Genomic DNA, 71,471 nt, shown 5'->3' with positions numbered 1-71,471 from the left:
ATATACCCACATATATACCCATATATATACCCATATATATGCCCACATATATACCCACATATATACCCATATATAATACCCACATATATACCCTCATATATACAACATATATATACCCATATATATATCCATATATACCCATATATAATATCCACGTATATACCCATAAATGTACCCATATATAATACCCACATATATACCCATATATATACCCATATATATACCCACATATATACCCATATATAATACCCACATATATACCCTCATATATACGAAATACATATACCCACATATATACCCATATATATACCCATATATATATACCCATATATATACCCATATATAATACCCACATATATACCCATATATATACCCATATATAATACCCACATATATACAACATACATATACCCATATATATACCCATATATAATACCCACATATATACCCATATATATACCCATATATAATACCCACATATATACCCATATATATACCCATATATATATACCCATATATATACCCATATATAATACCCACATATATACCCATATATATACCCACGTATATACCCACATATATACCCATATATAATACCCACATATATACCCATGTATGTACCCATAGCAGGGAATGCCTCCTCCAGGCTGCAGCAGCCCTGCACTCCTGTCTCCTCACACTGAAGTGCTGCAGCTCACTCACCACCTCTGCAGCCCTCCATTGAACTTGGGCTGCTTTATCCGTGGCTTTTGTGGAATGCAGAACAGATTTTTCTCTTCTGCAGTTGACTGTGAACTTTGAAATACATTAAAGCTTAAAATTTCAGTTGATACTTGACAGTCACATGGAAACATCCTTTGCTGCTTTCTCACTTTCCCGATTTGCTCTCCCATCCCACCATGGCTGGGGGAGTGGGTGGCTGCGTGGGGCTGAGCTGCCAGCTGGGGTTAATGCGTGACAGCTACACTAATTCTTGAGTAACAAAATGGAGGCAAGTTGAACCATGGCACAAGCCAGGCAATCCCCTACACCACAGCAGTGACAGATTGGAGTCATTCTTTCTCCTCAAGACCAAGGCAGAAGACCGGTACCAGAATTAGGAGCATTTTCAGTATCACTATTATACTAGACACAAACTTCAAAACCAGCTGCCTTAGTTAATTTGGGGACCAATCAAACAGGGAGAAATAGTTTCAATCCTGCCTGACTATCTGCTTCTTACACAACTTTTATGCATTTTACTTTTCTCAACAGTAAGCTGCTCCTTGCCCTATAACATACATTCCCCAACTGCAAAAAAAAGAAAACTTAATCTGTATTCTTAGGGTTTTGGCACAGAACAGACAGCCAAAACATGGACCCAGATTACACGGAGGTTTCTAGGTGTGTATTTCTGGAATGGTGATCTGCCTGGGATACAGTATACAGCTGACACTGAACAACACAACTTTCATTCAGAACAGAAGGACAAAATATTTGGGTATACACAAATCTAAGGCTTCTGAGAATAAAGAACACCTCTTAAGTATAAAAAAATCGGTTGGGAAAAATCTCCTAAAAGATTTTTCAGAGAGAGTAACTTCAAAATATACGGCTAGTAAAAACAATTATTAAAATTCTTTTTTTACTCTCTAAAAAGAATTTCTTAAGATTTTGCACCTACAAGTGCATACAACAAACCTAAAAACACAACTAAGTGAAACTCCCACAGAATCAGTTGGTTTATAGAACAAAATGTATACTAAATTCTCCAATTAAAAACCTGTAAAGTAGTTTCCGTGCTTTTTAACCCACCTTCCCTCAGCAGGGAATTAATCCCTCCAGGGGGATGCAAACAAACTTCAAAGAGAAGATTATACCCAGACACTAGTACTGTACAATGTAATGTTTATGGTCAAATTTGTTCAGATTTTCTGGCACTAGAATCCAGGTCAGATGTGCAGAAACAAAGACCAGTTATTAAAAGGGCTCCTGCAGTTACATCAAATACTTGTGATGGCACAGAGCAGTAGGACAAGCCAAAACTGTATTCCAGCTACAACTCCTATGGAGGCCTTGGCAGGCAAGGAAGGACTTGCAGCTATTTGACTTTCACAGACTGTAACAAATACAGATATAAAAAGAGATAAATGGCTTTCCAGTCAATAAAATAGAGAAATCCTTTCTATTGGTTCATTACACCATATCTACCACACACACATGATTGTTTAATAAAAGACAAAAGAAATACTACTTCAGTACATGCTGACTAATCATAATAATTTAATTGTTATGAACTTCCTTTTTGTGCCATTCTAGAGACTGAACCCTCATAGCAGTACCTTGAACTAAATTTTGGCATTATGAATTTCAACCTTTGCTTTTCCTGCTTATTTGTTCAAGTTCCTCAGGTGAGATAAAAGTGCAATCAAAAATTCCCAAATGTACTTACATGTTGGTTTCAGGAGTTATGGGACTTCTCTACCATAAACATAGGAATACTTATCAAAAATAATATTACAGAAAAATACTTGTGTAATTATGACTTGATAACAATGGTAAAAACAGTTAACCAAATCATAAGCTGCATCTGTGCCTAATTTCCAGATAAAGTCATTTGATCAAAGGGAAAACTCTGGGAGCAAATAAAAATACTTCTGTAGACAAATAAGAAAGAGGAAGTAAAAACAAATTCCAAACAAGATGTTTCAAGAGTATTTTTTTGGTTTAGAACTACCCTTTTTACATGAGCAGCAAATACCAATCTTCAAAAGCACTTACTTTTTCAACCTAATCAAGAAAAGAGTTATTTCTATTTTAAAAGACAAAAAGAGACAAAACAGTCAAAGAAACCTGAAAATTATCCACAATCAGGTACAGAAACATAAATCTCTAATTTTTAGTCCTAATTGTAAAAGATTCCACAGAACAAGTAATTAAGATATTTTTAAGAGCTAGAACAGCATAATGCTAAATGTATTGCATTATCTCACAATACATGGCTCTTAAGAACAGTTGTAGCCAATGAAGAGGTAGAAAAGTGCAAACAGTACCTTTCCCAAGGCAACTGACTCCTGAGTGCGTCACCTCTGCATACACCTCAAAGGTAGTTTCTGGATTTTGTCTGAAACAAGAGAAGGTATTTAGCACACAGCGTTTGGTTGAAGCGCACTTGCAGTGAGGCAGTCAGAAAGGGCTCTCAGCATGCACACAGCACAATACCAACCAGAGAATCTCCATTCCTTGCTTTACAGCCCCGAATGATTTCTCATCAGACCTTTGGAAGGTGCTCAATACAGGGATTTTTCCAGGAAAAAAAAAGGGATTGGGAACTTTTCACCCAACTGAAAAGTCACACTGTCCACTGAACAAGCAGCATCCAGATTCACATTTTCATTACTGTGACCCTTGGGTTCAACTTCGTGACATCTATTTGCCCAGGAAAAGAGGAAAAAAAAAGTAGATGCAGTCAAGAGGAGGCAAAATCACTTTCTGCACACACTACTGAAAAACTTAAGAGGCTGTATTTAGGATGAAGACAGTGCCCCTTTTTAATACCTGTCAAAATATTTCTAGCTCTCTGCCAAAAAAAGGCCATGCTGGAGAATATTACAAATGCACGAGGGTTGGTCTCATGAGACTCCAGTCTTAACTCCAGAAATTTGCCAGATGCATGGAAATAAGTGTGACAATCAAAAACCATACCAAATTGAGCTAGAAGATGTAAATTATGCTTGAGGAAAGAGATTTACTTTGCTCAAGAGTTATAAATACACTGGTAGTAAAAGTAAAAAGTTAATGATATTACTACAAAACAAACAAACAATTTAGTGTATATTTCCAATTCTTACTAATTTAACTCTCTAAGTGATGCTCTGGAATTACATCTCATAATGAGCATGCAAAGGCAGCAGGTGATTATATATGCAAGAATATTTTTACTTTATTCCTGACTAACAATTTCAGCTACTCCAGATATTTTTTATGAGATTAAAAAGGCTGAAATCCTGAAATAAGGATTTTGCAGGTCTGAACATGTGACACTTTATTCTTAGACTTTCTGGCTAAAATCAAGAATCAAAATTGCATAATTACTGTTCCAAATTCACAGCTGCTTGTAGAGTGATAATATTGTCTCCTATGTGTTAATGCAAACTAACATTAGAAAATTGCTGTGGTGTAACTTACTTGTGAATTTTGTAACTTCCTTACAGCTAAGGACAAAAATAATGACAAAGTCCATAAATACATATACTAAAATTCCTAACTGAATGATAATTTAAAAATTAAACTCATCTTACCCAACAATTCAAACCAAACATAGAAGCATGTCGAGGAGTTCAGCTTAACTCTTCAGAGAATTTCTATTATTTTTAATCCTACTTTAACACCAAAAGGATTAAGGAAAACATTTCTAACCGTGCCACAGGCCCACTCAGCCTAACTCAAGTGGCTCTAAGCCAAACCCCACACCTATTTAAACGGACAGAAAAGCTACCACTGCTTTCAGTAGCACAGGATCACACTCCTCGGTTTTACAGAGCACCTCTCAGGAGCAACAATGGTTCACAACTCAATTAATGGTAATTTAATTTGCCGCCAGTTCCCAACTGATTTGTCTTAAGTAGCTGTTTTTTCAGAAAACTACACTCATAAGTTATGAGAAATCCAAAGTCGGCTGTTATTGTGCAATATAAAAGTAAACTTGCACAATTCTCACTGTGCTACTCAAGTTGCAGCCCATAACCTGCAAATACTGGGGGAAATACTGCAAATACTGGGCTTTAGCTCCATTCCTACAGCCACACTGTGGGGTGAGGATGGAACCACTCCCACAGAGCACCAGAAATGTATTTTTCCTTTATACACATTGCTGGGCAGCCTTATCATACCCTCCTTGTTTATGTCTCTATTTTTAGCACCCTGTTTCCTTAATTAAAAGTTTATAAACTTTATATTTTTATAGCTAATGGTTAAAACAACAAACACCTTTTTAGTATTATGTTAGAACCCATGTTCAAATTCTTAAGTGAAAGCACCGGGTAACAGAGCTGGCAGGAGCACAGACTATATTCCAAATCTTTCAGACAAAAAGACACCACATTTTGTATTTTAATTTTCCATGACAAATGTCCATTTATTTCTATGAACAGTAAAATTAAAGTAGCCTTCCCAAGTGAGAAATTCAGTATTAAAGGCTGCATTCAACAACCAACACCTCAGTATGAGAATGAAGTCATTGTTGGATTGTGGCTATTTTATAACTTTTCAGAGGCATTAAGGAAACAACTCACTATGAGACTTCATACAGTTTGCAAATACAGCATAATCAGGGTCAGAAATGTGTATTCTGTAGTGCAGTGTCACCTGGGCACTGCACAGAAAGCCCAGCCATCCTCCACAGCACAGAGCCTCCAACACACACCAAGCTCCCTCCTCCCAACAATCGCCTACGGACCCACGGTCGCTTTCCAAGTGAACAATTGGATGCAATTTTAAAAATACACAGGACACAGAGGTACAACGAGACACAGTACCTCACTTATTTGAGAAGTAGGTTATTTCAGAAGGAAATGAAATACTTCTCTGTAAACTCTAACTTAGGAAGGAGCTATATGAGAAAATAATACTTCTGTGATAAATGCTAATTGTATGAATTACTTCAAATCTCTGATCTAGAAATAACATCAGTTTCAAAGCAATCCATATGAAATTCAATTTTACACTGAAATAAGATATTTCAAATAAGATATTTATGCACCTTTTATGATCAAAAAATGTAGTTTTACCAAACTGTAAGAGATTTACTCAGAATAAAATTAAACCAAGCCCTTCTCCGAAGCTGGATGGCTGGAAGTACAGACTTTACATATCTACAGCCTATTTCAATTCTGTCAGCAGCATTTTTGGTACGCATAGGAAAATGCAATAGCACTTATGACAAAAAGTATCATTCTGCTGAAGAACTGAGGCATAAGAGAAGAGTCTGACATTGCCTGATAATTAGTTGTCCTGTAACAAGACTTAGTTGCTCAACTCTTGCAGAAAGTAAATTATTAGCAGAAACCTGTAATCACTAATTCAATTCAGAAACTATAACCAAAGCCTTGATTAATTTCCATATATTTAACTTTTTTGCCTGGTATTCCCTGGGGAGATAGTATTTCATCTTAGTACATAACAAATGTTCTGTTAAATCTCTGAAAGGTTTCTCAGAGGTACACTTGGCCTCTATTGTGCCACCAGTGAAACAGAACCACCTCTGGAAAGGGACATGCCAACTGCATGACAGTGCAATGCCATTCTGCTGAACAGACTGATATTGACACATTACTTTATAGAAATAAATAAGAAATCCTTTCTGTCGCGTAAGATGGAGTTCAGAGGCTCGGGAGCAGGTTTAACAAGGCTCCTGTGCTGCCTCACCTGGCTGGCACAGAGTGCCTGGCACGCTCCCTGAGACGTGCCCCAACACAGGATTAACCCAGCACAACACTCAATGGAGCTTTTTTTTTTGCCTGCAGCTACACAGAAGCCAAAAGCTTACAGGACTGCTGGCAATTCCTTGATTTCTTTCACTTCAGTCTGATGCAGCTACTGATACTTTTCTCTAAGCAATCTTTCACTCAAATGACTCATTATTATACACCCATCAGAAATCTAACTGACAGATATGCCCAGGTTTCATGCAGAGTCTATCACAGTGCACACAAGGGATCCTGTGCCAAGCAGTTCAATATCCCTCAGTTATCAATCTACTGCAGGAAGCAAGGGATCAGACTGCTGGATGTTTACTGGGGCTCCAGCACACACTGGTGACACCCCTAAAGCAGATGTGCCTCACCCTACCCAGTACACAAACACATCTCCCATTCACACTTCCAACCTGTCCCAATAAGGAAGTTACTTACCAACATTAAAGTCCTTGCTGGATTAAACATCCAGCTCAGAAAGGCAGACCAGAAAAGCCTCTTACTCAGACAGGCTCTCTCTCACTCTATATATTTTAAGACTGTCTTGAAATTTTGTCCTTACACTACTCAGGCACAGTGTTCTGTCCAAAGTGGAAAAAAAAGCAGTTTATTATGTGTTGCTCAAGGCAAAGTTGCTTAATCACTCAGTAGACAAAATGCTTTCTCACAAAGTCCAAGAAGAATGAAAAGCAATGTTTACCTGGGTTTATTACCTCTTTATTACCTTTGCTACTCTGGTGATTGGGAAAGACAAGTTCACACCAAAAGACTTAGCACAGAAAAAGTCCTTAACTCCACTGGCTGCACTAAGTGTTTCCAACAGCTACATCTCCCTGGCACCAGTTTCTAGTTGGAGCATCTCACCTGCCTGACATTCTCATTTAGCAAAGTCTACTCAAAGCCCCACTCAGCAACCACACACCCAAAGATGGCAAACCCAGCCTGTGGATTCAGCGTGCACCACAAAACAAACTGCACTTAAAGTAAGCATCAACCCCTTAAAAAATTTAAGATAAGGTCATCATAACAAGTAATTTTGGATCATAACCTTGAAGTGATCCAAGCAAGGGTGACTGCTGCAGGGTCTGAAGGTGCAAGTCAGAGATACACTCTGCTCTGCTGCCAAAATACGTACAGTTTTCAATTCTACCTGTATTTGACTGTAAGAGTTTAACCAGTTTCTCAGGCTTTCATTTCTCTGCAGCAACAGCTGAGAACACATACTCCAAAAAGGTGCAAAACTCATACCCACAGTATGCTTAAGGAAGGAAGGAAGGTTCATTCCTTTCTGGAACCAACCAATTGCCACAGTGCTATCATTACAAACACTCATTATCCACTTACATTTTCCTAAAACACCCAGCTGAAGAGACGTGTTTTCATCTATCCAGCCTATGGGCTTGGGAACATGAAGATGTGTCATCACACAAATTCTGTCCCCTCCAGTCTTGTATTCAAGTTAAAGAAAACAAGTGAAAAGTTAAAGCCCAATGTAATCCTGAAGAACACTGTGTTCAAGAAGGAAAAATAAGTGTCAACCACACTTGCTGAATGAAACAGGATCTACCTGGGTCTCTCCACTCTGTAACCCTTTCACACACACAGATGCCAGCACTCCCTGCTTGGCAATAACTTTATTACACCTCTACCTGTGTCCAAGGAACTGAATTTTCCTGGAATGGCACACGAACAAACTGAGACTTTTAAAGTGAATATATCAAACATATCAACGAGGTTTACCAATAAATCAACCACCAATTTTATGAGAATTTAAAAAAAAAAAACAACATTGAGGGCATGGATCTGCAGGCCCAGCACATCAATCACTTGCATCACTCTTTCCCCCAGACCCCTTTGCTAATGCACTTTGGCTATCTCCTAGCCAGACTGTAGTCCTTCCGTCAGCACACTCTGGGCAAAGAAATGTGTACTCTCTCGACCCCTCCACACCCCCGAACAGGCGTCGGCTGTGCTGGCAATGAAGATGTTCCCAACGCAGCACCCCCGCCCTCCCTCGGGCCTGCACCGATAACATTGCACTGCGCTCCCCGCCCGGCCCGGAGAGCGGGAGGGGCAGCGGGCTCGGAGTGAGGCAGGGTCGGCTCTGGCCCCTCTCCTGGGGCAGGGCCGGAGGGTCCCGCCGGGGTCCCGCCCGGAGTTGGGCTCGGACGGCCCGTCCTGCCCGTCCCTCCGGCCGGCGGGGCAGGGAGCGCTCTCTCCCCTTCCTTCTCCCTCTCCTTCTCGCCCAAGCCGAGGCCCACGGGCTCGGCCGGGGTCCCGCCCGCGCGGCCTCACACGGAGCGGAGGGAGGGCGGGGAAGTCAGTCCCCTTCTCGCTCTCCCGAGGGCCTGAAGCGGGGCTGGAGAGCTGCGGAGGGCACTCACTTGATCCTGGATCCCATGGTCTCCGGGGGGCCGCATAGACCCGGGGCGGAGCGAGACACGGGCGGGGGCCGCAGGGCCGCGCTCTGTCCGCCGCTCGCCCCTCACTCCATCCCGGCCCGCGCCGCGGCGCCCCGGCCGAGTCACGGCGCGGAGGTTGCCGGGAGCTGTAGTGCGGCGGGGCCCGGGGCGGGCGGTGTGTCCCTGTCTGGGGCAACCGGCAGGGAAAGGACCGGGCTCTGCTCGTGGTGCTGAGCCACAGGAAACCCGGCAACGGGCAGGAACTGATGCACAGCAAGTTCCACCCGAAAACGAGGCAGAATTCCTTCTCTGCGCGAGTGCCCGAGCACGGGAACAGTTTGTCCCGAGAGGATGTGGAGTCTCCCTCAGGGGAATATTGCAGAACCGTCAGGACACAGTCCTCTACCATGTGTTCTCATGACTGTCTGGACAGGGAGGTTGGGCCAGATGCCCCAAAAAGTCCCTTCCTACCCGACCTATCCTGTATCTCTGTGACTGTGGCCGGGAGCGCCGGGGGTCGGCAATGGCAATGCGGAGTGGCCCCGCTTCCCTCAGGGGGATTCAGGCGGGAGCCCCGCGGCGGGACGGGCCCCGCTCCCTTCAGGGGGATTCAGCCTGGAACTCCGCGGCGGGACGGGCCCCGCTCCCCTCAGGGGGGTCAGGCAGGGCAGGCCCCGCTCCTTTCTGGCCTCCTCAGCTGCCCCGCCGCGTTTAGCAGCTGAAGAGCGGCCTGGAGTGACACGGAACAGCAGTGCCAGGCCGGGACTGACGGGGCCAAACCGCGTCACTGCCTGATCCCGAGCCCTGAATATCCACTGATATCCAGGCCAGATGAGGAGCAGGACTGCCTTTCCATCTTGGAAACCCCCGTGCAGAGGGGAGCCGTGCCCATGGGCACAGGCCGGAGTCTCAGGCCAGAACAGGTATTCGATGTCCAAGAATTGCAGAAGTCAAAGGAAAGAGGAAGAGGGATGGACTGAGAGAGGTGCCTGTTCTCCGACAGAACATTGTGCACTGTGGGCGCAGAGACCAAACTGGCTGAAAAAACAGTAAAACATGACTAGAGAGAATCTCAAGGCCAAGCAAGGTTATAAAGGGGACTGGAGATTTCTCAGAAAAGGAATGCAGTCTGCTGAGAACATGTCTTACATTGACTCAGAAATCACAGATAGACAGCTTTTGAAACGTGCCATGTTGGAGTCAGCAAACAGGAACAAACAGGTACCCAACTCTTTAATTAAACATGATTTACAGGAAGTTTTCAGGAAGGTTTGGAGGATTTCTAGTATAATGTAGAAATTTTAAACTTTATTTAGAGTTGAGGATGATCTGCAGTGAGGAATGAAAGAATTGAAAATTTGTCTTTAAAAGGCGTCTAAAGTGCAAATCCTTGTGGACACCAAGTGCTTGGCTGAAGAACTTAGTCAGCTAGAAAGATGGGAGAGAGTATATCCCATCTGAGATCCTTTAATATCCCATTTGCTCCCCAGAGAGCCTGGGTAGGAAAAAATCATACCACCCTCATTCAAATAATAAATTTAAAACGTGTTAAACACTATGCAAAAAGTCCTGGAAGATTATTCACAGTTACAGTAAGTCAAAGACATGTTTGGGGAGATGAGGAGGAGTGTTTCTGGTACTAATTTGAGTACTTGAGATGAGGTGCTTCCACCACAGGTTCCACCCACAGCCTCTGCCACAGCAGCCATGTGTAAGCTCAGACCCCAGCATTGAGCCCTGCCCTGTTCTGTGCTGTGGATAGACCTGTCCCCAGCCCTGAGTCGTTGTTTGTTCCCTGTCTCCTTCAGTCATCCCCATATCCATGTAAAGTAGCTTTGTAACCAAAATTACTGTGTTCCAACAGGATATTCTAACCCTTTAAACAGTGCACGAAGGGTTGCACATATAACCATCAAATGGTGGTGAATATACAGAAATATTGTTAAAATCGGTTGCAAAAGCAAAAAAACCCTATGGTCAGTAATGAGTTAAAAAATAAGGAAGCTGGTAAACACAATGCTGATGCAGTGAAAAATAACTATGTGGAAACCCCAGCATTTTAGGAGCGGCTAACAGAATTTCTTACATTTCATCACTCTTACATTTCATCACATGTTCTTTTTTTGGAACATGAATTGACATTAAATTTAAGAGCTACTCACAATTTTAGTTTTGGTCTGTTTTGTGTACTGAGCTTTTCAAAGATTTAAAGGTAAACTTATTAATATGAACAGATGTAGTAAATATTTAATGGGGACATGTATGCAAGAGTAGTAGACTGGTTTATATTTCATTGTTTTTAAACTGGACATACTAAGGAATAAAAGGCTGGGTGGTTCAAATGAACAATTTAAACCCTCTGCCAGAGAAGGGGAGCGGTTGGGAAGTATGCATTCAGCCCAGAACTTTTTTCCCCCTTCTTTACCTGATGTATTCATGTAACTAAGCTGCTCATTAGATACCCCAAATCCCATTTTCTGCAACTGTCGATGCCCCCCCGTTTGCAGCTGGCCCCATGGTTGATGTAATTGTGTCCCAGTGACAGGCCAGCAGGGACAGCAAAGCCCCCGAGGAGCGCGAGGGGTTCCAGCGATGCCTGCTGGCCTGGCCACGGAGCCCTGGGTGTGAGTGGCTCAGAATAGATGAGCTGATTAACTGTGAATCACCCTCCCAGAAGAGATGAAGCATTAGTAGCAAACAAAAGGGAAGCAGAAGGGAAACTTCAGGCAGAAGAAAATAATCCAGGAATTAAAAGCTTGGTGAAAGCCTTAGGATGCTTCCAGATTGACCTGAGCATTTAAGTTCAATGCCTTAGAAATAGAGGTCTGATGCTCTAGGATGGATTTGGTGAATGTGGCTGAGCCTGTATTTTAGTATATAACACACTCACAGCATCAGATGTACATGAGAACACAGTTACTGTTTCTGCTCCACCGTGACAACCCTGCTGAAGCACAATGTAACCTGAATTTACTGGGGACATTCTCCCTGCTACATTTCAGCCAATGAGAATGGCAAGGGAAAAAATGCTGACTGTAGAGATCAATAGTAAAGCTTCATCTGAAAGGTTATGCCTTGGAAGAGAATATCCTACTATCTGACTAATATTGATTATAATGTTCATGTACGTTTTTCCTAATTTGTCAGTGGATGAATATTAGGATGAGTATTAGAAACCAATGAAAAGCCTTTTAAAGGTATTTTTTAGATGTGAAGCAGAAGTTATTTAATCAACCTTAATTTTGTAATTCTTGTTGTTATCAAACAATGAGCCTCATGAGTTATGGATCAGGTCATGGCAAACAGCCTCCAGAAGTGTTCACATATGTTACTTGAGAAAAAAGCCTGTTCTTAATGCTCCCAGACTGGGATTCATCAGGCATTGTTAGGATAGCTGGTTACCCTCAGAGACATTCGTTTATGCCCTGAAACAAGAGAGATGTTGAAATCAGCCTATGTACCTGTTTGTAGGGATGGAAATAGGTTACAGTGACTAGTTTTCCATTACAAGTTAAGAAACAATAATCTGTAACTGCATGGACTGAAACGGATCTTTAGAAAATACAGAAGAAAACATCAAAGCCAAAAAAGGGGCGAAACCCCCATCAAAATTCAGTTACAAAAACATAACCAAAGAGTTAAATCAAAAGCATTCTGTCTCCAGAACTGAATGCTAGGAGATGTTTAAGGAAGAGTGTAAGAATGTGGAAATGTGTAGAAGTCTCTCACAGCCTCCAATAAATTAATGAGTTTTCTCAGCCACAGATGCTGCTTCAAAACAGCAGCTTTTGTGGGATCAGGCACTGGGCTGCCCTTGGGTATGGAGCCGAGCCATTGACCACAGCTCCATGTTGACTGTCACCAATCATTGCCTGATTTTCCACATGCCTCAGCAGTTTCCAAGAGGTTTGCTCCATGGTGCTGCCCAGCACAGAGGTGAGACTGCTCATCCTGCCTTCCCACCAGGGGGAACATGGCTGGATTGCCCTGGCTCCTGAAATCCAATGGGTAGTGGCCCAGCAACATCATCCGCCAGTTCTCTCAGGACCTGTGGGTGTATCTCAGTTCCATCAGCTTGTGTGCCTTCAGGTTCTTTAGATGGTCTCAAACCTGATCTTCTCCCAGGCCCTGCCTTTGCCTCTGCAGTGTGGGCAGTGTGGACAGAAGATGTGCCAGTGAAGATCAAGGCAAAGCCATCACTGAGTATCTCAGCCTTCTCCATGTCCTGAGTAACCAGGTCCCCCATCCCCTTCCTCAAAGCACCCACTTTTTCCCTGTTCTTCCTATTATCAATGTACCTAGAAGTGCTTTTCTGGATGCCCCTGACATCCCTGGCCAGAACTGATTCTATCAGGGTTTAGCTTTCCTAACCTGATAGCTGGCTGTTAAGACAATTTCTCAGTATTCCTCTCAGTCTACCTGTCGTTGCTTCTACCCTCTGTAGGCTTCCTCTTAAAAGCTAAGCAAGCAGTAAAATACTTTCCCTTTCAAGTGTTTGAAGTACCATACACTGAATGACCTTTTCATTTTCCATTCACAAAGAAATAAGAAATAACTATTCTTATTTCTGATACCTGTGATTATACCAATAGCTATAACTCAGGCCTGTGAAATCCTTTAATGTAATGAGCCATGCTGGAGAGTCATTCCCCTAAAGAAAAGAGCTCAAGATGATTGACCTGAAATGGCCTCTTCATTTTTAATGAAAGGAGATCTAAATATGGCAAACATTTCCCTGTGCTACTGTCTCTCAACAGACATCTTCCTCATCAGAATCTCTTATGATTAACAGAATTGGTTATTTAATTTTAGGGGGAAACTAGCAAAAAGTCTATGAGAACTATCTGGGTTTTGTCTTTAACTGTGCAGTGATTTTTCTGTCAGAAAAAATTGGGTTTTTTCCCTTTACTGATTCCATTGTTTGCATAAGAGAGAAGTAGCCCATTTGGCATCAGGAAGTCAGTGCTTAGAAAAATATTATGGTAAAAGAGTGGACTCGTTTTTTTGGTTGTTTCACATTTGGTGTGTGCAGAGACCACTTTTACACTGTCTCCTGCCAGCATCTTCCCCATAATCACTTGTGTTCTCACCTTGCTGGATCTGTTTGCCTTATCATCTAACACAGCCTTCTCTAATTTCAGAAATTCTTCCTGCTATAAACATGTTAGGCTTTTACCTTTACCTTCACCTTCACCTCAGAGCACTCACTAGCCTATAACAGGAGTTTTGCACCCAAAATATATCCAGCTCACCATAAACATACCTGTGCGTGTTACCAAAGACACCGCGAGGTGAAATAAAGAAAAAGCATAGGAGAGGTAAAGAAAACTGGTGAAACACTCAAATCTTTTGAAAAACAGGAAATGCCCATCTTTCAAAGGAACAGACAAAATTCTGCAGCATTGGTCCCAAATTTTTTTTAAATGCAGTTTTAACTAGTTGGAATAGGCTTTACAGTGTGTATCCTCCTCTTCCTGCAGTCTACCAGAATTAGGAGAACTCTTGTGTTTCTGCTACCTGATACTGTCTCACACATATTTCATTCTCCACATTTTCGCCCAAGCAGCTTTAAATTAACGCTAGGTAGGTAGTAACAGTAGGTTGCTACTCAGTGGTTTGCTTTACTCTGGGGCTTACAGACCCATCCTTGCATGTTGCAAAAATCCTCTGGCTCTGGCTTCTTGGAACGGCTCTGCCTCCCCAGCACAAACACTGCCTGCCTGCTTCTTGCTCTGAAGCTGTTGAAGACACTATTTCATCTGCCAATAATAAAGAAGCAACTGACCTAAGTTACTCTTCTCTGTTCACCTTGCTGTGATGGCAGAGTGCTGACTGTACCGTTATTGCTCTATAAAGTGAAGTCAGATTTATGAGGCAAAATCTATGATGGTGTGATTCCAGCCAGACGAAAAAAAGCCCAGTATGAAAATAGTTATTCATATCTGTGATAGCCTTTGTCACAGAAAAGATAACCCTCCTGAGCTGAAAGGAATAAGATCACTGATGTAAATCAGACTGCTACATTCAAGTCCCTCTAAGTTACTAATGAGCCTGGAAGAACAAGGATTCTTAGGAGAAATCCAGAACAGCAAGACATAAGTTGTAGGAGCAGAGGGAAGTACTTACTTCAGATAATACTAAACTCTTGTACAGTAGTGCCCGGCTTAAGCTGGTAGCAGCATGAAAGGGAGGCAAGGAAAAAGAAAGAGATAAAAGAAGAAGTAAGAAGGGAAGGTGTGAACAAATGAATGAATGAACAAAAGAACAAGGAATTTATAAAATGCAGCGTTTCTGACTTGGTGATGTTTATTATTTGAAATATGGTGTTATATTTTGTTGCACTCATTCTAGAAATAAGAATAATAAAATCTTGGTATGAAGCATTGGTGCAGGCAGTGTTATTTTCTTTCTGTTTTCCCCATCTCACAGAGTTGATGGGATCCTAATTTCAGAGTTTCTAGTAGCAATTAAAAGAACTTTTTGATGTAAAATTAAAGCATATTTTGAGCCAAGCTTCAAATGTAATCACTACAATCACCATAAATCAAAAGACCACTAGCAGTGTCAGCTTCACTGCTTTTCTAAGGAGGAATCACTTATCCTTTCTGCCACAGGATGGGGGAACATGATAACTATTGATGGCTCACTACTTATTAAGTTGTCATCAGACAACATGTTGTCATAAACTATTATTTTTAAATTGTTATTAAGAAAACATCAAGTGGCACTTCTGTAATGTAAGCTGGTTGTTTGAACAATGGGAAGGTATGTGTTGGTATCAAAATTGAACTGTATAATGTTAAAATCAAGATTTAGTTCATGTTGCTATGTAGAAAATCGGTAAAATATTTAAATTTCTATAATCTTCAAAAGCATAACAGTGATTGAATAGTAAGGGTCTGAGTCTTATGTAATTTATACTCATTTTCTATGAGTGTAATTCCATATGATTGCTGAAGCATGACATTCCAGCTTACCTTTCTGGCAGCAGCTAGTGCTAAGCAGGCAGTAACTGTTCTGAGCTTAAATATATAAAATGAAGTTGATGGCCTACAAATTTCTTTTACTGACTTTCCTGCTTTGGTGTTCAGAAGACATCAGTAATGTTAGCCCTGATTGAAACTGGGGTAAGTGAGTTCCAGATCTGTCCATTCTTGTTTGTACTCCCATTTTGTCCAAGAAGTTCAAATGAGATGTCCTGTACCTGGTGGGGGAAGAAGCTTGGTCATATTAAGAATTCAGAGATTCTTGATACTAACTTGGAGGTTGTCTTAATATTGTCGTTGTTGGTGTCTGTAGTTTACTTAATTTTTTAAAACATGTAGCATTATTCTTCAGTATCACAGTACAGGATAGCTTTCTTCTGAACCTGTAGGCATTGTTTAAGAAAAAAAAAAAGAGTGGTGCTTTATTTCTAAATGTTGCTTTAATTAGTTCTTTGATGCTAATGATCCCATTATATTTTGGGGGGTAAAAACCAAACACAACCCAAAGTGCACTTACCTAGACACTGATACTTTATACTTCACAAAAAGTCAATTTTATTTGTGTAATTACTGCAACTATACATGATCAAGGTATAATGAGGTGATACCATCAGCTAGCAAATACCAATCTCCTCTGAATTCAATAGAGAAACTTTAAATAGGCACTACTGCAAGCCAGCAAATATGCTTCTTTTCTCTAAAATGGGGATAACATCCTGCTGGAAATGCTCTTTTGCGTCTAGCTCTGACACTTTTGTGGTATAATTTAAAATTATAAGGTGGGGATACCAGTATGGTCCTGTCCTGCTGCCTCTAAATGGAGCCATCGTTAAATGTGGTTTGATTTGTCCTGCTCTTACAGTTAATGAAGACTGGGTGGTATTTCACCAGGGTTAATGCTCTTGGTCCTTGTTATTAATTCCCCTGTAAGTACTCACCTTTTCCTAGACTTTCCAGTTAGTCCTGTAGGATGTTAAAAAAATGTTTTGATACATATGTTAGTTGTTTTAATCGTAGAGCTATAAAGAACTAAGTCAAGAAAAGCCTCTCAAGTAATACACAGGAGTTAGTTTATAAAGTAAGTAAAGCTGAACCACTAAGTAATAGTGACCACAATATAATTAACTTCAACATCCTCAGGGGAGAGATTGTACAAAAAATGAGGAAGCTAGTTAAAAAGACCCTAAAGTCAGAAGTGAGGAAATTAAAATCCTTCGACTCAGCATGGAGGCTACTTGAGCAACCATAACAGGGTAGCAGAAGGCACGCATAATCCCAAACAAACACGGACGCTGACAAGCAAAAACAAGCCATGGGGCTGCAGGAAGGTTCACCGAGGTTGTATGGGCAAACATGGCTTTTTCTGAAGGTAAAATTATAACTTGTGAAGTCAATAGGGATAAAGCACAGTGGCTAAGATACCCAGTGGAGATTAGAAGGATGACAGAGGATTTGAGGAGCAGATAGCCTGACATGAAAATAAGATTTTTTTCAAGTATTAAGAACCAGCAAGCCTGTAAGACATTTTATAAGTCCAGTGGGCTATTTGGTAGAAAAGTAAGAAAACTAATGAGAATACAGTGACACTGAAACGAAGGTAAATGACTTGTTTGCATTAGCATTTCCACACAGAGTTTAGGGTAAAATAGACATACTAAATTTTCTTGTGTTATGTAATATAGAAGAGGTTTTGTCAAACACAGGAAATAAAAGATGTACTGGAACAAATTCATTAATTAATTAAAAATAGGCTCCTAAGACTGGAAAGTAAATAAATAAATTCTAAGGGGATTTCAAACAGAAATTTCTGAATTACAACAAGAACAGACAATCTGATTAAAATCAGTACACATAGTAAAGTACAAAGCATTTATCCCCTAAAAGGTATGAAGGGTAATCTGGAAATGACAACACAGAGATCCATATACATAAGAAATATAAACTCGTTAAAACCAAATTGCCCATCTCCTAAGTTAGAACGATGTGATCAGAATTCAGAGGCCTGTTCTGAAAGGACATCTCTAGCCCTCCAGTATAGTGACCTCCAAATCTGCAAAGCTGTTTCAGTGTTTAAAATGTGCTCATTTCCAGCGAGAAATGGTCTCCTGGGACACCAGCAGCAGAGTGAGAAGTAAACGTAAGGCACGCGTGTGCTGGGGGCGTGGGGGGCCTGCCCTGAGCCAGGGCTCTCTGGGCTCACTGGCCAGCCTGGTCCTGGGGCAGACACACAGACAGACAGACAGACAGACAGCCCTCATGGCCTGGGATCCTGCCCCAAATGGGGGATTCATCCCTCTCTGCAAGTGCCTTTTTCTCTCTGTAGGGGTGGCAGCTCAGTGTCCTTGTAGGATATGAACTACTGCCAACTCCTGCGCATGGGGGGAGAAATGAGCCGTGTCCCAAGTACCTGGAGCTGAGGAGGGTTTTCCCTGGGAGACATTCGGAGTGTTCTGATAGGACTCATCTTTTCTGGGAACAGGCCACTGGGTCACATAGGCTACTGATAGAGTGAGGCGTTTTATATTCTCCTGGGTTGCTGTAGAATACACTGTTTTTCACAATTAAGAAAATTGCAGTTTGAACATTACCTAGACTAAAATGTTTCCAGAATCAGCAAACTGGCAAAATTCTGTGGTTTGTGAGGTGAACCTTTAGGAGACTGATGTTCTTGCATTAGCTTGGCTATCTATTAGATAACCAAAAACGATTGGAAAGAAACCTAAGGATGTTATACAGTGACCATAGAAACAGAAAATGGAAAAAACAGTATTAAGTCTGATAGATTAATGAAATAAAGCCTACCAAATTCTGAAAGACTTTTGGGGAAATGGAGCCTGCAGTGTTTTTTGAGAAAGTACATATTTCTCAAGTCTGCATAATTTTCCATAACTGAGAGGTCCTGGGAATCAAGTTAATTCTATTTCTTTGTCAAGTTTATAATGTTACATTGTTATGCTCAAAATTACATTCTGATACAGTTGAATATGCTTGTATTTCTAGAGAAACTCCTCTGTTTCCAACCCTTAGCTACCTTGTGTCAGAGTTGATGGAGCAGTTGTGCTGCTCTCTGGAGTCACTTGCTGCCCACAAACCGGGGTGCTGCACAAGCCATGAGCACAAGGCAGTGAGTCTGGCTGTGGGATGGGGTTAGAGATCTAGAATGAGAATTGTGTTACATGCACGCAAACCTTCTCTCTAAGAGGTGAATACCCAAGGCAGGCTGATCTGTGCACAGCACAGACTTCTCTGTTATAGCTGAGAAATACTATTCCAATTTTGTCCGCCTTTACATTTCATCATTCAGAATTTTTGACTGAATTCCAGATTTTGACATCTTGTCTTTCTTGATTTCCCTGACCTTGTCTTTTCATGGTTCTTCAGTTGCCTCTATAATAATTTCTACACTTATCCTTCATCCTGACATCACATCTCCAAGTCTCTGAAGATATTTAGCGGAATTATATTTTTACTGCCTTCTCCCCCTTCCAATCCAGTCTTATTTTGGTGTAATCCCCCGTCAAACAGATTCAGCTATCATCCCAATGTTCCCAATTGTCAGATCCACTTATTTATTCTGAACCTGTCTTCTCCTGTTTGTGAAAGTGAAATCTCACTTTGTGTTCTTGAAATGTCTTCGTAGATCATCTGCTGTTCAAAACGGGACCAAACAGAATTCCTGCCCTCTTTCCTGCTCTGCAGTCTTCCCCCACTCTCTCTTGAATCACTGTAAACGTAGTGCATGCCATTCAGCTTCTCACCATCTATGGTCAATGCTTCTGCTTTGAAAATGTATTTCACTTGAAGAATGTCCAAAACACTTTACAGTAACAAACAAACAAACAAAAAAGCCCCCAAAGGGTAGTTGGAATATCGAGCGAGCAGAAGGCAATACATGGAGAAACCTGAACATGGCAGTGTTCTGCCTGCAGCAAAGGTGGAGCACCAGTGAAGGAAAGCGACCTTGTGCATCCCCCGGGGGCTGTGCCTGTGGCCCGGGGCAGCCACTGCCAGGCAGGAGAGGGGTTCACTGCCAGGCAGGAGAGGGGTTCACTGCCAGGGAGGAGAGGGGTTCACTGCCACACAGGAGAGGGGTTCACTGCCAGGGCCCTTCAATCCTGAGCTCCTCTGCAAGGCTTCCCAACATGGGCTCCGATTGGTGCCACTTGTATTGGAGAATAATTTTTACAGGCCTGCTGAAAGCAACTGGAATAAGATTCTCAGATTAACTTTATACAGGCCACAGCTCCAAAGCCCTTGATCATTTTCATTCAAGGCAGATTTTGACTGCAGTCTCTAGGAGTTTTTGGCTAATGAAGGATCAGGTCCATCCTTTTGGTAATTTTTTATCATTACCCGGTTCCTGTCCTGCTAGCCACTTTCCAGTTTATGTTTTTATTACCTTTCCTAGAAATTAGGAATAGTAATGTTTACTACTTCTGTTAAGTGCTTATAGTTATATCAATAAAAACCAGGTAATATTTAATTTCTAGAATTACCCACCTGCCACTGAACTAACAAAGCCCATATAAATCATTCCAAATGAGCACCTTGAGAGATGTCAAATCCCATGTTAAACATTATAAATGCTGGAAAAATGCAGAACAGAAACAAAAAGGTCCATCAGCTAGACTTTTTATTAAAAAAATTAAGGCTAATTATTCACAGATATCAAATCACACTAGTATGAGAAAAACAGAGGGAAAAAATTGCTTAGCAGTCATCCAACCCTGAGTTTGGGGGGTTGTTGTCCATCATTATTGTCTTTTGGTGTGATTCAAGGGTGAACTGTAGAGGGAGGGAGGACGGAAGGAAGGACGGAAGGAAGGAAGGAAGGAAGGAAGGAAGGAAGGAAGGAAGGAAGGAAGGAAGGAAGGAAGGAAGGAAGGAAGGAAGGAAGGAAGGAAGGAAGGAAGGAAGGAAGGAAGGAAGGAAGGAAGGAAGGAAGGAAGGAAGGAAGGAAGGAAGGAAGGAAGGAAGGAAGGAAAGGAGGAAAAGGAGGAAAAGGAGGAAAAGGAGGAAAAGGAGGAAAAGGAAGACAACTGAGCTGAAACTGACCCCCTGCTCAGAGAGCTCTGGGTTATCTTGTCCATTTCTTATCCAGAGACAGTAAAAAATAAGCTTAAAAATGTGTGTAGTTCTCAAATATACTTGAACTAGAGCATATTAACTGTTAAACTATCACTTATTTGTACTGACCGCTGTTTAAAGTACAGGAGAAAGCATTAGCATTGTAAAATGTTAATTGGTTATGTTGATCCCAGGAGCCAGGCAGACATCCTTTGTGCTGATCAACATTTAAAGCTGAATTATATTGCTTAAGTAAATTATAAGAAAAAAGCACAGTAAGATTTGTAAATAAGTAAAATTATTGATAAAATACAAGGAGGGGAAACATAAAAATACAGAACAGTATCTTCTGTTTAGGAACTGATAACTGTTCAAGAAATAATGACTTTGTTGAGTGTGACTAAAGGCAAGGACCACTGCTGTATTTTATATCTGCACTGAGTCGCTGGCTCAGAGCAGACAAAGGCGTATCACACAAAACTATTTTAAGAGAAATTGCTCCTTGCCATGTAAATTCCTGCTAACCAGTGATTACTCACAAATACTCCATTGGGGAAACTGAAATCATTGAATAAACAATTTAAAAGCTGAAGTAGAGAGTGCTGATTGCTCTAGCTCAGCTCACCAGGCTGCTCAGATACAGGACTCCTTGCCAGGGTAACAACATACTTGGAAACAACCCGAGTGCCCATTCTGCCCCTTGTAATGAGGTAGTGGGGCCAGAAGTGGTAACTGGTGGAAAGACAATGAGGACATGAACAGCTTCTGCTGCTAATCCAGGCATTGTCCCTACTCCGTGGGGATAGCAGAAGACTATAATCAGTATTTCGTACTACTGCAAAACATGTTATTTAACATATATTGTTTAACACAATGCCAACTACATTGATCTGCTATGAAACTAATACTTCCAGTAAGTTTTAAACCCAAGTGCTTCCGACCTCTGAGTTTCTGGCTTTCATTTCCCTTTTCCCCCTTCTCTAATCTCTGCCCTGCTGGTGGTGAGTAAAACAAAGAATGTTTCCGTGTGGCCGGCGCGGTGCTCGCAGGAGTCCCTGCGTACCTGTGGCGTTCGCACCCTCGCCTGCTCTCAGGGCGGTGTGTGGCACCGGCCCTGCCCTGCCCGGCCCGGCCCGGCCCTGCCCGGCCCGGCCCTGCCCTGCCCGGCGCTGCCCAGCCCTGCCCTGCCCTGCCCGGGCTCTGCTGCCCCCGTGCCCGGCCCGGCCCTGCCCTGCCCAGCCGTGCCCTGCCCGGGCTTTGCTGTCCCCGTGCCCTGACCTGCCCTGCCCAGCCCAGCCCTGCCCGGGCTCCGCTGCCCCCGTGCCCGGCGCTGCCTCGGAGCCGCGCGGGGGCTGCGGGGCCGGGGCTGCCGCTGCCTGCAGGACCCGGGCGGACCAGGCTGGATTTAATGAGCGCGTCTTCACTGACAGATTCATTATTTGTGTTCGGTCGCTTCAAGTCAAAACTGATTAGTTACACTTACTGCAGCAAAGATTTAATGATTTTATTGTTTATCTTCAATTTATTTTGATTAACATCTCCGTTCTTTTCATTGCAAGTGCAATTAGGTGTAATATAACGGCGACTACTTTAATTTTGCTGAAATTAAGATGAATAAGTGACGGATTATGGCACTTTGTTTAACAAATAAATCATAGTTAAGAGGACTGTATTAGTAATAAATGAAAAAACAGGCAATCTAATTAAAATGCACGGAGCTGATTGTTCAAGTTTCCAGAAATGTAATGAATTTTCATTTTGGAAATCAGCTAGATTTCGGTGTAGTACTTATGTATTGACAGGAAGATGACAGAAAGGCACATTATTTTGTAAATCATCTTAATTTATTTTATTATATTGGTAGAAGGTAGTACAAGCAATGAAATAAAGATGCACATTTAAATTTTTTTAGGAGCTAGGATTATTTTGTCAAAAAACACTGCAATTAAGGTATGGTAAAAAAAGAGACTGAGGGGCTGAAATGAGGGGAAAACTCATTAGTTCAATTCTCACATGTTCAGACTTCAGCATTTTCTGCAACAGATGAATATTCTCCAGGTCCCAGCCACAATTTTCTTTTAAGTTCATAAGATTCAATTCACTGCCACACAGCCACAGCCTCAAGACGTAAGATGGAAGAAAGAACTAACATGAAGAAAACTGAACTCAACAAACAGTGAGCAAATCAAGATTGCTCTAGCCAAGCATCCCAAATCATGGGGCAAGTAGCAGGGCAGCAATCCCAGAGCCAGCTTACTGTGGGGGTCGGATGGGCTTAACTTCTGATTGAGGAAAACCAAGAGGAAAACGAACCCTTCAGAATCAGAAACTTTATCCCTCTGATGTTTAAAAGACCTTGTATTTGACAGGACAGCTTTGAAGATAAAGACTGAAGCACTCTCCAGCTACAGGCTGTTCAGCACCCCACACTGCTGCCTGCAATGCACTTCAGTTTGGCACAGTTCGCTCGTGGAGAGGGGAGGCAGGGGAGACATTTCTGAGTAGATTGTGCTGTTTCTCGATGCCACTGTGTGTGCCCAGGCTCTCTACAGAGCCTGCAAGAGCTGGGCTCCATTCTGCGCATTTCCATCATGCCCCTTTCCCACCCCACTGCGCCCTGGCCAAATGGAACCGTGGGAGTTCAGACGGGCGCTGCCACCCCCGGCTGCAGCCCAGGACGCTGGCACTGAGCGAGGATGAGAAGGGACTGCTCCCTTTTCCTTAGTGTGCAATATTCTTTCTCGGGGGGAGTGTAGGAGGATTTTATTCCAGAGATTAAGGTTAAAGGATTTAAACAGAGCAAGATATACTCTGTTATGACCTTATTTTGGTGTTTTTCCCCCTATGTATTAGGAACTGGGGGAGAGGCGTGGCCAGGAGAGAAGAGAGGAAACACAGAATGCAATTCCTACGATCACAAAATCTGCAAAAGAGTACTTTTGTCAATTCCTAAACTTTTAAGCCCTCTTCTTCTATTACTGTTTCTCTTGTAACTGCTTTAAAACGCTTTTTCAGATATTCAGAAGAAAGTCAGCATTGAAAGAAGTACTTATTAGGATTTAGTAGCAATTTTTGAGGGTTTTTTCCTACCTCATTTAGAGCTTTATTAGTGTACACTTCTTGAAATACACGAATTTCAGTGGCAATGCCAATTTGTTTCAGACAAGGAGCTTCCTCATAGCTTTAAAATGGACCTAATATTGTATTTTAACAAATGTCTGCAAAAAAAAGAAAACTGAAAAGTAATTCCTGTCCTATAGGCATAGCGGGAAAAATCACTGAGGTTAGTTTTTATTGGTGTAAAATAAATAAAGGGAAGGAGGAAGTGAAGTGAGCATCTTGTAATGCCTCCTTTCTTTGTTCTAGATTATATGATCAGATCAACTCATTACATTAAAATAAGTAGCTCTTCCTAAGAGTACAAAATCAAATAAAAAGATAAATCTGGATTCCTTTAGCAAGGCAGTATACCAACTTATTTGCAAATGTTTCTGGTTATCTCAATCCCTCTTCTAATATTAGTTTTCAATATTTAATAAATAAATGGATGGTAGGTAAAGAGAGAACAAGAGGGGGAGATAGAGAAGAAATGATGCTAATGACCAAATCAACCTGTAAAAAGCAGCCCTGCTCTGACTGGAGCCCCCGTCATCAGCTGAGTGTCATGCAGGAGAGCCCGGGGAGCCGGGGAGGCTGGGAGGGCTTGCTGAGCTGGGGACTGGCAGCACCAGTGCTTTGAAAGGGCCGTGATTGATTTGTCACCAGAGGCCCATTTGACTGGGCGAAAAGCCCTTCTGATCTCCATCTCTCTCTGCCTCCTTACCTCTGCTGTCCCTCTCCCTTCTCCTCGCTGGGAGGCTGGCACAGCAGCTGGGCAAGGGGGCTGCAGCTGGGGCTGACACACAGCTAAAGGGCTGCAGGTCACGGCTGCTGAAACTCTGTAAGGACTGGCAGGGGACATCCAGCTCATCCCACTTCTCCCGTTCTGTCTTGCCTTTAGAACTCCAGAGGTTTGCAAAGCCCCCGGTGCACATCCACACAAATACACCAGCACTCCATTCCCCAAGCAGAGACACAACCAAAGCCTCTCTCTGCCTCTCTCCTTGCTCTGCCTCTGCCTCTCTCGCACACACTCACACACTCTCACACACACACACACACACACACACACACACACACGCACTCTGTCTCCCCACCCCTTCCACCTTCCTGTTATCTGGCTGGCAGAAACCTCTAGATCTACAAATATTAATTACAAAGGACAACGAAAGGTAAGAAGGCGTCAATTATCCAAAGGTGTCGTGATGTTATTTCAAGTCAATTGCAAATGTGTGAGGGGGAAGATTTCGCCCCAGTGATTCCTGTCTGCTTGGCTGATGGGGACCGGAGCTGATTCCCTCCCAGAACTGCTGCAGCTATGCCTTAAACCACACACTTTCCAGCAGGAGCCATCAGCATGGGCCTTTCTGAATTCTCTTTTTATTTCATTCATTAAGGGCATTAGGCAAGTTGGAATTTGTATGAAAAGGATCCTATGGGAATACTGTCTCCAGGGTAGGTATTTTCATGACTTTCCACATCCTGGGGCTCTCTCTGCATCTCTTCTCTTTCTCTTTCTCTTCTGTTAGATGGAGCTTTAAAGGAGGCTGCCCTCATCTTCCACCTAATCTGGGGAAAGGAAATATTTTGAGCTGCATATATTGAGTGACAAAATATTTTATTTCTTTTATGAAGTGGAAGCTACTAAGAAATTGTGGAACCTTTCCTGCTTAATTTTGTTAATGGGCTTTGTATTACTATTATTCCTATTCCTGTGTTCAGGTTTTTCTCACAGAGGAGTTTCTAATGACAATTGCCTTCATTATCCAAAAAGAAAGAGATAGCAGACTGGACAACAGCAAAATAATATTAATCAAACAAAGGCAGAGTTTAAATTAAAAGGTCTGTTGTGTTCTCATAAAAGCAGGACAATCTCAATACTCTAGCTCATTTCACTTGGCAAAAGAACGTGGCATCAGTTTTTTAACTTTAAAATAGTTTAATGAACACGAATGGAGAAATAATTTTTCTGTGTATTTAGCAGTCTATAAAGAAGAGAGAATGCTTTAACTTTGATCGCCACAATTAGTTCCCTGGGTATCTAGAGGGGAACAGGGCAGCCCTGGGAGCCTCAGTTCTTTAGATACAAAAGCATTTAGATCGCTTTAGAGCAGTTAATCCTGAGACTGGCTAGGGTCCCTTTTGTTTTCTAACTCCATTGTGGGTTTTGTTCAGTTTTTTCTATTCGCATGATTGACTGCCCAATGGATGCTAATTATCCAAATGTCGCTTCTGTCCTTTGAGTGACTTTCTATGTATTATGGGCAACTGTCATGCATTCTGTCATTCTATATCATATTACATGTATTATCATATGAAAATGGTACTCTGCATAAAGGAAGGTGTCTGAACCAGCAGATGCTGCAGATATTTAGAGGACTTGCCTAATTTGAATGGATTTTCTATAGAAAAATTGGTCAGAAAGCATGTAGGGGAGAGTCAGAAATGGAAAGTTTATCAGGTAATTATTTTTGTCCTTTTGCTGTTTACATGATAATGCACAAGGCATTAACTGTCTCTGCTTCTGAAATCTGCAGCCACCTTCCTCCTCCCGAACCAGGCAAGCCGTCTGTATTTATTAGAGTATGACAGCTTAAGCTAATTAAACTGATATCTGTCTAAAATAATAAGCCCAGAAAGTTAGAATAAACATTATGATTATAAGCAGAAAAGGCAGCTATACAAATGTAGCATCAGTGTTACATTTTAATGATAAACTAAAAATTCCTGTATGAAAAACACTGGATGTAGAATTATGAACAATAATAAAGTTCTGCAAAGAAATTTTTCACTGTAAATATTTTTTGCTTAGGTTTTTATCTCTTTCCATGTTATTAATAAGGCTGTGGACTAACACAGCTGCGAACATGAATATTTTTTATTTTATACATATGTGAACATATATTTAAAAGGATATCAAGGGAAAGATTTTTGCTGCAGTTTTTCTGCTAAAATAAACTTAACACACCTCAGTGAAATGTGCATGCCAGCACTTAACAGGAATGCAAGATTTATAACGATAGGGCTTTTTAGATTTGCACTCTGGGGTCCATTGAATCCATAGGCACATCCAGAGTTCCCTATCCTAAAATGTTAGGATAGTGTTTTATATTTGCCATTCATATGAAATACTGTGGATATATAACACTGAAATTCATGATCTTGAGCTTCATCAAATATATGTGCAATAAGTTCCCATTAATGGTAAAGCTAAATCATGGGAAATGTGTGCTTTAGGAAATAACACAAAGCTGCCATAGAAAGCCTTGCTCTGCTGTATCAAGGTGCTTTGAAATTTTACATGATCAAATATACATGATCAAGCTGTGCTTGTTAGGGTACGAGGGGCTCCAAATGGTCAATGGCTATTGATCAGGCTGTTAAGTATTTGTTCACGATTCTTTATATCCCAAAAGGTTCAGGGAAATGAACAGTGAAAAATTGCATCAGAGTCCACCTTTGTTTGAGATTGATGTATCAAAACAGAGAATTCATTTGCCAAATCTATTGGAAAAAATGCGTAGTAAATTATGACATAAAGACTCCATGTACAGAGTATTTCCCTTTTTTTAATTATCTTTGTAATATTTTAAGTGCTAATTAAAAATGTAAAGACAGAGCCTTTGTAGAACATGAATAGTGAATTATTGATAAGAGCAGATTTACACAGCAAAAACAGAGATACAATCATAGCTTATCAGTTGACCTTTGCATTTTACTTTACATTTTGCTCATGCCAAAAATTTTTTAACTGAAGTTGCAAAAACAGTGATGCAGGAGAATCCATAAAGCAAAAATGGAAATTTCTGTTACTCTTAGAAAATAGCAAATATTACTGAGATCAGTAAGTTACTATCTTTTGCTATCTTTTAGTAATTGAATACATATTACTTTTCATGAAGAGTTCAAATTAAATGTAGTGGGTTTTTAAATTATAATGTCATTTGGCAAACATCTCAAAATATTTGAATAATAATTATTCTTTCTTGAGATTTCTACTGTATGTATTTCTACAAGTTCATCATGTGTATTGTTTATTTTTAAAATATCTGTGAAGTTGTTTACATCATTCAAAATATTACACATATTGAAAGAGAATGCTAATGTATAATTCTTGCAAAATCATACAAGGCATACTTTATTTGATTTCATAATACTATACATTACATAAATTCATAAGATCTTTCCTGAACACAGAAATCTCTGAAGAGAAACTTACTGCACACTACAGAAAACTACTGAACACAAAGAATTATTTCTGCAGATATTTGCCTCTAAGTATTTATAACATATGTCTGTGTCTGAATCTGCAAATAGATAGATGGTTACACACACATATGTTCATCCACACACACACAGCCTCATACTGTGATATATCTTATACATATTTATATAAACAAATTTACATACTGCATCTTTGGAAATCTTCAAACCAGCACTACGTATTTTGTGCCTCATTTTCAGGTGGTAATTCCCTTGAAATTACTTAATATTTTCCAAATGAGAATTACATTGAAAAGAATCAGCCACGCTTATATAAAAAGTTTGCAAAGTATAAAATGAGTAAAATGTCTGGGATTGGAGGGAAATGCCCTCTCACCCTCTCGTGTCTGACCTGCCACTTAATTAACGTGCTCTTGTCTGGGAGCGGGCAGGGGAGCGAGGGCAGCTCAGCACAGAGCCTCCAGCGCTCCCCAACTTCTCTGTGCATCCCAAAGAAAATCACCTTACTGCAGTCCATGGGGGAGATCCCATTGCCCTGGTTCGGTTTGCATCTTATCTGACTTCCTGCTGCCTGTATTTGCAGCCAGCGTGCCCGTGGGTCCCTGCCCGGTCCCTGCTGTGCCCAGTGCCCGGCTCACACCGTTCCCCCTGTCCATACCTGCACCCAGCGTGCCCGTGGGTCCCTGCCCGGTCCCTGCTGTGCCCAGTGCCCGGCTCACACCGTTCCCCCTGTCCATACCTGCACCCAGGGTGCCCTCCTGTCCCCAGTGCCCGGCTCACACCGTTCCCCCTGTCCATACCTGCACCCAGCGTGCCCTGCTGTGCCCAGTGCCCGGCTCACACCGTTCCCCCTGTCCATACCTGCACCCAGCGTGCCCTCCTGTCCCCAGTGCCCGGCTCACACCGTTCCCTGTATCCTCACCAGGGTGCACCGGCTCACACGTTCCCTGCCATCCTGCCCCGGTGCCGGGTCCCTGCCCGGTCTCTCCCCTGCCCGCTAACGTGTCCACCGACCTGTGCCCGGGGCTCAGGCCCAGCCGGTCCCCATTCCTGTCCATACCTGCACCAGGTCTGGAGCTGCCTATGCCGGTCGTGTCATCTGCACCAGGTCGGGCCTGCCTGTGCCCAGTGCCCGGCTCACAGCCGTTATTCACAGTGCCCCTGCTTCCATGCCCTACCTTGCTCCTGCGCTGGGAAGGGCTGCAGAGCCCGTCGGTGGCATTCAGGTAGTCCAGAGAAGGGTTTGGAGTGACAAAATATTGACTGGATTTGGTATTCACTTATGGAGGATGACGTTAGTGCCACAAAAATCCCTGTGATGTACAGGGAATAGTTAATTAATTAAAGGACCTGCTAATTGCTACTTGAGGTACCGTGCGGAGCTGATGAAGAGTGCTTGGTGCAAGGTTAGGTTCTCGGTTTTGAGTGAACATTTTCATTTAAAAGATTTCTTTAAAGTACATCCTAATTTTTTAATGTTTTTTCAGGTTACTGTATCTAGTTCAGATTCAAGTGTTCAATTGAGCTTCAATTAATTATAATATATAGTCAGGGTTCTTTAGCTGGGATAGATTGATGGAGAAGCTTTGTTTCATTTGGTGCAGGTGGCACTGTTTAATAAGCACAGGAGAGAGTGAATAATGTAGTGTTTGCAAAGAGAAATAAATGCAAAATAGAGAGGCGCAATTAGATCAGCTCAGAGAAATAAAGGATAAATATTAAACGGTCAGGTATCTTGCAAATATCAAATAAAATAGTAATAAGCATCCAGTTGAAAACTGCCATTTAAATTTATGACTATCTAAAAGCACTGCTTTAAAATAAATCTAGTGAGCAAGTCTTCTGCCTTCATTAGGCAGGCACATTTCAATATCTGGAAAGCACCAGACTGCTAATTTTTAAATTCTACACATTGTTTTTCTGATGCTGAAATATAAACAGATTCTAAATTTAAAATACAAACACAACTACTTCAAAAATTCATTTCCAAATTGTATTATAAAATGCCTTAACCTTTGGCACTTTTTTTTTTTTTTTTAATTGGAGCTATGTTATATTGGGGAAAAATAATCCCATGGAAAATTAATCTGGGAAAATTTGTAAATCATTATCAGTAATGTACTAGCCAATAAGGGGCTTCTTTGCATGCACTAAAGATGAAAGAAAGTTGCAGAAGATTATTGAAAAGAACAACAAAATTGTGGATTAAAAAAGTAAAAAAGCCAGCAAAAATGGAAATCTTCTAATGGCACACAAAACCCCAGTCCAAGTATATTGTCCTGAAAATAACAAATAAGAAAAAAGGAAGAAATGTTATTTGACCTTAAAAAAAAAAATTCTGGGTATCTGGTAGCTAAGAGGATAGTCCTGTAAGCCACTTAACAAAAGAATGTAAATGTATCAGGCATTTCAGCAACACTTCTGCATCTAAGAATTTCAGCTGTAGACAGATTTTCCACAGACGATTCCCCCCTACTGCTAACCTCTTAAATACACCTATAAAATACAAAATGTTCCAAATCACCTCCAATAAAGGAAGCTTCCTTACATTAAATGCATTGAATATTTGTGTTGGAAATCTGAAGTGCTTTCTGATGTGGTTAAATTCACAAAGAAATGCGGTTGTAGAACAGAAAGGAATGTATTGAGCACATCACTCTGAATATTTGCAGATGGATACGGAGCTGGGAAGTTTACTTATAAAGTATGGAATTAATCATATTCCTGGGCTCTGAGCATTCAGAGGAGGCAGTGCTATTGGCGTCCTTTCTGTGCAAACCTTGTTTTTGTCATGCAGCCGTGTTTACCAAATCCCGGTGCACCCAATCGGGGCCGGCTCCGCGAGCCGCGGATTGGTGGATGCTGAACTTGTAAAAGCTTTATGAGGAGTGTTTGCTGCTGCTGCTGCTGCGGCCGGGGTGCCCCTCTGCCAGCCTGGGGCCCGTTTCCCGCTGCCAGGGACCCCGAGGGGTAGCGGGCACCCCTCTGCCACCGCTTGGGGACTGGCTTGCCCGCTGCAGGGACCCAGCGGGTCAGCCTCAGAACCCCTCTGCCAGCCTGGGGCTGTGCCACCCAGGACCCGAGGGCAGGGACCCTCGCGCCTGGCTGTGCCACCAGGGACCCAGCGGGTCAGCCTCAGAACCCCTCTGCCAGCCTGGGGCTGTGCCCACCCAGGGACCCCGCGGGGCAGCGGGCACCCCTCTGCCAGCCTGGGGCTGTGCCCACCCAGGGACCCTGCGGGGCAGCGGGCACCCCTCTGCCAGCCTGGGGCTGTGCCCACCCAGGGACCCCGCGGGGCAGCCTCAGAACCCCTCTCTCGGCTCCTGTGGGTGTTTGGGCAAAGCAGGCTTCACCCAAATAAATAACCTCCCCAGTTGGTTAAAAAAACTAAAATCTGTCCATTTACATGAAAAACGTGCTCCTACAAAGGACCTTGCTACCGTTATTTGAGCTCTAACTGTAGAGCAATAAGATTAGTCTGCAGTAAACAGATTTAAAATAATTAAAAAGAAGCAGCTACACTGCTAGATGCAAAAAAGAGAAATTTTTGCAATCTTTGCCATGTCCTGTGCATGAATTTACTGAATTTCTAGTAATTGCCACTTCATATTTTGTAAAAGTTATTCTAGTTACGTTATTTATTATAGTAGATGCTTGTCAGGCAATCAGATCTAAGCACTTCACAAAAAGTGTATATTCCCCAAAATAAAACTCCAAAGCTCTGGTAAATATCCAGCTACTGACCTTCAGAATCGTGTTTTCTGTACCAATTCACTGTAATAAAAATGAACATTTTGTCATCACTTTGGGAAACTGTGCCAAACACCTTAAAACACATGTCACATGCCAACTTTACTTCATTCTTGTCCTCGGGGAATAGATACATCTGGAATCATAATCACAGATAAAAACCTTGACAAAATTGCACATGAGCCCAGCCCTTCTCTCCAACACCTACCTTTTCATAACATTTAATACAATATTAATATCGGTTACTAAAAAGGCTTCCAACCTTTACATTTCTGACATAACATGTTCAAACCCATATTTCACACTTCTTGTTCTGTTTTAAGTTCAGTGGATTTAACAGGACTCTGGAGAGAAGATCATGTGGTTGAAGATTTCCCTCCCTCTTTGACACCCGTAGAGGCAGTTTTGGAATTGTTTAAATAGCTGTGGCTATATAAACTGAAATATGTGAGACATTGGACATCTAATTTCTCTCTCACATCTATAGATACGTGCTCGTATTTTCCTCTGAAATCAATTGCTTGTACCAGGGAACAACAATTTCAACACAACATGTGGGCAAAACCTTCAGAATATTTTCCTTTTAAACTGTATTTTTTTCTCTTTCCTGCATGTGCCTGGTTTACCAGACAAATACAATTAGCTAGTATATATAATAACAGTATTTGGTCTTTTTAATCTGTGATTGACGGTTTTTCAAATCAAAATAAAACACATTCTTAGTCGATCATCTTCTTGAGAGTGCACTCCTGTTTTAAGCTCGGTTTGCTTCTGAAGACAGCCAGAGATCTCACTCCATCAGGGGTAAATGGTGGAATTATAGATCCAACAGATCCCATACTCTCTGAAAAATGTTTGGCTTAATATTGAATAGCTAATTCCTGAACTGATGTTTTCACTGCATGTTTTTATCAAACACTCATCAGCTGGTATTGCAAAGAAAAGGAATCAGAAAACTTTGAAAATTTCCATTTATGATTGTGTTTGTAATTAATCCCATGCTGGAAGTACCTCGGGCAGCTCACTGTATGGCTTTGTTTGTGTCAAAATGGGGAGAGCAACCTCTTTTTGTTACATATTTAACAGCTTTGAAAGACATTTTTTTAAACAGCAAATGTACTAGACAGCTTTAAAGCAGAGGACATTAAATAGGGGCCAATTATTCATTCAGCAGCTCTACGTGCATCAAAAACATGCATACCACCAAATTTTCCTGAGACAAACCACTTAATTTCCCATGACTCAGATACCATTTCTGTACTAACTAGATAAGGATAGCAATCATTTACAAAAAGAAACAGATATAACAAGTTTCCTACCCTGGAATATTTTAAAAAATCTTTTAAAAGACGTTCATTTACAATCTAGGGATGGCGTTGGTGGCAAGAAATGTCCTATTTTTAAATGGAACAGTGTTCCTGGTTAGGATGATTTCATTATTCTCTTTCATTTTCAAATGACCCAAAGTGTCTAAGTCAGTATATAAGAAGTGCAGAAGGTGATCCATGAATGGAGTAATAATTTGCCCGAACCATTTCAAGTGAGAGCCCGGAGCTGCTGGTCTGTGTGCAGCAACCTGGGGAGAGGAAGAGCTGAGCTGAGCTCCACTTGCTGACAGGAAGCAAACTGGCTCACATTTTAGGAGAACAACATCATTGCCTATAAAAATGAAGAAGAGACAAAATATATAAAACCGGTTAATGTTGTAGTTAACTTGCAAATCAAGTAAATCTGTTGGTACAGTATTTTAGAAATAAACCATAACAGCATCACACCAAACACACATTTCTGAACATATAGGCATTCTGATTTTGATTTAATGGTATCTCAGCGTCAACTATTGCTTCCTTTGCTGGTACACACTTCCTGATGCCTACTGTGAAGGGTGCCCATATTTACAACTGAGTAAGATGATTAATTACACCTTGTCAATCACGGTGCATGAAGACATAACACCACAGCAGACAATGAAGAAGATGCCTGAAGCTACAATTACATTTTAATTCATAGTTTATTGTATGTTCCCATATATTGCAGTCTAATAACCGTAGGGGCATCGAAAACATATGAGATATCAATCACTCTGCCCCCTGGTCTTTCATGTTTATATTATTCCACAGTCTTTAAATTACCATAAGTAGTTGCTTATTTTCTAAGCTTTCTTCTCTTCTCTCTTACCTTTTGCTTCCATTTATCTTTTATTCTTAGCATCTTTATCCAACAGCTATAAGTATTTGATGGAAGTTTGTAGCTCACTTAAAATCTGTAACAGACAACCTGAAACCCAGCAATTAGCAAAGACAGCTTAGACTTGTGTTCCTTTGTTGAAGGAGGCGTTGAATCTTTTGTTCTGATTTAGTCACGGTAGCTGGGTGGAAGCTGGTACCTCATTATGTGGTTGGTCTGTTTGTCTGGTAGGTAGCAGATGGTACTGGAGATGACGTTACCAAGAGAGGCAGGGTAGAGAAACTCAAGACCTGTGATTTGTTCACCTGTCACCTATAACAAAATACAGGTTAAAAGACTTTATTATTAGCTGCACCATTTTTAAATGAAAAACTCTCATTTCAAATGAGCCTGCATTTTATTCTGAAGACGATTTTGCTCCAGCAATTTTTCTGTGGCTCATTATTTGAAAGTATCCTTGATTTTATTCTGAACAATGTAAATGCCATTCATGTGTCAGTGTGTACATTAGCAGCTTTATGTTTACATTCTGTTACTCTCCTTGTGTTTTGGTAGCAAGGGTTGGATGTCTTCTTGTGTTTGTATATCCATTAGAAGATAATCAGAGATACCCTGTGAACTGGAGGCCGTGCCATACTTTTTCAGCGTGCTCTTCGTATTATTGGTTCCATCCACTGAGGCAATTCTGTAACATAAAATACTGTACTTTAATTCTGTTAAATACCTAAAATCTTTTTGATAATTAGCTGTGTCAGATAGAGTGTACAAATCCATGACCTTTCTTGACTGCAAAAAGTGCGTAATCAATTCGGTGATAGGAACTGAATCTGGTATTAGAATGTGTGAGGGCAGCGCGTGCCCAGCTGTGAGAAGGATTTCTGCAGCAGGGCTCGAGCAGAGGGGAGCCAGCGCTGTCCCACCTCGGGTCCGTGCTGTCCGGTGAGCAATGATCCACAGCTGCTCCTGGAGGCACAGCTCCCAGCACAGACGGGGCTGGGAAACCTCTCGCAACTCTACGGAGAAGGGCAAGATGATTTTATCCAGATAAATGCTACACAGAGCCACTATTGGTGCTGCAGGATTCTAATCTGAATTCAAACATGAACTTCCATTGTTTCCAACGTCTGATTTTAGGACAGACTTTGGATAGTTCCCACAGATGCCAAATTAGCTTGCATTCTGTATGGTTTCTTGAGGGGTCTTGTGGCTATTTCATATGCATTTCCACAAGAGACACTTTGTTCTCCTCTGTGACATGCAAATGACTTTAACTACTCAGAGCAATCTCAACAAAAAGATGATAAAAAGCATCAGTTATTGTAAGAATGGAATGTATAAACCCAGCAAAGTTGGGCTATAAACAGAAGAATTGCAGTTTTAGCAAGGATAATCTTAACTGCACTACACCTGTAAGAGGCAAATCGCTCTGTCAGAAAACAGCACCTGATGGGAATGGGCAGAGTGATGTAATAATTCATAGGCACGGATGAGGCAGCGAGTCTCATGATCTCAGATGTGCAGTCAGATTTACCTTCCGTGTGCTACCTTTGCTAACATAATTAGAAGTGCGATATTTGACATCTTTAATACTAATTAGCCCTTCCTTACTACCCACCTCCTGGGTAAATATTTAGACACCATAAACAGTCTCCCTGTGCACTCTTTGTTTTTCCTGGAGAGTTTCTGAAGCTTTTCCTCAAGTTCAGAGACCTTCCTGGCCTGGTTTTCTTACAGTCTACTTGGAAATCAGAGATGCAAGAGGCCTTGGCTTGTGGAAGGCTCCACAAACCGGAGCGACTCCAGTTGTTATATTCTAACAGTGATTTTTTTTCATAACGAAGAGTTATTGGGTGCATTCAACTGGTCGTGATTGTTTGGGGTATCGTGAGACAGACTCTAGAACGCCTCCTTCTCGCGCGCTGGAGAAGTTGTGCCCCAGCGCCTCTCCGGCGCCATGGCCCGACGCGTCGCCGACGGTCACCGGGCGGCAGAGGCCGAGGCCCGCGCGGGGCCGGGCGGCTCCCGAGCCCGCGGAGCGAGCGGGGCGCGGCAGCGCGGGCGGTGCGCGGGACAGCGCGGGGACAGCGCGGGGACAGCGCGGGGACACCGCCCGGCCCCGAGCACATGCCGGCGGCCCGGGCGCGGCGCAGCCAATGGCGGCGGGGCAGGACATGATGTCAGAGGGGCTGTAGAAAAGGCGCGGAGCCCCGCGCGGTGCCCGCGCTGCAGACGCGCCGCTCGCAGCTCCGCGGCGGCTCCGCTCCGGCTGCGCTCCCGCCCCGGGCCCCGCGGGCCGCGCCGCTTTAAGGACAGAGGGGGGCCGCCAGTGCCCGTCCCATCTGGTGCCCGTCCAACTCTTCCTCCTTCCCCTTGGCTTTTTCTTTTCCCAATGAGCTCCAGCGGGCTGGGGGAGGAGCGGGGGAAGGAGCAAACTTTGCCCCTGAGCTGCCGCCGCTGCCAGCCCTCTGGACTGTGAGTGCGTACGGTGGGCATCCGCCCCAGCCTCCTGCAGCACCAGCCTGCTCTCCGCCTGCTGCAGCCTCCCTCTCCCTTGCTTTCCTCCTCTAAATTTCGCACAGTACGATGTAAGGGGCCTGTCGTAATTTTTTTTTCTAATTCTTATTTATTTCTCACCGAAGATGGTTTAATTTTTTTTTGTATTTCTACTATTTATTAATCCCTCCCAACCGTAAGCCTGCCCAGCCTTCTGCCAGCTGGGCCAGAGCATAAAGCCTGGGACTGCACCTGGGGCAATGAGCCCCGCACTGAAGAAGCCTCCTAGAGAGATGTGCCGGGGCCGCGCAACAGACTAGATCCAAGCCCCGAAGCTCACACCACCAGTTATCCCCTCTCCCTCATCCCCTTCGCCCGCCTTTTCTGCACCCCGTCCCTTGAAACCTCGGATCAGTGCCTGCGCCGCGCTCCGGAGAGCTCTGCCGGGAAAAACCCGGTGCCCAAGGAGAGACGGGGCGGCCGTGCTAGATGCATGGGGGAGGGCTCCGGTTAATGCAAGTTCTGGGCTCCTGCAGGGACCCCGACAACTGTCAGCAGCAACAGCAACTCGGGCCCTCCTCCTCTGCTTCCTCAGCGATGCTTTTCCACAGCCTTTCCGGCTCGGAGATGCACGGGGTCATCGACGAGATGGATCGGAGAACCAAAAGCGAAGCACCGGCCATCAGCTCGGCTATAGACAGGGGAGAGACGGAAACGGTAGGAGCCGAAGGAATGGGAGAGTCATGCACCCCCCTAAACATGCCAAACCCCTCGCAGATACAGCTTTTCCCCTAAAATAACAGACTGGGGCGAAGCGAATGCAAAATACTAAATCAGAAGAAAATTAAGCATAAAGGCACCCCAAAAGATTAAATGAAACCGTGGGGAAAGGCATGAAACTGTTAATTATTAATAATATGCATAGTAATAGTAACGCTTGGGTGAAATGAACGGTACTGCTCTTGTGAGAAAACAGATAGACCAGCCTTTTGGTAGCGTCCAAGAACTCCTTCCCTTCCCCCAGCCTGTCCGGCCTTCCAAAGTTTTTAGGAAGAGGCAAAGTGTGGTTTTATACCGGTAACATTTTGGCACAGCAAATTTTTTTGTCTGCAGAATGGAAACACAAACACCAAAGAATCCAATCCTGTGTAATTTTTCAGGTAGGATGCCTTCATGGAGATAGTCTTTATAGCATTTATTTAAGAAGAAAAAACCATACTCTAGTGTCTTTAAGTTATGGGTTTTAAAAATAATTTTAATATGTGGGTTTGTAAACATGGCAAACAGAACTAGAAGATATGCCTCAGGAAGACGGATGGATGGGAATTTTTATAACTTTACCACATTTCATCTTGTCTGCTGATGCGTAGACCTTGTATATTAATACATTTAGATAATTTAAAAGATGCATCCGTCTAACCAGCGTTAAGCTGGCAAAGTGGACGAAATTTTCGAAGTGTCTAAAGTGATTTAGCAATTTATGTATACTATTTTTTTTAAGAAATTACAATTCTGAAGTGAGATTATCTCGTACGTTTATTAAATGCTGTCTTGTAAACTGATACAGGCGTATGCAAGGAAGATCCGTTTTCAGGTTTTCAAACTTCATCTGTATGTGTTCTTTCTTGTAATGTTATATGAAATTTGCTTAAAGGTGACAGTGAGACTATTTAATCTTGAAACACCGTCTGGAGAACGGCCTTTGTACTGGAAGGGTGGGATGCGATTTCTAATCTAAATGGTTTTGGTTTTCTTTTAAAAAGTTGATATTTCTCCGTACAATTACACAACATCCAATGATCTTTGCTGGAATAAATATTGTGGCGTGATAGTTTTATATGTATATAATCTGTATGGATACACGTGTGTATGTAACAAATAGTGGGTTGGAATACTAGATCCTTGAATTCCATTTCTAGACCGCAGAATATTTTTGTTACTGGAAGAGCGAAGTAGAAAAAATCGTTATTTAATTTAAAGTGGATTTACAAGAAACTACTTTGGTTATAAAACGATCCGTGCTCGGAGTTCAGTTAATGCCTTAAAGAAACAAGCTACCGGTGGGTTCCTGTGACTAACACCAGTGGAGTGCCAGGGCTTTATTTGAGTGGAGTTCTCCTAGTGGGAATGATGCGGTGCAAACGGGAGCGCTCACAGAGATGGGATTTTGTGATCCCCGCAAGCACAGGATGAAAGCAATGGGTTTGGCATGTGCTGGAAAATCAGCCTCGGTTCCTTTCGATTTCCTCCGATTAGCTGTCTTTGCTTTTGCTTTGCGCGAGGATTTAAGGCTCTAGAGGAGGTAAAAGCAAACAAACAACTTCTCCCCCGCCCCGAACCAAAACAAACTGCGTGTTGGGCACAGCTGTAAGGAAATGTTTCGGGTGCTCGTGCACAAGAACAATCTGCCGTGGGCTTTTGTGCAAAGCGGGTAAGAGTAAGTTGGGAGCGAAATGGAAAGCGGCGGATTGCAAGGTCTGCCACCGACGCTGCTCCGCCCGAGCCTCCTCTCCCGAACGCTGTTTTGAGGTGCCTGCTGAAATAAATAAGCATGCTTACACGGTTCCGATATTTCTCCCTCTTTCTTGTTCGGTAGAAGTTGACAGGATATGTATGAATTTGGGGTTTTTTGAGGGTTTTGACTGGATTGCGATTTGACACTAAACTATTAAATTATATAGGGCTTATATTTAGTTTTATTGCTTCCAAGTTTATCCTAGCATAATCTAATGTGCTCTCTTGGTTTTAACCCGCTCTCATTCCTGCACGTTTCCCACTATTTCGTTTTCCTGATTAAACATTCTGCACCTCGGATTTAGTAACGCTCATCTCCTCCGCAGCTTTATTTACTGATCCCTTTAGCGCTTTGGGTCACAGCAGATCGCGATCCGTGTTGTTTGGAACCAGCTTGCAGAGAGCTGTGTCTGCAGCTCTGTGACTACCGGGGGTTTGATCGTAATTCATTCGGAATTTTATAGCTAGGAAAATACACACAGAGACACGCTCCACATACACGCACTCACACAGCATTAACTAGGCAGACACTCTCAATATATCCGTAATTCTAAATTTTAAAATGATCTATCTGTAATTTGCCCTGCTCTATTATTATTGTGCCCGTTTATTGAACAGCGCCTTTTCTTGGTTTGAGACTGGAAAATCCACCAGAAAAAAAAAAAGTTCTGGGTCCGGTCTGGACGCCTTCCCTAGCAGCCAGGGTGGTTTTGGGTTTGTCTCGCCCGCCTCCCCGCCTCCTCCCGGGAAGGTGGGGTGCGGCGGGACCCTGGGGAGCGGGCCCGGCCCGGGCGGGGTGGCGGGCTCGGAGCCCCCGCTGCTCTGCCCGGGGAGCGGCAGCTCGGGCCCGGCCGGCCAGGGGAGGGAGGGGGGACCCCAGCCGTGCCCAAGAGTTTCTCCCTCTCGCTAACGGTCTGTAATTGTTTTCCCCAGCAGACCATGCCTTCCATCAGCAGTGACAGGGCTGCCCTGTGCGCCGGCTGCGGGGGTAAAATCTCCGACCGTTATTACCTCCTGGCTGTGGACAAGCAGTGGCACATGCGCTGCCTGAAGTGCTGTGAATGTAAACTCAACCTGGAGTCCGAGCTCACCTGCTTCAGCAAGGACGGCAGCATCTACTGCAAGGAGGACTATTACAGGTACAGCCTGCCCTGGCCGCCGGCCGGGACGGGGGCACTGCCCGCCGCTGCCCCCGGAACAGAGCCCGTCCTGGCGGCACTGCGGACGGGACCCGTGGGCGCGCGTGGGGCCGGCTGCGAGCTCCCAAACCTCCCCCTGGGGAGGGAGACTGCTGGGGAGGATGAGTCCCGTGCTGCCGAGAGGGGGGCACGGCCCGGGCACGGCTTCCCCCCAGCCTGCTTTGGGGCCTTCCCCAGGCGTGCCCTGCTCGGCCTCCTGTGCTGGGTGCGGGGCCGGGGCCCGCCGCCGGTGCCTCCTGCGGCCCGGGAGTGCGGGCACATTGGCGGCCCGGGGGCCGGTGCCTTTCCTGGTGCGGTCTGGTGGGGCGGGAGCTGCGCTGCGAGGTGGGAAACGGGACGGAGACTCCCGCGCTTCTGTCCCGGGATGCGCGCCCGGCTGGGCTCCGCAAACGTCCCGGCTTTGTGCCGCTGCCCCGGCCGAGGCGGCCGCCCCGGGGCTCGCGGCCCTTTGCCGCCTCCGGGCAGAACCGGCCAAGGACGGGGTGGGGGGAATGCGCCTCTCACCGTCTCCTCTGGCCTTTCTGTTTTGCAGGAGGTTTTCGGTGCAGAGATGTGCGAGGTGTCACCTGGGGATTTCTGCCTCCGAGATGGTCATGAGGGCCAGGGATTTGGTATATCACTTAAATTGCTTCACTTGCACCACTTGCAACAAGATGCTGACCACTGGCGATCACTTTGGCATGAAGGACAATCTGGTGTACTGCCGCCTCCATTTCGAGACTCTCATCCAGGGGGAGTACCAGGTGCATTTCAATCACTCGGATGTAGCCGCTGGGAAGGGCCCGGCTTTGGGAGCGGGCTCTGCCAACACTTTGGGACTGCCTTATTACAATGGCGTGGGGACTGTCCAGAAGGGGAGACCCAGGAAAAGAAAAAGCCCGGGGCCTGGAGCAGATCTGGCAGCCTACAATGCAGGTAAGAGACCCTTCCCCCAGAACAGTTCAAATGGTCTGTTTCTGTTCACTTCCAAAGGGGGATTTCCGTTTATTTTAGCTTAAACTGTTAATAATAGTTTAGCTGCAGCATAATTATTGAGATCAAGTGCTGTCAAACTGCAATTACAGAAGCTAATATGTTAGCATTTTTCACTTCAGCTGGAAATAAAATGTTTTGAAGCAAGGTCATCTGGTTAAGGGGGGGAAGAAGGGGGAGTGCAGCCTGAAATAAAATCTGGAAACCAGAGATTTTAAGTTAGCACTTCAGAGGCCCGTGAATTTTCTTTAGTGGCTACACTCTAAAGCTGCTGACGGGTGAATTGTTCAGCCCTGTCCTGAGCTCTTGCACCCCAAAGCTTTGGAAGGAAAGAGAGAGAGGAGGCGGCCGTTTCCCAGGGGCTGGAGGGAGGCGGTCGGGGCGGCGGGGCTGGCTGTGCCCGGGCAGGGGCCGCGGGCAGCAGGTGTCTGCGGGCAGCACAGAGCCTGCTCACTCGGGGGCTGGAGTTTTGTTCATGAGAGGTGACTCGAAGAAGAGTCGGGAAACTCGCAGCATCCCCTCTGAACCGAGCCCAGCGCAGGAGGGACGGGAGCGAGCCTGGCAGCAGCCGGGGCTCTCTGGATCCAGCAGCAAACTTTCCGACGTGTTTCCTCGTTTAACCTCCCCACCGCCACAGCACTGTAATTTTACAGGCAAAGGAATTCGAGCAACCTCCTGCCCCCCTCCCCCCCATCCCCGCTCCCCTCTGCCCCTCGCTCCACTTCTCCGTGTGGCTGCCGCCAGAACGGCTGCCATCCCGGGGGCTTCTTGCGGGCTGCTTGTATGCAAAGGGGAAAAAATGCTTGGACAAAACAAAATCCTTAGCTGTTGGTTTTATTGGAGGACTTGGAGGCGGAGGAGGGCTGCCCCGTCTCCGGCGTTTGCATAGCCGGGCGCTCGGGCCGTCCCGCCAGACCCTGGCACCGAACTCGTTTTCCTGCGTCGTTCTGTGCCTCGGTGCCCTCTGTGCTTCTCCGCTCGTCCCGAACTGTTTCAAACTGGTTTCTCTTCCAACCTGCCTGCTTCGGACGTGTCCCGTAGGGCACAGATTTGCCTTTACCGTGTCCTTCTTTCCCGGAGAGGGCGTTCGGTAAAGGCCAAGTTTGCTGCGGTTCGTTCCGAGCCGCGTCTCTGCGCGCCCCGACAGCTGCGGGCTGCGCCGGGCGGGAGGAGGAGGAGGAGGAACGGGGAGGAAGGCGCGGGGGACACCGAGAAGTGCAGGGGTGGCGGGGAGCTGGGGCTGCGGGCCGGGGGAGGCAGCTCGGGACCGGGGGGCTGCGGCTGTTTTGCGCCCGAAGGGAGTAACAACAGCGACGAAATGGGGCGGTTTGTGCTGAAAGCGGCAGGGAGAAAAGGCGCATCTCTAACCGCCAAACGCACCTCGGGAACGAATTTGCCAGCTATTATTGGTTGAACTAATTGCTGAATAATTTGGAAGTAGTGCAAAAAGCAGTAGTGGTCCCAGTGGTGAAGGTTGATGAAAGGTGGATGTAGTGTTCTCGCGAGTAACAGTTCAGCTTTAAAACATGCATAAAATATACATTTTTCCCGTTAAAAACCGTCTCCTTTTCGGAGGGATTAGCTTTTAATTGTCCTTCCGCTGTCTCCCTGTGCAGGGCAGATGTTCAGATTCAAAGGACCTGTAAACCGAATCAGCGGCATCTGTCCTGGATGGGAGCACAGCCCGAGAAAGTCCCACTGCTCCCTGACTTCCTAAATAAACCGCCTTTAACTGCATTTTGAAAAATTCGTTTACAAAAGAATTGCCGTCTGACTTTTAGTGCTTGTTTAGAGCGTGCTACTGAAACTTTAGAGATCTTCTTTGAGTAACCCTTGGCTTCTTCGCTTAAGCTATTTATCTACTTAACTATTTACTAGACCTATAATCGACTAATTTATGCGGTAATAAGTGCCATTGATCCTGGAAATCAGACTGGGTTACTCGTTGATGTAAAATTCCACAAACCAGTAAATTATTGCAAAGCCTTGGATTTTGTACCTTTAAAAGATAAACCATCTAAAAATGTGATAGTTTCTCTTTTTATTTTTAGTGGAACTTGTAATTTCCTTCTCAGAAGTGCACTACAAATGCATAATGTTGTCATCTGAAGGGATTTGTTCCTGGTGATTTGTGTAGAATACTTTGTGTAAATAAATCTAAACCCAGAGTTGGTGGGAAAAGGGGGACCCATAAACTTGGCAGAGTCGAGACTGAAATAATTTTGTAAATTGCAGCAAATATTCATCTGCAACACGAATTAGACTGACTTTTTTCTTTTTTCTTTTCCTACTTAAACGAGACTCCGTTTGCAGGGGGATGATGGGTTTAGATGTGGATAGAGCCTGACAAGTGGAAAATAGCTTAGAAGGATGCTGAAACTTCAAAAAGACTTCTTTTTCTTTCTTTTCTTTTCTCTCTCTTTTTTTTCTTTAAGTGTGTTCCTGTGATCATAATTTCCTCCTTCACTTGTTGGAATGGAGTTTGATGGGTTTTTTAGGTCAGTAAATCAATGGCTGAAAGCTTGCTGAACACAGAAGCACCTGTAAAGAATTCTGAATACTCCCTTTGTGAATTAGACCCCAAACCTCCCACAGTCTGCTATGTTTTATTCATTTGTATCTAGTCTGGCTTTAAGACACTAAAATATCCTGGAAAATGACAGATGTATTGCGCAAACTTGGGGCACGACGGGCTGATAAAATACCCATAATCTGTACAAACAGCCAAGACATTAAGAAACACTTCCTTCCTTTGCTAGCAGGAAGATGCCTCGTGCTTCGCAGAGCGGGTGACGGAGCATCCAGGCGGGGTAGATGTCCCGGCGGATGGGGACGGGGCTGAGGGCGGCTCTTTGCCGGGGATGGGAGGGGAGGCTCCGGGCAGGGCTCGGGGCAGCGCCGGTACGCCTGGAGCTGACCCCTCGAGTGGCTGTGTCAAAAGCGGTTTGGGTTTTTTTCCCTGACAAAAATGCGAAAAGCCCGGAAAGTTTTGAAGAGCGAATCCCTCTTTCCTCCTCCTTTCCCTTGGGACTAAAAGCTCACAAGAAGCTTCCCTGTGACTACTGTGACAGAGCGAGCAGACGGGAATCGCGGCTTAATATGGAATGTCTTGCAGAGATTTCCTAGGGAAAATTAGGGCTTACCCCTTTCCCCCCCTCTCTTTGCTTCTCCCCCTTCTCTGCCTCCTCCCTGGCTGTGGTCACCTTTGGGGTCCCCGGGCGCATCTGGCTCCTCCCCAGGGGGCTGGGGCTGGGGTCGGGGCCGGGGCAGGCGCAGGGGCTGGGCTGGGGTCGGGGCCGGGGCAGGGCACGGGCATCGCTCCCGCCCCGAGGGGCGAGCGGGGCCCCGGGAGCGGCCCGCGGGCGGCAGGGCCGGGATCCCCGGGCAGAGCCGGGGTGCCTGGGCAGCATCAGGGGTCTCTGGACAGAGCGGGGTGCCTGGGCAGCGCCAGTGTCCCTGGGCAGGCCTGGCGTCCCTGGGCAAGGCCGGGGTCCCTGGGCAGCGCCAGTGTCCCTTGGGAGCGCCAATGTCCCTGGGCAGCGCCAATGTCCCTGGGCAGGCCCGGGAGCCGGGCCCGCCGCAGCCCCTTCCCCCGGCGGGGCGGGCAGCGCGGAGCCCGGCTCGGCCGGGGCCGCCCGGGTTAATCGCGGCGCTCAGGGACTGACCGCGCACTCGCACCGGCCATTCAGCGCCATTCAGCTGGCTTAATTGAGGGGAAAAGCCCTGGCGGCGGTTCCTCCCGCGGGGCCCGGCCCGGCCGCCCCTCCCGGCCCCTTTGTTCTCCCGGCCCGGCCGCGCTCCCCCCGGGGCCACGGCGGCCGCGGGGCCCCGGCCTGGGGCGGCCCCGAGGGGCACCGGGACGCGCAGCCCCTTTGTCCGAGGCGCCCGGGGAAGGCCGGAGGAAGAGGGCTCTAATCCTGCTCTCCTCCGTCCTGGCCTTGCGATGCTCGGCCTGGGCTCCTTAAGACTCACTGGCTTTATCTCCTCAGAAACACTTCTTGAAATGTCAAGGTTGAGGCAGCGCTGTTGTGTCTGTTGCTCCATGGCTTGGCAGAGACACGCTCCTTTTAGTGCTGCCAGGCACCTCAGAAGCAGCCGGGGGTACCTTGCCTGCTCCCAGTGCCACAGCTTCACCCATTCTAATGCCTGTGGTGAGAATGTCAGGAATCTGTATCTTCTCCTTCCTCCAAAGAGAAAGACCATGTCTGTTCCTGTCCCAAGTACCACTCTGAGGGCTCTGTCCCACCCCTGTCCCCTTTGAGGATAAGGGTACCACAAAGTCCTCTACGTGCCCCGAACCGAACAACAGATGCGGCTGCACCCCTGCCTGGTCTAGTTAATCACAAGTTCCCTCTCCAGGCAGCAGGAGGTTAAAACACCCCCTTGACTCCGATTACAGAAGGAAAGGGGTGTATGTTCCTGAGCCACTATTGAGAGATAATGCACACACAACGTGTCTCTTGTTTCATCACTCTTTCAGAATCAGGATTAGTTTTCTTTCTTTTGGCGTAATCTAACATGTCAAGCACAACCTACTAAGAACAAAATTTCCCCCAAAGGAAATTTCTCTTTCTCATCTTCATGTGCCATAACCTTAGCAACCTAGTAACTGCTAAGCACACACTTTGCCCCGAGTCCCAAGCCATGGGGGGCTCTGGTGATCTGAGGGTGAAGCAATGTTCCCAAGTTCTCCCCCTCTAACAGACTTTGTTACAAAAGCACCAGCACAGCCTGCTCTATGCTCCTGTTGCTGGGTTTAGGGAGGTGTTATGCATTAATCTGCAAAGGGTATTTTGGCTACCAGTGTCAAAACAAAATGTTTTCCTCTTAGTCTGTAGGGATGCAGTGATGCTGCCTGTGGACACCACCATCCTGTGGCCAGGATGGGCTGAGGGTGTGTGTGCTGCCCCTGCTGCACCAGCGGACGTGGGGAGGGCAGTGCCTGGGCTGTGGGGTCTGGGGAAAGGCCTTAGAAATGTTCTAGGGTCACAAAAGAGACTTGGCACTGCTTCAGAATTTGTTTTATCAAAAAATAGAAGTGAAACACTCATTAATTTAAGGCTCCTCTATTCGACTGGAATTCTACCAATTGTATTTCTGAAATCCCAGCAGGAGCCTGAGATACTGCAATGGAATGGAAATGTTACATATGGATAGTTCAGCAATTCCTTTGGGAGATACACAGGACACCACAAAAGAACAGGGAAGACAGTGCCTGAAAAACAGAGGGTTGCGTGAGGAGCATGTACAGTGTTAGTTTTACACCCTGATGCCTTTTGCAGAAACTCCTCAGCTCTTAAAATCTCCACTTACACCCTTGGCCCGTTCCGTGTATCTGTGCCTGCAACACCCATGGACACTGCAGATTCTGTGAGAGATGCAGATAATATTAGACTGAATAAAATAGCCTGTTGGGGATGGTGCCAGGCACCACAACCAAATACAAGAGGGGAATTGGCACCAGCTAGGACTATTTATGTCCTACTGGGTGATGCCTGGGAGCAGCCAAACCGCTTGCACAAGACAGCGAGCGGCACACGCCCTCGTGCACTTTCAAAATCTGTGCTGCAACTTCCATCCTAGACAAGGACATTTTGCCACTCTCAAGTGGTACATGCTTACTGTCATTTTAATACTATTTTTACTTAGTAGATAATGAGGTAAAAATGCTGAGAAATTCCCAGAGTAAGTTGTTCCTTTTCCCATCAGGGTTTGATGAAAAGCTGACACCCTCATTCCATTCTGGGAGGGTTTAGAATCAGTTTTATATCCTTGGATTCTGAATGTATCTCATTCTCTATGGGACACATTAAAATCCAGCTCCTTGCAGCCCTAGGCTTTGTTTTGTTGCACATTAACAGGAACCAGACCTCAGTCCTGCAGACAGATATTTTGATGCATTTCCTCCTATGTCTGTCTTGTTGTTTCTTGGAGGGTTCAAAAGCCTCTAAGATGACGCACAAAGGTCTTTTCCATTACTAATATCTAAAATTCTTTGGGTACATTTTAAAAACAAGTACGATTTGGTTTTACATTTCCATAGCAGAATTTTCTGTGAGCATTATTATGTTATTTATCCCCATGCTCTTTATATCAGGAATTGTGGTGGTGAAGGAGGCTGGAGCACATGCCATGACTCCAGATGGGCAACTAGGTCCCAGATCTTAAACCCAACAAGATTTGGCTACATCCCAAACAGCTCCATTACTACTCCATTGTTACTCTCTCCCTCGAAGTATCTTACACCTTTTAAATTCAGGTGCTTGCAGTTTTCCATGCTGCAGAAAAACAAGCAGAAATGCTTCTTATGGCCAAAATTTGGCACAAGATCCAGAGGTCTGGAAAGGATTTATACAAATGTATGCACATGCACGCACACACGCACACAGACACCCATTTCTATGTACAGCACCATTTTCTTAGCTACTTTTTAAATTATAGGAGTACAGAAACACAGGAGAGTTTGAGGCTTTGGACACTTTGAGCATATCTTTTGGGCTTGGAGCTGAATTTTTGCAGGCCTTGCTCTGTATTGTGCCACAGCTTTTTAGCAGGTTTTGAAAGGCTGAGGATTATAAAGCAGCTACTGTAGCTACTGCAAACCTGCTTAGGGAACCTGCATGCATCTTTACTTAGAAATCTGTGCATTTTATTATCCGTGTGTTTTTTAAATCTGTTTTTAATACATGCCTGTCAGAATGTGTGTGTTTTCACTAGGGCTGAGACCCACTGATGGGACAGTGAATTCAGGTAACATATACAGATAGGTGCATGAGAGCTACTCAGTTGTAATTAAACAGCAATAGTGGACAATTGAAAACAAGCCTGTTTCCATGTTTAAGAAACTCACCAACAATTCCCATTCAAAAGAATTTTTGGTTGTTTTTCTCACACTGTGTGGAACAGAGATAGCAATTTTTCATTACTTTTAGCATAAAACTTGTAGGAAATGTAGAGGGACTTGTAGATATTTGGTCAGGAAAAGCTAATTAACTACAGTTTGTCAATGCTAATTTTCAGTTATATTCCTAATTTTATGTTGGATTTAAGCTCGGTTCTTAATGTTATTTTTAGAGGGTTTCTATGGTTTGCTGTATGCACAAATAAATGAAAAACTACTTTTGGTCTACAAGATTATTTTGCTTGGCATTCAATATTTAATACTTCTTTAATACTTGATAATTTTTACAGTGTTCTTTTCTCAAGACCTTCTTGAGCTTGATTTTTGCACGTGTATCAAACACTGCCATTCCTCGATTTCAAAAGGATATGGCAGAAATGATAATTCAAACTAGTATTTGCAAACACTTTTCTAAAAAAATTGAAATATAAACATATAAATAATTAAAAAGATTTTTCATTTGGCATGCCAGTGAATATGTTGTATTAACAGCTTGATTTCTTTAGCTAGTCAGATTATAGTCATAATTTGCTGTCTGGTAGCCACAAACTTTATTTCTTTTATAGTGTTTCATTTAATGGTCTCCCTTGTACTCTACAGGGTTTAGTTTGATGGAGGAAATAATTATGATTTTAACTAGTCTGTTCCATTGAGATTTAACTGGAGTGTATTGTGCAGCTCTCTTTGTGTGTTCCAGTGCAATTGATGGTGAGACCAAGTACAGTAAAACCCTTTACCGAGCTGAGGACAGCTACTGTCCTCCCACAGAAAGTGGAGGAAGAGTTCTGTGGAGGTGGAGCAGAGGGGAAAGGAAACAGAGCTGACATTTTAAAAGGCACAGAGGGGAAGGGCAGGGTCCTTGCAGGCTGGTTATTGTGAGGGAATGGCTGGAAGGGGCAGAAATACGATCCAGCTGTGCCCAGGTGGGCAAGAGGCCCCTGGGCTGTGCTCACCCAGTGCTGGCACTGCTGGGGCACCCCAAGGGCTGGAGTGACACTGAGGGGCTGGGCATGCCCAGGGCAGGGAGTGGAGCCCCAGGAGTGACACTGAGGGGCTGGGCATGCCCAGGGCAGGGAATGGAGCCCCAGGAGTGACACTGAGGGGCTGGGCATGCCCAGGGCAGGGAGTGGAGCCCCAGGAGTGACACTGAGGGGCTGGGCATGCCCAGGGCAGGGAGTGGAGCCCCAGGAGTGACACTGAGGGGCTGGGCATGCCCAGGGCAGGGAACGGAGCCCCAGGAGTGACACTGAGGGGCTGGGCATGCCCAGGGCAGGGAACGGAGCCCCAGGAGTGACAATGAGGGGCTGGGCATGCCCAGGGCAGGGAATGGAGCCCCAGGAGTGACACTGAGGGGCTGGGCATGCCCAGGGCAGGGAGTGCAGCCCCAGGAGTGACACTGAGGGGCTGGGCATGCCCAGGGCAGGGAATGGAGCCCCAGGAGTGACACTGAGGGGCTGGGCATGCCCAGGGCAGGGAATGGAGCCCCAGGAGTGACACTGAGGGGCTGGGCATGCCCAGGGCAGGGAATGGAGCCCCAGGAGGGGCTGAGGGAGCTGGGCAGGGGCTCAGCCTGGAGCCAAGGAGGCTCAGGGGCCCTTGTGGCTCTGCACAGCTCCTGCCAGGAGGGGACAGCTGGGGACAGTCGGGCTCTGCTCCAGGGAACAGGGACAGGAGCAGAGGAACGGCCTCAGGCTGGGCCAGGGGAGGGTCAGGGTGGATATCAGGAAACTTCCCCAAAAGCAGAGGTGAAGCCCCTGTCCTAGGAGGGATCTCAAAGCCATGTGGATGTGGCACTTGGGGACACGGGTTAGTGGTGGCCTTGGCAGTGCTGTGTTAATGGCAGGACACAATGACCTCAGAGGGCTTTTCCAAACTAAACTGCTCTACAAATCCATGAAATGGAGCAAAGGCGGGCAGGGCTTGTGCCAGTACCTGCTGCAGTGTGTCATTTAATTGCTGCACTGGGGGAAATCGGAACAGTATTTGTTGTGGAGCAAGAGACTTACAGGCCTTTTCCTCTTGTTGCCTTCAGCTTTGAGCTGCAACGAGAACGATGGTGACCACCTGGACAGAGACCAGCAGTACCCCAGCAATCAGAAAACCAAGCGCATGAGGACGTCCTTCAAACACCACCAGCTCCGGACAATGAAGTCGTACTTTGCTATCAACCACAACCCTGATGCCAAGGACTTGAAACAGCTAGCTCAGAAAACTGGCCTCACCAAAAGAGTTCTTCAGGTAAGAGCCGTCCTTTGCCTTGGAAAGTAATCAAAATAGCAGTTTTATATTTAAAAAGCCACGGCTTTTTCTGCTTTTCAAGATATCCTTAATCATTCATACCTTCTCTGAGACTAAGTGAATTGCCAGAAAGTATGAGAAGAGTTATTTCTTTTCAGTTTCTCTCAAGCAGATCACTTGGGTTCTAAATTTAATGAGAATTGTGAAGGTTTGGGGCTCTGCTTGTTTTCCTGGAGTTCTTTAATTCTGGTGCATGTTTTAGCTTCCAGGCTGCTGTACAAAAAAAGTGACTTATTTTAGTTAGTGTGCTCACTGTACATAGAGAGCTTTTAGTTTAGAAATTCAGAAAACATGTCAATGCTTACCTTTGGTAGAAATTAATCAACAGTTTGAATTCATTTTATCAGGACAAGGAGGAGGGATTTTCGTTAATAACTGAAGTGGATGTAAATTAAATTTTTCAAAAACTTATACACATAGTTTAGTAACTTAGAATGAAATGAAACTGCATTTTAAAATACTTTGTCTTGCTCATGGGAACATACTCCATTTGAGCTATTGTGGGAAGGAAAAGGAACAGTATTAGTTGATTCAGCTGCATTTTAATTCATAGTTCTGACTCAAGAAGTCAATTTTAATGAGCACTTGGGCATAGAGGAGCCATGGCGTTCCAGGATTTATTTCTGAAAGTTTTAAATGGGTCTTAATTGTAGGAAAAGGATTTGTGACCTTCCTAGAGACAGGTAGGGCTGCGAGCCCCATCCTGGGAAGCATCGTGGGCAGCTCACAAGTCACAGGCAGGTGGAGGGCAGGAGACAACTGCTGAGGAAAACTGAATGCACTGGAGGGATCCTGGAGCTCTCGGAGCTAACACCTGCCCGAAGAAGGAACAAAGCTTTTGTAGGCTTGCCTGTAAAATGACAAACTGGACGTAATGACTTCTCCTGGCTATGTCATCACAGCTGGATTGGGTTTGTTTTTCTGAGCCTGATTTGCTGTGCAGGAACAGACTCCTCTGGCAGGTGAACAGCAGCTGTCCTTAAACCACACACATGGCTGAAGTCATTCACTGCATTGCTCTGTCCTTAGACTGACCCTTCTCCTCTGTTTTACCCTCAGAATTCAGAGACTTTGGTAATACCAATTCACACCTGAATTACCTGAGAAACGGCACATCAGTGTCTAGGAAGTGGCTTTCCATTATCTTTCTGTTCTCTCTTGTCACTCCACACCAACTTTGATTTCCATCTCTCTCTTTTCACTGAATGGGTCTTTCCTTGCATCTTTTTTCCAATTTATTGTCTCTGTTTCTTCCTATTCAGAATAGATTTCCTTGTCTCCAAAATTGGACATCATCCCATTACTCCTCTCTTCCTCCTTCAGCTTCTTCCTTGCTTCACTGCTTCTTCATTTCGTCTTACACGTCACAATTTGCAGTTTTAAAATTCTTCTTTTGTTTGTTGCAAAACTTTACAATTCCACCAAAGTTTTGTTATTATTTTGGTATTTGGTGTTTCACTTCTTTTACTCTCAGAGTTAAATACTCCTTTATGTCCAGACTCCTTTAGCTGCAGTGGTGGAAGGCAATAGTTGGTGGTGGGGATGGTTCCCTGAGCATGATGCTGTTGGAGGCAGTTCTAGAGAATGGAGTGACACTTTGGTATCACTTGAGTTTTCCCACCTCTTACAAGCACTCTCTAGTCATGGATGTTTTGTTTGAAAATTAATTTGGGCCATAAAAACACAAACTAGTATTTCGGATGTTTCAGAACCTTTCTGCCCAGTTGGTTTATCTCTACCTGTGAGTGACAATTAAGTTCACATATATGAGTTTTAAGGTTGCTCTTTGCTGGGAAAGCTCATCCTGATGCTGGTTACTGAGACAGTGTCACTTGTCAATTCTTTGGAGGCAGGGAGGCTGGCATCCATCTGTGTCACTGATCGAACACAAAGTGATTCACTGGCACTATTGATGGAATCAAGCGCCACTAGCACCAGCCTGTCCCACATCCAGAGGTGTTTGCAGGTGTAGGGGCACACCTGGCAGGAGCCAGAGCTCTGCCACACTCCCCAGCAGGTGTTTGTGAGCTCTGGCACTTTCTGTGCGCTCACATCTCCATTCAGCTGCTGAGGGATCCCGCTCTGTGGACACATTTCACAGAATTGATTCTAAGAGGAAATGCAGGGCACAGATCAGGAGAAAGGTGTACTTCCTAAACACACAGAGCTGAGCTCCTGGTGATTTAGGGAACAGCAGCAGTGCCCTTGCTGCAGAGACAGCCCCACATGTTGTGTGATGAGGGGACTTTGTAGAGGAGCAGAGAATTTGAGGGTTTTCTAAATGTTCTGTGATACTGGAGTTGGAAGCCCTGGCTGATGTCTTTGCTTTATATACAATTTGTCACCAGCTGCACATGTCCAGTGCTGGGATGGCTGGAAATGTAACACTCTGCTCCTCAGAATGCATTTCCTTCAATGTCTTTGTAATGCACACTCAAAGAAGCCACATTCAAACACAGCAAACTTATTTATGTTTTAACACCTATTTTTATTTGGTTTCCTTCCAATTTGAGTTTACATTTGCAGTTTAATTTATATATCTCTTGCACTACAGATGGGGAACACAAGCCCTTTATTGTAAGCTATCATTAGTAATTAATAGCTCCAGCTAATTGAGCTAACTAACATAACTGGCATACATGCTGCTCTCTGGGGAACTGACCTTTCTGTGTGTGAGTTCAGAAAAGGAAGGTGAAGGTAGGTGACCCCGAGGAGGTGGGATGTGTTAGCTGTAGGTGTGTACCTCTTCTCTCCCCAGGTGTCTGGAATAAGATTATCCACAGCCCAAGCTGTGGATGCTGTCCTGATGCTTCAGGAACATAAAGCATCCTTTTTCAGTGTGTGTCTTGTACACCACTTATTTTTTCTTGAATCAGTCCCCAGTAAAGTCACTACCAGAATCCTACAGAAATCACTGCATGCATTTGGACTCTGCTGGTCCAGTTCCCAGTACTAAACAAGGCTAAAATATTTCCATCCCATGTGGGGACCTATGCTGCCCTTTAGTGAAGGTTGGCTTTAGGCTGCAGGCTCTTCCTGAGCCCCCATTCATTAAACATCTCTTTGAACAGTTGTTAATTACAGCAGAGTCATCACAATGTGTGTGCAGTGAGTGAACATAGTCTGCTTTGTGGTGTTACATCCTCCATGTACCTCCTCCACTTACCTCTTAGTGAAACTCAGAGAACCTAAGTGTCTCCAGGTAGCTGTGTGAATGAGCAAAATTGGTTTAAAAATTTGTTTTTAGCAGAAGCTGTTCACACAGCTAATATGTTACAGATGCAGCAATGGAGGTGTTACAAACCAGAAAATGAAGTTATCTAAGGTGATGATCCCATCAACTTCAGTATCCAAATCCTCTTAGTGTGTTTATTTTCAACACTCCTTATCAGATTTGTTATTTCATTCCGATTTGACTTGGTAGAGACAAAGAATTTTCTCCACAGATCACTGAGGAGGGAGTGCAATGTTTTCCCCTCAGTAAATCCAATTCTGCCTCAGTGCTGAGTGCCCAGCTCCACGCATGCAGCCCCGCTCACCGGAGTGTGGCAGCAGCAGTGGAGGCTCCTGCAGCTGCTTCTCATTTTCCACTGGCAGTTTTGGTCTGTATCTTCCCCTTTGATTTGAAATAGCTCAGCCTTGTACTGATACAGTTGGACAGAAACCCACTAAACACTTCCCAATGATTTTGTTTATTCCTCAGTCCTGAAGGAATTGTGTAATTGATGTGAGACAAGTCCTTCTGGAAGGATTCTTCCAGTTCTGTGTGTCGGGGTGGTTATTTCTGCCATGCCCTTCCAGGTGCACGGCCTGAGCTGCCCATGGGAGCAGTGGAGCAGCCCCTGGAACAACCCCACAGCCTTGCCTTGCCTTGCCTTGCCTTGCCTTGCCTTGCCTTGCCTTGCCTTCCCTTCCCTTCCTCCTTCCCTTTCCCTTCCCTTCCCTTCCCTTCCTCCTTCCAGCCCATCCCGCAGCAGGGTCAGACACCTCCAGGGCCAGGAGCAGTCTCTGCACGGGCTGCTGTGTCCTCAGGAGTCCCACACACTCACTTTCCCCATCCTTCACTCACATAAGCAAAGAATGCAAGAAGTAGGAGAAAATTCTGTGCTGTTGCTATTGCTACTGAAATCACAATTTTTGGTGTAATGTAGGTCTTTAATACCCTTTCTCAACATTATAACACTGCTGAAAACATTTGATAAAGGAAACAGGCGTAGGCAAAGGAAGCTGGAGCATTTGAGAAAGAATAAGAGAAGAGCAAGAAAGAAGGCCAGTCCTTTGCAAAGAGGGGAGCACTGCAGGGATGTGAGGGAGCTCCGGGGGCAGCAGGAGCCCGTGGGAAGGCAGGGTGCCCTGGGCTGTGCCAGCAGCACTTTGCTGGCAGATGGATGTGAGGTACCAGGGGGAAACTCCTGATTTTGCGCTCATCAGGTGCGCGGTGTTGGCCTCACCCAGACCAGTGCTGCTGAGACCGAGGGCTCTCAGGGATTCTGCATGCTGCCAAATTTCTGAGCATCCTTTCACACACCTTGTGCAGTCAGCTCAGCCTGCCAGCCTCCATGCCCAGCCCGCTCCTGGCCCGGGCACACTGTTTGCAGGGATGGAAGGACAGGGAAGAAGGAATATTCTGCAAGCAGAGGCCTTTTCTCATGGCTAGAACTGTTATCTGTTACCAGTAAAAACGCCTTTCCCAATTCCAGCACTGATGAATTTGTGAATATGCTTTTGCATGCTTAAACTCTGCAGGTCTTTAAATGCTGCCCTGTTATATTAAACTGTTTCAGGTTTGGTTTCAAAATGCTCGAGCCAAATTCAGACGGAACCTCTTACGTCAAGAAAACACAGGGGTGGATAAGACTTCAGACTCAACCCTCCAAGCAGGGACCCCATCAGGTCCTGCCTCAGAAATATCCAATGCCTCCATGAGTCCATCCAGCACTCCCACTACTTTAACAGACTTGACTAACCCCACTATGCCAACTGTGACGTCCGTCCTGACATCAGTGCCCGGGAGTCTTGAGGTTCATGAATCTCGAAGTCCTTCACAGACAACTCTTACAAATCTTTTCTGATGACTCTTTCTTAATAATTTCTTTAAAAAAGAAATTATTCTTAGCTGAAATTCCAAGTGTATTTTAATAGAGGCTTTGAGCAACTGACTAACCACAGTTAGGATCTCTCCTAAAAAACAGAAGGAAATGTAGTGTTCTGGTATTATGGAGTATGGACTGAAGAATAACTTGGAAGATCTATTGCAACACAACATTTGTGTAACTGTACAGTTTTGTGGACTGAGCAAGGGAAACAGCAATTAATTTAAGTTGGCTAAAGCTTCTGTATTTTCAAAGACTGCCATGTGCCTTATATACTGTTTTATCCACATTCTTTGGATTCCATGTCCACTTCTCTCTTTTTCTCTCTGTATATTTATGACCAGGGCAAAAAATGTTAAAGAGTTTGTTACTTTGAATAGTCCTAAGCCTTTCATTGGTTGCTTTGTTGTTTTAGAATTTTAAGGTCGAAGTCTGTTCGAATACCAGAATTTGTAAAATCTAACCAGTAATAAAACCACTTATGGAAACTACTTGGTAACGGCTGCAGTTACATTTAACATTAGTGTCACAATCCAGGTAGGCTGACTGGATCCAAAAGGGTTAGAAAAATGCACTTCAAACACAGTGTCTGCCTAGGAAAACCCCTAAATATGATGTACACATTCCTCTGGTTCCCAAAGTATTTATGGGTGAGAAATCCAGCTTGTACAACGGTCTAGGTACCTTCATTGTAGAGAAATAATGTTAGTTGCAGGTAGAAGTGATCAGATAATGTTAAAACTCAAATAGAAGAACTATGGTTCGTTTTGCCACGTGAAGGAAACCTGACTTTGGCCAGCATGCAGGAATCTGGCTTTTGTGCAAGGCTTGTCCCATGTGTGGAGGCCACAGCTGCTCCATCACCGAGGGGCACACTGGGGGAGCTCTGCCCTAGGAAAGAGGCTGGAGTATTTCAGGTTATTTTACAACACCGGTGGGCAAAGTTGAGGCAAAATTATGTTTTATCAAGTCACAGCCTTACATTTTTTGTAATGTTTTGAAGGAATAAATAGCCAAGGAAGAATACATTATTGACACTAAAAGTGGTTATTCCTTTAATGATTATGGACCTTTCAACACAATTGAATTCCTTCTCCCCAAAAATCTCTGCAGAATAGAACTCATATTTTGAGTTTTTTCCTATTGTTTTTAAAATTGCTTTTCTGTAATAAAAGAAATACCTCAGCAAAGTTTAAATATGTATAAGAAGGAGTCTACACTATGCTGTTTGCCCAGTAGGTTTAGAGGTTTGGAGTGGTACCTAAGATGCAGATGGTTGTTCCTTTTCAAACTGTTCCAATCAGTTCCTTCAGTCAGATGTTGGGTTGTACTGGCCAGCTCTCTCAAGCTAATCCCTCATTCCCATTGGATCAGAATTGCTAAAAGATTATTCTAAATAAACAGCAAGATAGATGCCAAGATTTGTGTTCTTTGCCCTTCTCAGGGCATTGAAGATGATTTTGTAGGCTGGACTTTTTCTGAACAGTGTTCTGGTTTCAAAAACGCTACATTTATTCACCTTTCTGAGCTGCAAATTTGCTATTCTTGTGCAAGCCAAATTCCTATCAAGATCAGGGAGAGATTTCAGAGCATGAGGACTGTGGGACAGAAAAGCTGACATAATTGGGCCATTTATTAACCTTTTTAACACTTCAGCTTAAAAAACCCTGGAGGTGAGCTATGGGCAAAGCAGGACAGCCCCAAGGATGGGAACTGGCTGGGATCTGTGAGAGGGATTGGGGTCTGGTCACCACACCCACGGCTGCCAGCTCTGTTGAGTTTATGCACAGTGATGAGACATTAAAAAGGTGGTTTGTGTTGAATTTATAAATGTTACAGGTTTATCCAGGACATTTTTCCTCGTGATCCAAGTGTCTGATAAGGATGTTGTGCTGGTTGGTGGACTGTAACAGGTACATATCTGCCTTTCAAAGCTGTTCTGACACGGACATTCTGCTGTTTGTAACATTTTGTTCATTGTCAATCACCTTGGAGATTTTTTTTTCATGGTAAGCTGGATCTTTTCTTGATTTAAAAGGCAATTTTGGTCCACTGTTAAATGGTTACAGGCCATAATTAAAACCCTGTGTATTAACCTGTGAACAGTTTAACAATACCGAATCCTGAAATCTGAATTGTTACGGCAAATGTAGCGGAGAACAATTCCAATGGTTCTTTAAAATTGTACTGCTATTATTTGTGATCTTGTATCTTAACTACCTGAATCCATGTGGATGGAAATACCTTTCAAATCAATTCTCAATATTGCCTTTTCAAACACCTGACCTTCACGAAGGGGAATACTCTCATGTTAATCTTATCTGAAACCTATACGAGACAATTAGAGAAATTGTCTGGTTTAATCAAATCAGGGATTTTGCATATAAATAAGAGACAATATTCTATGTAGGGTCTTTATGTAGGTGCATTAGGATTCACTCTGGCTCCGATGACCTATGTTGTCCCCATGACTGTTTCAATCCTGTGGTATTGTTTGGTTGTTTAGAGCTTGTTGGTTTTGAATGCTGTACATTTTTTTACTACTGCAATCCTAATGTTTCTTCACATTCTTGTACAGTTCCACATTTGATGTATTAGTCTGAAATTCTGTTAAAAACATGAACAAAAATGGAAATGATATTTCTTTGGAAGTGTATTTTTACTGTATATCTAATTTGAACTAGTTGAACATACTTCTTTACATTTTGCATGATAGGTGTGTAGTTCATTTTTTAAATATGAAAGAGACTTAAAAGTAACTTAGAACAAGAATATAATGAAACTATACAAATATGGAAATACATACAATGATTTGCTACTTTTTGACTCAAGAAGCTTTTTGAAATACATTTTACCTAGTTTATTTAACATAATGCAGATATTCTGTCTCTGAGTTCATACATAATGCAGAATAAGAGGAGATTATGTACTAGAAAAACTTTCAGGTCACCTTGGTACTCACCAACACACTGGATTATTCTTGTCAAACAGACAATGGACAATGTATTTTAAGAATGCTGAATATATTTTGATCTACAGCAGAGAGGGCTGGGATGGCTGCAAGTGATATTTAATCACAGCTTAAAATTTATTGACTCTATTAATGGCTACATTTCATAAAACCTATTTTTTTATTCAAATTATCTAAGTTTGGGAAGAGGAGACCAAGGATCATTATAGTAATGAAGAAGGTGAATGTGTGCCCTGGAAGCAAAAGTCAATTTATCAAACAGACTATGGATGCAGAAGGAGCCCCCAAGATATTTTGGTTTTCAAGCTACCTTTTCCTCCTGGCTGTTTAAAACCCCATATAATTAGGCTGCTTTCCTATAAGTGTTTGCTCTTTTTTGTCTGTTGGAAGGAAGCTTAGGCACCTGTAAGAGCAATCTTCATCTAAGGTAAAAGGAGAAAAATACACAAATCAAACCAAGAATCAAAGCAAGCTCCGTACTTAGGTGTGAGTACTTGGGTGGGGTTTCTCCTGCTCCCACAGGGATTTACATTTACCCCTTCTGAGTAAGGAGGATTTACACCATCCCTGGTAGCAACGAATCTGTGCCTGGCGGGACTCAGCCTGTGCATGGGGTGCCCTGTGCATCTCGTCCACTGAAGCAGCACATACTGACAGGCCCAACAGACAGAAATTTATATTACTGCCATGTCTGCTGCCATTGTACTCTCCCCCCAACCTTTCAGGCTCATTAAACTCGTGCTCCACCATTCCACCCGGGAAAACCAGAGCTGAGCTGCACCAGGGCCATGGGAGGCATTTATCAATTCAACAGTTCCTTTTCTCAAGGACTGGGTAAAAAGATACACTGGCCGTTTAATGGATTTCTTCTCAGATTAGGACGAAGTTAGCCGTTCTTTCTGGCCTAATAACTGGTTTTTGTAGCCAGTAAATATTTTTGGGGCTTTAATTTGAGCAAAACATAGTACTCAAAATACCCAACCTGCTATCAGTAAATTCAGACCTTGCAATATCATTTATTGTACTAATGCGTGACACTGTGCAAATTATTATTTCTGCAGAAAACCACTTCTGTGCAAATTCTTCTTTGCTCTGTAGAAGGCATGGCTCTGCACATGTATTTACACAGCTTGTTTATATGCCACTGTATCAATTTATTACATTGTAAAATTCAGCACTTAACAGGAAGTTACACTTTTTCAACAACATCTAGAAAAAAGGAAATAATTAAGCTTTTTGTTAAAGAAAGAAATCTGTTCTTTCCCCTGCATAGTTCAGCCCAGCAGCTATGGGGAGGGAAGAAAGCAACCAAAACAAGAGGGACACAAATATTTAGAAAGCATGACTCCACTCTGTGGGGACCTGTTTCCATTGATAAATCTCAGTGATGCCTCTCCCCAGTGCACCCACATCCATCCAGGGTGGCTGGTGCTGGAAGGCCACAGTGGATCTGCAGCACTGCAAACACTGAAACCACCACGTGTCCTTCTTGCAGTGCCACCAAACTGCCGAGCTGTTATCTGCCCGTGGCACTGTCATTGCTGTGAATGTCACACTCCTTAGTGCTGCTCAGAACCAGTGAGAGGATCCTCGGGCGTTGGTAACTCGGTGTTCCTGGAAAAGGGGGTTGATTTTCCATGGGGATGTTGGCCCAGCACGGAGGGGCAGTAAGAGGAGCTGCAGCCCATGGGCTGTGTGTGCCTGTGGCCCACAGCCAGAGTGAATCCTTCCCTCCACAGAGCTAACCCACATCCCCCCAGGGGTCTCCAGGCACAGACAACACCAGCTCTCCTTGATGGCTGAGGGAAGGAACGAGTCCACGAGACACATTCATGTTCTTGTCAGAGTGCACATGTTCCAAGTATTCTTTGGTGATGGCAACCTCCAGCCCACAGAAACTGCATTCTCACCAGCTATTTCTTTTGCCTTCCCACATAATTTCCTTGTGTTTCGTCACTCATTTTTGCTGTCCTTCTTCTGGAAATGAAGACTAACACAAGAGATACTCTGTAATATGGCTCTGCAAGCTGTGATTGAGCAAGAAGCTGATGCCAAGTCTTGCCCAAATCTGGGAAGAGATTCTGGGAATGTGGGGAAGAGCAGTTTCTGAGAGGCCAGTCTGTCACCCACAGACAGATAGGAGGGTAAAGAGACATCATTGCTTGGACCAAATCTTGCAGGATATCTCATCTCTGGAACCCAGACCTTCTGAGAATTTGTTAATAGTCCTATGAAATATTTTGAGGCAGAAGAACTCTTTACAAACCATTGCCTGTATGATTATCCCGGACAGGCAGTTTCAGCTCATTCCCACTTTCTGCAGGAGCACAGGCTGTGACCCTGCTGACCACAGACCTGCCTTTGTCAGTTCACATGCACGGATCCCTTAGAAGTAGCTCCAAAGTTTTTGTATCCACTTTTGTTCCTGTATGATCTGACCATTTGTGAGAGGCTGGCAGACAAGTGTGAGCTGCCCACGGGCTGGGGAGAGGAGAGGTTTCCCAGCCAGGAGCTTGTGCCTCTCTTTGAAGGAGGCTTTTCCCCCCAGTGCTGGCTGCAGTGCTCACCTTCACCTGGCCAGGGCTCCAAGGAGAGTCCTTGGGATGGGCCCTGCCAGCTGCTGATGCATTTTGAGCTGATGTTGTGCTTGAAAAGCTCAGTCATGGGTGTTTTTACCACCCTGTTCAGTCACCTCTAGCTGATGCAGACCAGACTTTCTCCATTTCATGCCCGCTGGTGCTGACTCCTCACCCAACAAGCTGAATGGCAGCAGAAGTGACAGCACAGCCAGTGCCAGTCCTGCCACAGAATAAACCCAACCACCCCACCCTGAGAGGCTTTTTAACGTCACCAGGGCCATTTGTGGCCTTCATTTCTCTGTCTGTCTTTTCCAGCTCTGCCCCTATTGTGTGTACGGAATTCAGGAATCCATGTCAGATTAATCTAAAAGCTGTACAATGCTATTTTCTGTTATTCTTTACTCTTCAGCTCCCTGAGTGCAGACAGTTCCTACTCATGTTTTGTGTCCATACTCTCTTTTTCTATCACTCCATTTTATCCCAGAGATTATAGATTGAGCACATCAACACTCACTGGCACTGACAGGATTCTCCAGAGTCCCTTCTGGCTATTCCAGCACAAAAGAGGAGTCTCAGAAAAGACATTGGCAGCTATTTGCAGAACTGCTTTCTCCTCACAAAACAGCTCCAGCTCCTGGGGATCTGTGGTGGGAGCACAAGGTGTGTTGCAGCCACTTACATGCAGGTACTATCATTATCAGCTGCCTTGGAACAGACCAGAAGCTGGGCTGCTTTTACAAGATCTGCATAAAAATATAATCCATTTTAATTCTAGAATTATACTGGAGCTGATGCCAGGCATTAGAGGGAAGAATGTGTTTCTGGCAGGACTCCAGGTATTTCTGTTCTTTCTCTTTCTGCCTGTTGGCTGGAGCAGAGGCCAGGGCAGCCCTCCTGCCTCCTGCTTCCACCACAGACGCTCTGTGGCCAGCACAGGGAGGCTGGCCAGAGGTTACTCACTGTTATTTTGAGAAAGTGCTTTGAAGTCCTTGAGTGAACAGTGCCAAACTGGAGCAAAAGGCAAAGTGGAAGTCATTACACTTCCCATGGGAGGCCATGAGAAAATGGCACTGCAGCAGATGAGTGTGACCACACGTGTGCACCTCCAGTCTCACCTCTGAGCCCTGATTGCTGCCCATGACAGGAGGGCCTGGGCTGCTTTACTGTGGAGAACAGAAACCAGAAACTGCTGCACCTCCCTTTGGGGATTCGCAAGGTGTGTGAGAAGGCACAAATCAATCCCACACAGCAGCCTCAGAGGAGCTGGGGTTGGAAGGTACTGAAGGGGATCTCTGTTTGCCAGGAAGGAGGCACTGGATCCTAAGCATGGTACCTGGAGGTGAGAACGCAGGGACCTGTGATGCAGGGCTGTGGGAACTGAGCACAGCCAGCACAGGTGTGCCTGAGAGCAGGAGCACTCTGTCCTCTCCCTTCCCTCACAGACAGGTAAGTCCAAGGAGCTGTACAACTGAAGGAAGGCAAAGACCCAGTCCTGTACAAAAGCCTTGGAGCAGGGTTTGGGAAGAGCAGAGGGCCTGGAGCTCAGGATTCAGCATTCCCAGGACAAGGAGAAGTCCCTGTGTTGGAGGTGATGCCACCTCTGGCCTCCAGGAAGGCTTTTGGTTTGAGGAACAACCTCAGACTCCTGCACAGGTCAGGAGGAAGCTGCTCTGGTGTGTGTGACAATACCTGACCGTCCCACCCTGCCCTGGGGGCTCGCAAGGGAGGGAGGGTCAGAGGGCTGTGTGCTCTCCTTCACACTGCCAAGTGCGCTGTCACAAGTGTGAAGGACACAAACCCAGCATTGCACGTGCTGCCTTTGTGTCCCAAACTGCTCTTTGCTGTTGTAAGCTGGCTCTCTTCATTAAATGTATTTACTTAGCAGCAGATCTGTTGGTACATATGAATAATTGACAGGGAAAATGTCACTTACTGCACGGGTGCCGCACGATTCTGGCTGCTGAGCTTCCAACACTACAAAGCCTGGAACAGGAAGCTCTAAACCCAATTTCACCTTTTACAGAGTTTAATTTTGGGTATGTTTCTTATCTTGGTGTGTTACCAAACTGTTGAAAGTGACAAAACCAGATGTCATAAAATGCAGGGAAAATGCAGCTGGACTGAACCTCGAGTATTAACAAAGCCAATTCCCTTGACAGACACTAATCTTATACCTTCAAACTCAGGAAAGATTCAGTTAAACTCACAATCATTTTATAGTCTCTGTAGAACCATAGCAGCTTAGGGATCCTTTGTTATTCCTCCATAAAGAGGAAAGTTATAGTGAAAGTGCCCTTCTTAAGTTGGGTGTTTTTAAATACTAACGTTTATTGCTCTGCAGTTTCTCTTTATGTGTGCACGGAGAACAAGAACACACCTCACTTCACAGGCCTATTTTTGGAAACAATAAAAGAGCCCTCTGTTAATAACTGGTTACTCCTTTGCCATTTGCATGGCTGATCAGTGTTAATGATCCAGCTAACAGATTCAGTGGGGAGGATGCAAGGCCTGGGTTCTGCAGGATGGGCTGGGCGTGCTCAGGAGTGCAGCAGGTTTGTGCAGAGCTGTCACCTCTCTGGGAAAGCTCCTGTGGTGGGACACACCAAATCCCCTGGCTGGGTCCTTGGGCCAAACCCGTCCATCCCCACCGTTCCATTAATTTCCAAAATTGGGCTGATGGGGCCCAGCTGCAGCAATTTCTGTGGATTAACACCAAATCTCCAGATTCTCCTGCTACTGAACATAGTCCTTCCCAGAGCTCCTGCTTTGGGCTTACAGTCCTCTACACAGAGGCACAGCAGCAGGAAGCAGGCTGGTGTTCAGGCTTCCTGACAGTTTCTAGGGACGTTTAGGATGTATGAAGAACAAGGAGTGAATACCTAAATAACAACTCATTTACTGTGCTTACTGCTTTTGGACACAGACCAAGACTAAAAGCAGCAGTCTGCAGCACATAACTGTGGGGGTTTATCAGGAGACCCCTGATCAGCTCTGGAGTCCCCAGGCCCTTTCCCAGGGGGTGGCTGCCCCAGCAGCCCCTGGCCCACAGCCTCCAGCCCCAGGCTCGGTGGGACCCCCAAGCAGGCAGGTGGAGCTGGCTGGGGAGCCCCCACATCATCCCCTGACTACTGCATTGAACAAAATATCTCTTACAAAAAGCAGCTGTGCCTGTGCTTTCCACAAGGCCATCTCTGCTGTTTTAAGGGGGCATGAATGAAAAATGAGTTTATGTGTTCTTGGCATGGCATCTGGATTGTCAAAGCATTGCACTGTCGACCCCGAGTAAAGGTCTGAATTATGACATAAAAGGAATACCAACAGATCAGTTTGTGTTGTTGCAGAGCTCAGCCATAGATCCGTGTGTAGGGAACACAATACTTTGCTTGCAAGCTGAGCCCTGTGCATCTCACAGGACATTAATGCAAAAGTGGGAAAAATCCAATCTTAATCTTCTAGAGAGTGAAACACTGATACAACATGTCATGCCCTGTCATCACCTGTTGCTAAGGGTTGAGATATTCCCAGTGTCAGAAGGAGACTGTGAATGAGGAGTGCATTTTGATGAGTGCTGAGGAGGGGAGATTCTCAGGAACTGTTGGAAATTCTGCTGTTTTATAGTGTATAAAATATACCTGACCCGAGGCAGCGGATCAGCAGGGCAGCCTGAGGTGCACACACTGAAAACATCTCCTTTTGAGCTACTGACACATTTAGCAGCTGCCAGTCAAGGAGGCGAGCTGATCCTCTCTCAAGCAGACCTCCTCACAACCTATTGTTGCAAAGGCCTAAACCGTGGCTCCTTCTCCAGCGTTCCCTTGGCCCAGATGGAGCATCTCTTCCAGCTTCATATTCTCCTTACATTCCTCTTTTCATCTTTTGTGTGCCGCTGTCTCGCTTCCACCTGCCTCCTCCCCAGTGCCACCTGCTTGCCTCTGCGCCTTGGGCTGCTTTGTTCGTGTCCCTTGTCTCTGCTCCCCGAGGACGGCAGCACGGGGTGCATTGTCCCAGGTTGCTCCCCCGGGGCTTTTCTTGCCCGCTCGTTATTGCAAGCGCAGCCTGGCCTTGCGTCACCGGGGCCCGGCGGCGCAGACAAAGCCGGAGCGGGGAGGGAAGGAGCCCCAGCAGGCAGGGTGCCAGCACGGCAATGCACACACACACACACACACACACACACACAGAGCCCGGCAGGACCGCCGGCCCCCGGGGACAAGCAGGGCCACAGAGTCGAGCAGCACAGGCCTGAAGCTATGGCAGCTCTCTGCACCTCCACACGGAAACATATGGCAAAGCCAAAGAGTCACAACATCTTTAGTTCATAACCAAACATCCATCTTGCCATTCAGTTCTACTGGCAGCTCCCTTGTCAGCTGCAAGAGTGGGGCTGAAGTGCTGCTTCCACCTGCATTTGGCCGAGTCCTTGGATTGTGAAGGGTTCTGTGCTGTGTGTGCCCAGGCCCCTGGCCCAGGCGTGCCCCACACAGCTCTGCTGGCACCACCGTGCAGATCAGTAGTATTTACATTGGTAGGGGTTCCATTACTGCTGTTAGTAATAGTAGCAACCTAACGCACTGTTTTCTGTGCTGTCTGGGAAACGGGGATTCCATTCCTAGGATTTTATACCAGGGATTGGGAATTACAGACCCCAAGTGCATCCGACTGCAGTTCAAACTATAATCACAGGATCACAGAATGGTTTGGGTGGGAAGGGACCTCCAAGTCCACAGTTCCAATCCTGTGCCATGGGCAGGGACCCCTCAGCAGTGAGCTGCCGCAGTCCAGGCAGGGGTCACAGGGTGTGCTGGGCCAGCATGGGCCTCTGAAGCCACAGCTGACACCAGGCCCACACAGTGCACAACCTCCAGGGAGCCGTGGGGTGCAGGAACAGCACAGCCTCCGGCTCCTGAGCGCCATTCCTTCTCCCCAGGGAGTTAGAGTGCAGGATGCAGCCCCTGTCTGCTCTGCAAGAACCTCCTGGGGGTGAAAATGCCCCCATTTCTCTGGAAAGTCAGGCTGAGATTGCCTCCCTCCAAACCACAGAGGCTTTTGCAGCCTCGTTGCACAAGGAAAAACACGAAGGGAAGTTCTGACCGTGTCACTGCAATAGGGAGGCTCCTGAGGCCCTGCCCGCTCCCGTGTCACACCCACACAGGGGGACACCTCTGTGTGCTGCCCAGGGCTGGCCAGGGCTCTGCTAAACTCCTGCAGGCTTTAACCCCCCCGGGCTGAGGGTCCCTGACCTGGAGAAAGGCCAGAGGCTCCCCCTTTCCCACAGCGTGCCCGAGCCTGCAGTGTGTGTAAAACCTGTAACAGGCAGTACAGCCCCGTGTTTGTGGGCACTGAGCAGAGCCCAGCAGAACTGAAAGGCCTCAGAAGTGGGGGCTCAGCGAGTCTCATTTAATTATGAGAGTGGTGCTGGCTCGGCTCAGCCCCACCCACATGCCATTTCACGCCTGATTTCTTCTCTGATTTCTTTGGGGAAAGAGAGGGAATTCGAGTGCATGTAATTTGGGTTAACAAGACGCATTATATGCAGCCTCATTCTTGTAAAAACTTTCACAGGGAAATCACCCAACCCATGGAGAGAAAAAATTCTCTCCTTATTGTAATTTTTCCAAGGCTAATCAAACTCTCACCATTATCCTATTGATCACAGGGAAGGTTTGATTTTCTACCGGTTGCCTAGTTAAGGTACAGTAGCTGTTGCTTGGCTTACTCCATGCTGTGAGTACAACAGAGATCAACCCTCCATTTCTATGCTCCTTTTTGTCCCTTTCCTAGATCCCTTTTCCTTCAAAGCTCACCTGCCTTTTGCTTTTGTGGTGCTCTACCTGCATTTCGCCTTCTCCTATATCTGTGGAGCAACAAAAGGTGAAAAGCTAGGTTTGCACAATTAAAATTGTCAGAGTAAGAATGGGGGAAAGCAAAGATCCTGAACAGGTTTGAAAACAGGAGGCAAAGAAAAAGTTAGAGATGAATGTGGCATCCCCCAACAATACGGACAAAAGGATGCCGTGTCCGGTCCCTGCGGGTGTGAGGAGCACGAACTGCCCCAGCTTGGAGCAGCAATGCCAAGTGCGAGCCCTGGGGGCGGCGAGCGGCCAGACCCGGCTCCGGACGCCCCGCTCTGACCGTGCCGCTCCCGCCGCGCTCTGCGGCCGCGCTGGGCCCGGGGGAGCGCGGCCGGCTCCGTTTGGAGGCGCGGCCCCGTCCCTCCGGAGCAGCCGCTGTGTGTCAGCGCAGCACGGGGCCCGGGCACGGCTGCACAAGAGCGCCGTGCTGGGGAAAGGTGCGGGCTCTGCTTTGCCTTCCCGTGTGAGGGCTTCTTTGGATGTGTTTTGTGTCCCTTCAAGTCACTTGGGAGTTTCGGAGAGCCAGAGAGAATAGCTTTTTCTGTCATTATTTGATAACCAATACAGTTCCCTTTGACCCTCTCCCCTCTTCCCAAAAAAGAAAGACCAGCTCAGCATTGTGTTATTTTTCAAAGCCTTTACAAATTAAGACAGTAACATGGAAATCCTCGTTGGGTTTCAGTTCATACTTCCTCCCATGCTGGGCTGAAATGGGGATTCTTTTGTGATGGCTGTGCTGCTTATTTTTTTAAAACCTCCTGAATTTGGCACACTGCCCTACTTTATTTTCTTTCCATTCTCTAGTGCTGCTCCCATTGGGAGGCTCATTCGCTTCTAATGCATGGTGTTATCTTTTGCAAGTTGAACTCTAAATCCCCGTGTTGTTTTTCCTTGCTTGTTATTCAGGTGTGGGGAATCTTAATGATGTCTCTTTGGCTGGTGGATGCTCTGGCTATGTGGCTTTAATTACTTTTATTAATGTGTTTTATAAAGTAAATTACAGATAAATGTAGATTTTAACTGCAGCTTAGAGGTGGCACATCTGTGAGGCTGCACAGCTTTCATTCGGGGGTGAAAGGCACACTAACACCTTCCACAGCGAGAGGATGCTCCCAGGTGTGACTGAGAGAAGCTTTACTGAAGCAAAAGCTCCAGAGCTCCAAACTGGCACCTGCTGTGCAGAGGGACAGGGGAGGGAGAGGGAAGGGGCAGGACAAGCCCAGGCCGTGCTGGCAGCCCCAGCCGGGCAGCGGAGGCAGCAGCCCGGGCTTGGCGTTTGCTGGGGATCCCTCCAAAGCCCCGGGGGCTCCGGCCGTGCTCAGTGCCCGTGCTGGGGCTGGTGAGGGCAGGACAAAGGGACCTGCCCGTGGCTCCGGGGCCCCGGGTGCATTCCTGCCCGGGGAATGGGCTCAGGGGCAGCTGGGCAGGCAGAGAGCGCTGACCTGGGCAGCGAGAAGGAGAAACACGATTGGCATGGAGAGAGGCTGAATCTCTCCGAGTGCTCCGGGCTGAACCAGGATCAGAGGATTTAGCAGAGGAAAATACGTACTGGTGTCTGTAGTTTGTCTGGTGTTTTATTGAACCAAGGGTCCCATGTGAGCCATGCAGTAAGCAAGCAGTAAAATCATCCAACAATGCCTTGAAAACTGTTCTGTCTCTGAACACTGCTCCTCTTGGGCACTGGTTGTGTTCTTCATCCCAGGAGTTCCTGTTACCTTGGACAACACAGCCATTGCCAAAAATAAATAATGAAAGCTGGGTGGTGTCTGAGTCATCGATGTATTGAGAGGATGGAGGCTGGAAAACAAACCGATGGGTTTTACAAAGTGGCAAATCTCCAGGCTGCTCTCGCCTTCCTGAGCCCTTGCCCTTCATTTCTATGCAAGAGACATTCTCGGTTTGGGGGATTCTTACCAGGAGCTTGTGAGAGAAATGTTGAAAAGGGATTTTTCCAGGTTGCCTTTTCCATCTTCCTGCTGCATTAGCTGCAGGTGGTGAAGCTGCTGTTTCGGCATTTCTTCTTCAAAAGCTACATCACGTAATATCGCTGAGATCACAAGGAGATGAGGAGAAAAATGGCCCTATAGGATTTTTGTTAAAAAAGGATCCATCCATAAAAGATGAAAGGTTAAATTGCTTTTAGAAATACAGCAGCGTTTAAACAGGTGAGGATCCTCGGAAACGGAGTTTGGATTCAATAAAGTAGCCACGCAGAAGGGCAGGAGAAAGCCTTTCTTTGGAGGGAAATGTCACACTTTAGTGTTAATAAAATGTCTAGTGGTATAATAATAATGATAGCAATCAGGAGCCTTTATTTTTCACCTGGCAGGGCTGGTTCATGCGTGTTTTTTCAAAGCTACCTGCAATTCAGGAAAGAACAAAAAAAGAATCAGGCATGCATTGACTGAAAAATATCAGAGTGGAAGAGAAGAGAGCCAGAGCGGCCCAAGACTCCTGAATGTAACTGGGGAGATGAAGAGTGCTGATCCCAGGTGGCAGGACATTTTCTTCCTCAGCTTTTTAGATGTTGCCTCCTCGCAGCTGTGTTGTAAAGACATCGCAGGAGATTTACAATCCTAAAAGAACACACAATGAAAATGTCAAAAGGAAAAGGCAATTGCAAACAATAGTTTTGCTCTGGACTGGCCCCCTCTCTATGCTCCTTAGTGGTGATGTAGCACAAAGGCAATGAGCACACAGCATTAGCTACTCTTGCATCTCTTGTATATTTGTCAGGTTTGATGTGTCAGAAGTGGTGGAACAAAATTTGTTCCCCACCTGCATAGATGTCACTTACAGCTTTCTGTGAAAAGAGAGGAAGAGCAGGAAACATTGGTCTTTTAGGGGCAGACAGTGACACCAGAGGGGATAATATATAACACACCAAGAGGTCTAATTATTGATTATCTGTACACATAAAAATGTAAAAATATCACTTTTCTTGCCTGACCTCTTTTCCCCACTAGCAGTTCCAGGGCACTGCTGGCTGTGCCTCTGTGTCAGCCCAGCCCTGGCAGGGCAGGGCGGGCAGTGCAGAGGCTCCCAGCAGTGTGTGACACGTCAGGCGTGTGAGGAGCTGCCAGCCCTGCAGTGCTCACGTGGGCAGCTGAGCCAGGGCACACATCTGCAAGGACCTGGCTGCTGCCTCCCACAGAACCAACAGGCTGCAGGGACTTCTCTGCTCTAAACTCTGCTCTTGGCCTCATGCAGCAGGCTGTGTTAGCTGCAGCACTCATATTTGTACTTTAATATTAACATCAGATCACATACTCCAGCCCTGGGAGCCAAAACTCTTGAACAGTGCTTGCACGCTGCAGCCACAAGCACTCACTCCAGCGTTTTCTTTGAGAGACTCCTCGAGCAGAGATTTGCTGCTCATGCTGGCCCAGAGTGTGTGTTGATGGGGAAGGTGCCAGCTCTTGTCAGTCACTAGTGTTGTCATGAATTAGCAGGGGCCACACAGGGTACAGCCATACGTGTCAGCCTTGTGAATGAGCGCTGGAGCAAGATGCAAGAATGTGAGATCCTGCTAAGACAGAGTAGCAGGGAGGAGAGGAGCTCCTGTGGCCCAGGAGCTGGTGGGTCCTGCTCATCCAGCATGTCCAAAGCACGAGCAGCCTTCCCCCACTCCCCCATCCAGCTGCTGAATAAAACCTGATGGTAGCACTGCTCCTGCAGCAGCTGGGAACATGGGGGACGTTTCTGGTGTCAGCAAGGCTTTGTCCTTGGGTTTTGTGGAAAACAGCGGGTTTGTGTATCTCGGGACAAATAAAATCAAAAAACTCAGGTCAAAGAGTGTACCAAGTGCTAGTAGTGACACTGCCCCAGATTGTTTGTGTGGCAGAGCTTCTGTCATCCAGAGCTGGAGGCTCTGGGGCATGCTTTGGCCTGGTGCCCCAGAACACACAGCCCTTGTTGGGTTTTACAGCCAGTTAAACTCTAGACATGTTTCTGTGACAGGCTGACTCACCAGTCCCTTCCACCCCTCTGGCTCTGCATCTAACAACTCGCATGGTTTTGTCACATGCCGTTGGACAATTTCTGGTTTTTCTTAAAGCCCAGCTGCTGGGCTCAAGACACTGTGTGAGGAATTGCAGTTGAGACAGCAGGGAAAAAATCCCAGCACTTAGTTTTAAGCCGTTGCTATTTAGTGCTTTGAGTTACTCTTTTGTGGGCTCATGAATACAAACGCATCAGTTTTAAAAGCGTTTCTAACAGTAAAAGAAATCTCGCACAGTGGTAGAAGTTAGAAACATTAGGGCAAGTCTAATAAGATAGAAACCCTCTGCAGTGTGTGCTGCTCATGTTTCAGCAGTTCCACCTTTCACAGCCATGGTGGCTGCTGTGGGGTGTGGACAAACATCCAGCGTTTGTGGCTGTGTGTCCAGCACAGCCCAGAGCTGCCGAGTGCTCTCACTGTTGATTCAGCAGCAAC

General features: G+C 45.2%; 2 protein-coding genes across 14 annotated transcripts in view; one reads left to right on the top strand and one right to left on the bottom strand.

Moving 5' to 3' along the window:
• The window catches only part of DENND1A (DENN domain containing 1A), a 150,537-nt gene extending 141,504 nt beyond the window's left edge, over positions 1 to 9,033 (bottom strand). For 3 of the 10 annotated variants that reach the window (XR_010442262.1, XM_064728005.1, XM_064728006.1), the window contains exons 1-2: positions 8,837 to 9,033; positions 3,033 to 3,103 (exon numbers count right to left, since the gene is read on the bottom strand). Coding sequence is in view for 9 of the 10 variants with exons in the window: in XM_064728005.1 (XP_064584075.1) it covers positions 3,033 to 3,103; positions 8,837 to 8,853 (88 nt within the window). In the remaining variant the exon portion in view is untranslated. The remainder of the gene's footprint in view (positions 1 to 3,032; positions 3,104 to 8,836) is intronic. The other 7 variants (XM_064727998.1, XM_064727999.1, XM_064728002.1 and 4 more) reach the window with 5 other exon arrangements.
• Positions 9,034 to 25,099: 16,066 nt separating this feature from the next.
• LHX2 (LIM homeobox 2) lies at positions 25,100 to 58,277 on the top strand. 4 transcript variants are annotated; one of them, XM_064727938.1, is made up of 5 exons: positions 25,100 to 25,178; positions 40,111 to 40,313; positions 40,906 to 41,288; positions 50,279 to 50,484; positions 55,329 to 58,277. In XM_064727938.1, exons 2-5 carry the CDS (start codon positions 40,114 to 40,116, stop codon positions 55,614 to 55,616), a joined length of 1,077 nt encoding a protein of 358 aa, XP_064584008.1. In that variant the 5' UTR covers positions 25,100 to 25,178; positions 40,111 to 40,113; the 3' UTR covers positions 55,617 to 58,277. The 4 variants fall into 4 exon arrangements, with proteins under 4 accessions (XP_064584008.1, XP_064584006.1, XP_064584005.1 ...); XM_064727936.1 differs by lacking the exon at positions 25,100 to 25,178 and adding an exon at positions 36,407 to 37,377; XM_064727935.1 differs by lacking the exon at positions 25,100 to 25,178 and adding an exon at positions 36,407 to 37,377 and having other exon boundaries at positions 40,108 to 40,313.
• The last annotated feature ends 13,194 nt before the right edge of the window (positions 58,278 to 71,471 follow it).

This window comes from Zonotrichia leucophrys, chromosome 17, assembly GCF_028769735.1.
Source record: "Zonotrichia leucophrys gambelii isolate GWCS_2022_RI chromosome 17, RI_Zleu_2.0, whole genome shotgun sequence".
Taxonomy (NCBI): domain Eukaryota; kingdom Metazoa; phylum Chordata; class Aves; order Passeriformes; family Passerellidae; genus Zonotrichia; species Zonotrichia leucophrys.
Note: the sequence above shows the minus strand (reverse complement) of the source record. Positions and strands in the feature narration are given on the sequence as shown.

Bases quoted from the DNA above. Each gene is read 5' to 3' on its own strand.
- LHX2 (XM_064727935.1), top strand. From the start codon at position 37,150: ATGCATGGGGGAGGGCTCCGGTTAATGCAAGTTCTGGGCTCCTGCAGG. The intron at 37,378-40,107 runs GTAGGAGCCGAA...TGTTTTCCCCAG, and splicing joins ACAGGGGAGAGACGGAAACG to CAGACCATGCCTTCCATCAG. The intron at 50,485-55,328 runs GTAAGAGCCGTC...AAACTGTTTCAG, and splicing joins TCACCAAAAGAGTTCTTCAG to GTTTGGTTTCAAAATGCTCG.